Source organism: Mus musculus, chromosome 9 (assembly GCF_000001635.26).
Source record: "Mus musculus strain C57BL/6J chromosome 9, GRCm38.p6 C57BL/6J".
Lineage (NCBI taxonomy): Eukaryota > Metazoa > Chordata > Mammalia > Rodentia > Muridae > Mus > Mus musculus.
Genome location: NC_000075.6, coordinates 61070161 through 61141442, shown reverse-complemented (window position 1 = coordinate 61141442; position 71282 = coordinate 61070161). Strand labels below are relative to the sequence as shown.

At 48.0% G+C, this 71282-nt stretch overlaps 4 long non-coding RNA genes across 9 annotated transcripts in view; 2 read left to right on the top strand and 2 right to left on the bottom strand.

The window, feature by feature from the left end:
• Nucleotides 1-2928, bottom strand: part of I730028E13Rik (RIKEN cDNA I730028E13 gene) — a 6745-nt gene extending 3817 nt beyond the window's left edge. Inside the window, exons 1-2 of the long non-coding RNA NR_045705.1 lie at nucleotides 2020-2928; nucleotides 816-992 (exon numbers count right to left, since the gene is read on the bottom strand). This is a non-coding gene — a long non-coding RNA (RIKEN cDNA I730028E13 gene). The remainder of the gene's footprint in view (nucleotides 1-815; nucleotides 993-2019) is intronic.
• A 12466-nt stretch (nucleotides 2929-15394) lies between these two features.
• Gm33914 lies at nucleotides 15395-31821 on the top strand. 3 transcript variants are annotated; one of them, XR_379507.3, is made up of 5 exons: nucleotides 15395-15565; nucleotides 17246-17307; nucleotides 21299-21364; nucleotides 30173-30500; nucleotides 31697-31821. It is a non-coding gene; the product is annotated as a predicted gene, 33914 (long non-coding RNA). The 3 variants fall into 3 exon arrangements; XR_870811.3 differs by lacking the exon at nucleotides 15395-15565 and adding an exon at nucleotides 16729-16886; XR_379508.3 differs by lacking the exon at nucleotides 30173-30500.
• Gm34004 lies at nucleotides 24738-59550 on the bottom strand. Of its 4 annotated transcripts, none has more exons than XR_003948177.1 (4): nucleotides 59471-59550; nucleotides 59174-59291; nucleotides 30301-30511; nucleotides 24738-26089 (listed from the first exon to the last, which is right to left on the bottom strand). It is a non-coding gene; the product is annotated as a predicted gene, 34004 (long non-coding RNA). The 4 variants fall into 4 exon arrangements; XR_870813.1 differs by adding an exon at nucleotides 37103-37206 and having other exon boundaries at nucleotides 59174-59496; XR_379510.1 differs by having other exon boundaries at nucleotides 59174-59496.
• 4933433G08Rik (RIKEN cDNA 4933433G08 gene) lies at nucleotides 36057-38431 on the top strand. The gene is made up of 2 exons (NR_105026.1): nucleotides 36057-36289; nucleotides 36819-38431. It is a non-coding gene; the product is annotated as an RIKEN cDNA 4933433G08 gene (long non-coding RNA).
• Nucleotides 59551-71282: the final 11732 nt, after the last annotated feature.

Below are 71282 nucleotides of genomic sequence, written 5' to 3'. Positions count from 1 at the left end.
TGTCACACAAACCTGCTATGACCTTTGCATCCACCAGAAGGATCAGCTGACCCCCACATGCGCTCATGGGCAAAGGCAATCTCATGGCCAGTGAGCTTTAGGTTGAAGTTGGTCCAGCCCGTAACTTATTTGGCTTGGTTAGGCCATTGAGCTATGAATGTACCAAATGTTGATGAACCAGCCTCCATGGTGTCTATCTACTGCTCAGACTTCAGTCTTTTGCTCCAAGTGGCTGAGACCAGGGAAAACATCCAGCATGATGGGCTGAAGTGTAAGGAAGATGTGGGCCTGTTACTTTCAGCATGGCAATGACTATAGGCCTCGTTCTATAGTGCCTTCTCTGTTTCATCTTCATCTTCCTCCTGTTTTTTCTTTTGTGTGTGTGTGTGTGTGTGTGAGTGTGCGTGCATGTGGAGACCAAATGGCACCAGGTGTTTGCCTCAATTACTCTCCACTTCACATGTTTGAGGCTAGGGCTCGCATGGCCTGGCTGGCTTCTAACTCCTTATGTAAGGAGGTTGGTGTTTGAGTTTGCTTTCTATTGTCAAGACAAAAACCATGACCAAAAACAACATGGGGAGAAAAGGGTTTATTTAATCTTATGGTTTAGTTCATCAGGAAGGGAAGTCAGCGTAGGAACCTCGAGGCAGAACCTGACGCCATGGAGGGATGCTGGTTTTTTGGGCTTGTTACTCATGACTTGCTCAGCCTGCTTTCTTACACAACCCAAGACCACCTTTCTAGGGGTAGAACCATCCAGTGTGTTGGGGCATCCCATACCAATAATCAATTTTAAAAAATACTGATAGACTTACCCACAGGTCAGTCTGTTTAGACATTTGCTCAATTGAGCATCCATCTTCCTGGGAGACTCTAGCTTGTGTCAAGAGGACAGAAAGAACAAAACACTTGGCCTTGTACTCTTCATGCTCCTGACCCGATAGGCTTACGAGTACACACTCCATTCTTGGCTCTTCTGTTCTTTCCAACATCTGTGTACACATATATACATGTATGTACACATACAACCCCCTTAGCTTTGTGATAGCAGTGCTTCTTCTGCTGACCACAAGAGGAAGGTTGGCAGGTCAGCACTGGTTCCCAGAGAGCAACCCTAGAAAGCTCCACATCAACACCATTGACTTTGGACCAAGGAAAGAAAAGGGCTTATTGGCTCTATCCTGTCTTGGGCCTGGGCTTTGTTTCCACTTTGTTTCCAGAGCTCAGTTCTAATTCAAAGACCACGCTAAGCATCCTGGGAAGCCTTCCTTCCCAAAGTACACGTAACAGACAGAGATCATGGAGTGTACAAGGAACATAAACATACAGGAAATTGAAAACAGCGATGTGCCTGTGCATGCCTGTGTGCACGCATATGTGTGCAGGTGCGCATGCGTACATGAACGTGTGCAAGCCATAGGCCAACCTTGACTGCCGTTCTTCAGGTATCATTCACATTGGCTTTAAAGACAGTCTCGCTGGCCTGGAACTTACCAAATAGCCAGGGAGCCCTGTGGATCTGCCTGTTCCTCCTCCAGTACTGGAACTATGTGTGCCCAGATTAGTATCATGGGTTTGGGGGCTCAAACTCAGCGTCCTGTGCTCTCCTTGTCCTTTAATGACTGAGCTATCGCCTCAGCCACCCAAGTCAAATACTTGAAGTTAATTATTTGTGTGTGTGTGTGTGTGTGTGTGTGTGTGTGTGTGTGTGTGTGTGCATGTATGTGTGTGTGTGTGTGTGTGTGTGAGAGAGAGAGAGAGAGAGAGAGAGAGGAGAGAGAGATGGGGCGGGTGAACCATGGTGCATGTGTGGAGGTCTGAGGACAATCTGATGGGGTTGGCTCTCTCATCTACCTTTATGTGGGTCCCAAGGATCTATGTTAAATCACCAGCCTTGCACAGCAAATGCCTTTACACACCGAACCATCTCACTGGCTCCCAAATTAAACTGTTTACAAAATAGTAATTTATCCTCCAAAGTATTTACCCAGTAAGTTTTTAAAAATATAATAGACTAACCCAAAAGACGTGGTGGTCCTCATCTGTGATGTGAACAGTATCCTCCGGCTGGAGCATGGGAGAGATTGACAGCAGCTGCCTTTGTGGTCCCTCTGGGCACACCCTAGGGGTTTGCCCTTTGCTTTCCTCTTCTGTTCTGGGGTCTTGGTTCTGGTCCTCTGGGTGTTAAGCTGGAGGGATCATCAGGAGTGCTGACAAGTCTTCAGTCTCCTGAGGAGGACTCCAGGCCCAGAATGGGGAGGCAGATCCCAGCAGAGTATCTCCTTAGCTCCACCCACCCACCAGATGATCTCAGTGTGGAGCATGGCCAACACGCAGTAAGTTACTTACTGTGTCCTGCCACTGTCTGACACACTGTCCTCACGGAGAGCCTTTCCAAGGAGCCGGACCCATTTCCCCAATCTCACAGATGAGGAAAGAATCAGAGAGGTCCAGTGGTTGGCTCACCATCACACAGTAAGTAGAGCCGGCCCTGTCACAAAGCAGCAGCCTCGAATCGCCGCCCATAATTCACGTCCACAGCCTCACAGGCGGCAAACACCCTGGGAGCCAAGGCTGTGTCTCCTTGTCCCCTCTTCGTGGCTGTGAGTCACTCTCCACAGAGCTGCGGGGACTGTTCTTGTCACACCCACTGGTCATTTACCACTACTGCTCTGCTCAGCCCAGGCTTCTCAGCAGAAGGGACACAAAGTCAGGCACACCCTTCCCTTCCCATGTCACTGAGTGCCCTGCCTGTCGCTGTAGCAGACCTTGAAGCAGACCAGTGCTTCCTTACCAAGTGGCTGTAGGCTGTCTGCTTGCCCTACAATTCTGCTGGCCTCCTTTGCAGAGCTGAAAACTGTGGGTTGCAATGAGGTAAGGGCTGTTGTTCAGGAAGTGCCAATCACAGCCTAGTGAGCAGGGATGCCCCCTGGCCCTGTCCTGACCCGCTCATCCCTGGCACCGCCCCGCCCCTTGCCCCACCCCGCCCCTTGCCCCACCCTGCCCCCCACTCCCTTCTCCTGCCTGACTCAGGTGCCTCTGTCCTCTTGCTCTTTTCTCCTTGGTCAGCTCTCTGAGGCCTCTAAGCTGGAACCTATGACCATAAGGACCACGGAAGGCCCCGTGGCCCAAGTCACAAGTATATCAGCCGGAGTCTCTCTGTGGCTAGGGCCAACACTGCTGGTGTCACCCCTGAGCATGTGAGCTGAGGTATTTCCAGGCTTTGAGAGCTTCCAAGGTGTAGAGAATCAGTGTGTGTGTGTGTGTGTGTGTGTGTGTGTGTGTGTGTGTGTGTGTGAACATGTGTGTGTGTGTGTGTGTGTGTGTTTAAGGCATGATTCGCATCTTATAAAAGGAGCCGTTTTTAAGCTCAGCATCCAGTGCCATTTAGAACGTTCAGGACATCGTGAAACCATTTCTATCTAGTCCCAGAACATTCTCTTCACACCTAGCTCTCTCCATTTTCTGTCTCCTCAGCTCTGCTGCCAGCATTATGATATGTCTGGGTGAGCGTTCCCAACTTACACCTTTCATTTAGATGGGGGTCTGTGTAACACGTGACTTTTGCTGCCTTGTTTCTCTCACTCAGCATACGTTTTTGAGGTTCATGCATCTTGTAACATGGACTAGTGCTTCTTTCCTTTTTACAGCTGACTAATATTCCACTTAGCCCCTACTAATTAAAAAAAAAAAAAAAAAAGACTGGGCGATGGTGGTGCCTGCCTTTAATCCCAGTACTTGGGAGGCAGAGGCAGAGGCAGGCAGATCTTTCTGAGTTCAAGGTCATCCTGGTCTACAAAAAAAGTTCCAGGACAACCCAGGACTACACAGAGAAACCCTGTCTTCAGTACAAAACAAACAAACAAATAAGACTGGGGAGAAATAGTAACATCCAGGTAAAATACACCAGTTGATTATCCAAATACCAAACATTCAGCCCTGAAAATATATATATATATATATATGTGTGTGTGTGTGTGTGTGCGCACACACACACACAGATTGAGCAGTAATATTTAGGAATATCTGTGTGTGTGTGTGTGTGTGTGTGTGTGTGTGTAAAGCAATAATGAAAAAGAGGCCATGAGTTTGAAAGGGAGCAAGGGGGATATATGAGGAAGTTTGGAGGAAGGGAAGGGAAGGGGAGAATAATATAATTGCATTAAAATCTCAAAGATAAAAGAAATAATTTTAAAAAGAAGAATGGGCCTATTGTATTTTTGGTCAAGGGCTTCCCTGTGGCCAGGTTGGCAGGTCCAGACAAATATGGACAGAGTTCAGAGGAAAAGAGGAGGGGAAAGGGGATGGGGGAGGGGACATTGACTCTGATGGAGGTCCAGAGTGAGCCCCTGTGTTGTAAAAAATACAACCCCACTCCCACCAGAACGATGGGACAAATCATGAAACAGGCAGAAAGCCCCGTCCCCTACCGTCAGGTGTTTATGTTAGAGTAGAGAAAGGTAAGCTGTCCAGTCCTCAGGAGTAAGGATCTGTGTGTAGGGTTGGGGTCAGGGATGGCCAGGGAAAGAGGGACACTGTCGTAGTTAGGGACTGTTGCTATGGTGAACCTCCATGACCAAAATAACTCGGGGAGGAAGGGGTTGGTTTGGCTTACTCTTCCACATTACCATTCTTCATTGAAGGAAGCCAGGGCAAGAACTAAAGAGGGCAGGAACCCGGAGGCAGGAGCTGATGCAGAGGCATGGAGTGGTGCTGCTTACTGGCTTGTTCTCCATGGCTTGCTCATCTTGTTTCCTTATAGAGCCTGGACCACCAGTCTGGGCCCCTCCCCCATCAGCCACTAATTAAGAAAATGCCCTACAGGCTTGCCTGCAGCCCGATTTTATAGAGACATTCTCTCAGTTAAGGTTCCCTCCTCTCAGATGACTCTAGCTTGTATCAAGTTGACATACATTAGCTAGTACAGAGACCACACAAGAACAAGGTTGAATCCAAGATCTGGGGCTGGAATAGATGTGGCTTCCAAACTAGGCAAGCTGTTTCCGTGACACCAGAGATAGGAAGAGGCAGACACCTGGGTTAGACCCACAGAGGGACAGGAAGCCCCAGGGTTTCATCCTGACTTTCATATTCACTCACCTGTCTCTAACCCTCTCCTGGGAGCTTCCTTCAAGTCACTACAGTGGCCCTTCAGAAAGTCACAGGGCTCAGTTTTCTGCAGAGCCAGAGACTCCAGGCCCTCTCCTGTGGGATCTAGGGAACAGACAGCCAGATTGCATCCTGCAAGCACTCCAGGGCAGTTTGAGGACCCACAGCCTGCTGTTACCAAGACAGGGTTTCCTGGGGTGGTCCACTCAACACAGAGACACCCCTGTTTCCCTGGACTGCAGAGCCAGCTCCCTACACCTGGCTTAGGCTGTGTCAGCCCAGGAGCCTGACCAACTGAAATATTGACCTGCGTCAGCTCGCAGGCTTTTGATGGTTTGTTTTCCCTTAAAGGTTTTGGAAATGTTAAACTCCCTTCCACCTCCCAGCAGCCCGCTGAGGGTCTTTGCCTGGCCCCTCCTGCTTTATTGGTTGGTAAGTGAGTCACAAGAGGCATTCACACTGGGCCTGGCTCAAGAATCAAGAAACACATAGTGAGCTCTGACATGGAGGATGCAATTGAACCGGCACTGTTTGAGGCTGAGATTCAGGAGGGAGCGAGGGAGGGAGGGAGAGAGGGGAGCGCACAGAGCAGGCTGTTCATGATGGGGCAAGAAAGGATTCAGTCACTCTTGTGCTTCCTCCCCCTCCCCCACCCTCTCCCAGCCCTGCTAGCCTGGCCAAGCCTGGGCCACATTTAGACCAGGAAGCCAGGCCTGAAACCCCAGTGAGTCTCCAGAGGGCGACATGGTGTGATTGATTTTGAAAGTGTGACAGCCAAACAGTTAATAAAAACCCGATAGATCTGTAGAGCAGCACTTTCTACACTGCCTAAATGAATGCTATTCATCACAGCAGGACATGTGTGCCCCAGTCCTGTGCACAAGGTGTGTGTGCGACGTGTGATATGTGTGTGTGTGTGTACGTGCAGGCATGCGTGCATGTGTACAAGCCTGCAGGAACCACCTTCCTGTCTTCCTGAGATGTCTAGTGAGAAATCAAAGCCTGCTGCCGTGTGTGTGTGTGTGTGTGTGTGTGTGTGTGTGTGTGTGTGTTTGAGATGCATATATCTGAGCAAGCATATACGTGCGTGTGGAGGGCACAGGTCATCATTGAGTATTATTCCTTAGGTGCCATCCACCTTTTGTTTTGTGACAAGGTCTCTCCTTGGTCTGAGGCTCATCGGTTAGGCAAGGCTCAGCTTTAGACGTAGGCTGTGAGGAACAGCTCCATGCTTGCAAGGTTAGCTCATTATGGACTGAGCCATCCTCTAGTTTGCCATCCTCACAGCTCAAGGTATGGTCCTCAGCCAGTGTCATCACTGCTGGCGAGCAGGTTCCAAGTGCCAGTGCTCCTCTGCCATGCTGTGTACCCATCTGAGACCTTGCAGAGACCTGACTGTGTGTTCTGACAATCGGTTCAGATGGAGGTCAAGTGTGAGCTCCTGAGCTGCAAAGCCCACAGCAAACCTCGGATTTCTGGTGATCTCTTCCAGAGCCAGTGAACAAATTCAAACATGAGCAGAAGGCTTTGCCTTATATTGACAAGGGCTCGTGTTTGAGAAGAAAAGAGGATGTCGAATGCCCATGGATAGAGATCCAAGTAGCAGCTGACAAGAAAGTAGCCCGTTAGGCCTGAGACTGGAGAAGGCTAAGCCCAGGCATGATCTGATGGCTCAAGGAATCAGGATGTAAGAGGCCAAACTGTGCAAAGGTCAAGGGTGTGTGCCAGATGCCTACATTCAGATCTGGACCTAGCCCAGGGCAGGTTCATAACCTTAGGGAAGCCATTTCACCTGATTCCACTGTTCAGACTCCTCGTTGATGATCTTCTCTGTAGGTTCATTATAAGGTCCATGCAGTACATAAAAAGTTCCCATCCACAGAAGACCAGCTTCTGTGGATGTCCTGGCTTTCTTCTTCCCCTTGGGTCAGAGCCATGCATCTCTGTTGACTGTGTGCTAGTGAGCCAGGGATTGGGGATGCTACCATGGCTCCTTCGATGCCAGGCTGACCATTGTGCTTGCCACGGGTGGTGGCCCTACACAGTCCTTCTCCTGCTTGTCAGCTCTCAATGAACATGAGCAGAGGATACCAGAAAAGAAAAAAAATGGACATGAGGTTGGAAGAGAGGGAGAAAGTCCATGAAGAAAGTGAAGCCACACAAACAAGGAAGAGGCTAAATGGACAGAGAGAGAGGCTTGGCTCCTTAGTTTTTGTCCACTTGACACAAACTTCTCAGTTACCTGAGAAAATGGAGCCTCAACTGAGGAATTGCCTCCATCAGACTTGCGTGTGGGCACGTCTACAGGTACAACTTTCCCCCCTTGATTGAAGATTGATGTGGAAGGTCACAGTCCACTCTGGGTGGTGCCACGCCCAAGCAGGTTACCCCTGATCTAAGCAATTTCTCAATCAAAGCAAGTTTTTTTTTTCTCTTGTGACTGTAGGCTGTGCCAAATTGGCAGTTAAAGCCAATAGGACGTAGGGTCTTTCCTTGGACCTGAAGCTCAGGGATTGCCTAGGCCAGTTAGACCGCAAGCCCTGGAGATCTTTTTGTCTTTTTCTCCCAAGTGCTGGAGTACAGGTGGACATCACTGCACTGGGCTTTTTGATATGGGAATCTGAACTCAGAGCCTCAGCACATTACTGACTGAGACAGCTCCCCAACCCCAGGGGGTCGTATATTTGTAGCAATATTAAGTCCTTGGGGGAAATGCCTGGATCAGCAGCAATCAGATTGAGCATGGCAGAGGTGGGGAGGCCCAAGAGCACATTTGTTTACAATCAGCAGCCCCAACCAGGTAGGTCCTGGGAATTAAAACTGAACAAGCATTTGGGAGGCGGCTATATCCATCCCAGGGACCTTCCCTCCTGTCTACAGAAAAGCAGAGATGACCAGACTCAGGACTCCAATGGGACACATAGACACTTTGGATGCCATAGTGATTCCCCGAGAAAGCCCAGGCCAAGCCCTCTAAGATCCCTCCAACCTTATAAAAGTTCTGCATGCTCTGTCTAGGCCAGGGCCGCAGGGTGGCTGAATCTGACCCAGAGACGTGGGATCTGAAGCCCAGCTAATTCTCTCTCTCTCATCCAGTTCATCTCTTTAGAAGGGACCTGCCCGTTTGTAGGTGCGGCCTTGGCCCTCTCATTCTGTCTTTCTTGCCTGACCCCACAGGTCCTAGAGTCTGATTAATATCCAGGAGGCTTCAAGCAGATCCCTCCGTGTCTTAGTTTATATTTCTGTGATGAAACACCATGGCCTAAACAACTTAGGAAGGAAAGGGTTTATTCTACTTATGCTTACACATCACAGTTCATCATTGAAGGAAGTCAAGACAGGAAACTCAAGCAGACCAGAAACATGGAGGCAGGAGCTAATGCAGAGGGCACAGAGGAGTAGTTACACTTACTGGCTTGCTCCCATGATTTGTTCAGCCTGCGTTCACCAGCCCAGAAATGACAACACCTATAAATGGGCTAGGACCTCCTACTTCAATCACTAAGAAAATGTCCTAAATGCTTACCTACAGCCTCATCTCATGGAGGCATTTTCTGAGTTGAGGCTTCTTCCTCTCTGATGACTCTAGCTTGTGTCAAGTTGACATAAGACTAACCAGTACACAAGGTCTCTGGGAAAATTGTCAAGGGCTCATGAGTTTGGTCACCCTTAAGCAGATAGGCAGCCCCTTAGCCAGGGCAGCTCCTTAGCTCAGCCATTGGTCCCAAGAATGGACTACCCTGATCCTCCAGGGATGGCCTCTGGGAAGAATGGTCTTCCATGAGTAGAGGAAGGTGTGAGAAAGAGAGAAGGTACAGAGAGGCTCCAAGGAAGTCTTCTCAGCTCTTTCTTGGGAACTAACCTTTAGAGGTGGGTGGGGACTCAGAGCTCTGGGATCTGTGACCCTCTGAGTTATTGCTTTCCAGGTCTCTGATCCTCTGACAACTTCCCCATGAAGATGAGTCATCTAAGCCCCACACACGAAGGAAACCCTGTGTACTTGGCTCCCAGAATCTGACCTGAAATGGATCATGGATGCATTCTTTATGGGGGTAGTCGTGGGTGGCTTTAGTTTAAGGAAAGCAAGCTGCAGCCCCCAAGAGGAGAAGGAGGCTTGTGCAGAGGATCCCCAGACCTCCCTGTCCCGGGATAAGCAGGCTCCACAGACCTTTGTGAGCCCATTCTGCCGATGTAGGCCAGACTAGCAGAGAGATGACCCAGATGAGAGGCACCATCCTCTCCTAGCTCCATCTGCCTCCCTCGCGCTGGAGGCAAGCCTTTCCGGGTACCACTCCACCTCCACCTGGTGCTTGCTAGATGATTCTTATTAGCTGGATGCAGATGTTCTACATCAGTTAGGTTTTTATTTCTGATGAGCATTAGGGAAGTAAAGTCAGGCAGGCAAGCTTCAAATCCAGGCCCTAGGCAGGCTGAGGCAAGAGGATTAAGTACTGGACGGCATACTCGGGCTACATGTTGAGAGAGATTGGACAGAAGAGAGGCGTGTGGAGGCGGTTGTGTATGCTTGTGAAGCATACATGAAGCCCTGGGTCTGAGTCCCAGCACCGTGCAAATCAGGTATGGAATCACATGTCTGTAACCCCAGCACTCAGCAGATAGAGGTAGGAGTTCAAGGTTGTCCTTGGTTACATAGGCAATTTGAAGCTAGTCTGAGCTACATGAGACCCTGTGTTAAGAAAAAAGGCTGGGTGTGGTGGCACACACCTTTAATCCCAGCACTTGGGAGGCAGAGGCAGACGGATTTCTGAGTTCGGGGCCAGCCTGGTCTACAAAGTGAGTTCCAGGACAGCCAGGGCTACACAGAGAAACCCTGTCTTGAAAAAAAAAATTTAATTAATTAATTAATTAATTAATTAAAAAAAGAAAGAAGAAAGAAAAAGAAGAAAAAAGAAAAGACAGAGAGAAAGAGAAACAGAGAGACAGAGAGAGACACACAGAAAGAATATATTAAATGATGGGTTGGTGGGTTTATTGCCACAGCTGGGGCTAAATGAAAAGGCCGGCTTAAGAAAATAAAGCAAGTCATTATTCAGGTGGCATGTCAGTAAGCGAAAAAGCATGGTGGGAAATAAAAGGCTAGAGTTGGGGAAACTGTTAACCAGACAGTGGTGCACATCAGCAGCTGGATTGTGGAAGGTTAGGTCGGACTCTGCCCTGCCAGAGCTTTAACCTAGGCTCAAGCCAGCAGACAGAGACAGCGACAGAGAGCCCAAACTTATGGTGAGACAGATGTTCATGGGCCTTGTGGGTTTTGGGGGGTGGGGTGCTTTTCATGTCCCCTTTGACAGCCTTTTTTGCGCTTCCCCCTTTAGAGGACATGTTTGGGGTGCTCTAGAATAACAGCACTGAGAACATAACCTGTATTATTCCCCAAATCATCACTTGGATCCCAGAGTGCCAGTGTAAAAGGCTTCTGAGATGGGCTCTGTGACCTGGATGGTAGAATGTGGGAGGCCCCAGGCAGCAGCTAGAGGAGCAGGGACATCCATGCAGCCCTCTGCCTGTCTGAGGGGCCCTCTCCTCCTGCAGAGACCCCAGGATACAGAGCAGAAAGCAAGATGACCCAGGAAGTGCTCCAGGGTCTCCTTAGTCCCTGCTGCTGTTTTCAGGCCACCAGCAGCCACTCTGCAGGGAAGTCCTCCCCTAGGGGAGGAGGGCCTGGTGGTTAAGGAAGGGTCTTCCCACCCCACCCCCAGCATTCTGCAGCAGCTCAGGGCTGCAAAGGTAGCCTACCCCCAATGCATTAGCTTGTCTTCGCCTGGGAAATTACTTCAGCCCGGCATCATTTTTTATGTGCCTGTTCAATAAAATAATTATTGATGGCCTCATCCATTTAAGTCACAATCAAAATAGCAGCCGGGATGGGGCGGTCTTGTATTATATCATCCAAGTGAGAACCATTTTCTATCAATTCACAAATACATTCACATTTAAGTGAAAAATTATGCTATCTGGGATCAAATATATCAGAGGCTGGGAGCCAGGAGGGAGGGAGCTAGGGTCTGAGGGCATCTTCATTATTCAGTAGGAGAGCGTGTGGGAGAAGGGAGCGAGCATCTGAGGGGCTCTCTGCCTGCCAGTGAGCTCCGTGGAGGAAGAGCAGGGTCTTCTCCACTGGATTCCACTCGGAGCCAGAGGGGAAAGCCACTGGCTTTTCCAAGGAAGAAAAATGGAACCATAGTGAATTAGACAAATGTGTCTAAAGCTCCCCCTCCCCGGGTATTGGCAATCATGTGCGGATCATTCAGCAAGTATCTTGTGTGTCCAAGATGGCCAGACAGCGGGAGGTGGATCAGAGCAAAGGCAGAGAGGAGGAACAAAGAAAGGAAAGACAAGAGAGTGGGTGAGAACACTGTCCATTCGGCCTAGCTGTGAGCAGGCACCACCCAGGCTGCCCTGGCTCCTCTAAGAAGCCACTAAGGCATATCTTGATAAGCACCTCCTCTGTCCGAGCGAGGGTATGAGACTCAGAGAGGGAGATTCAGTTTCCCAAATGTGCACAGCTTGTCAGGGAGCAAAGCCAGGCTTGACCTCAGATCTGTGTCCTGAAGATGCCTTTCTGTGTAGCCCTTGGTAGACACTGGGGTAGGGTGCGCTGAGAGGGGACACTACCAGAGTTATTCTGTTGGTTATTGTGTTTTGTTTTGTTTTGTTTCGTTTTGTCTGTGGTTTGGAGAGGAGCAGGCTTGTTCTGATTCGTTTTAAGGAAGAACCTTAATTTGATTGAATTGGGAAGAAATGAACCTGCTGCTGGCTGGATTGAGCAAGTGGTATGGCGCTGGCTAGACATAGGCCTTTTAGGGCAGATTGGTTTCTTTCTTACCTACAGAGCTTTTTTCAGAGCCCCACCTACTTCAGGGTGGCCCAAGACAAGGTTCTGTCTTTGTTCTCACCTTGTTCCACTTCCTGGAGCAGTGTCCCCCATCCCCACCCTCACATCCCTCCCACCCCCCTCCCCGACCTGATGGGTGGGTCTCTCTCACTGGTATGCCGATGGCAAGCCTGGCCTGAACTCTAATTAGAGGTTACAGTGTTGGAGACCAGAGCACAGAGGCCCGCAGAGGATTTGAAAGGTCCAGATATCATCGCCACCCTTTGTCACTTCCTGTGAAGCCATCATCAGGTCTGCTCAGAGTCCACTGAAGCCTGAGGTAAAGGGTTCCCATGGTAGGGGAAACACTGGGAAGAGGCAACTCCCACACCACAGCACCTGCCTGGTATTTGACCTTTCCTTGCTTCTTTTAATTAACAGGCGTCCTTTCATTGGCATGAAGTTACCTGTCAAGGCATCTCACTGGCAAGGTTAATCTTGGAAAATCCTGACCTCATGCACACACATCATGTCTCCCCTTGGCCCTTGATACCTGTCTTTTGCACTAAGAAGACTGTCAGTAACTCAATCCAGATCATCCAGACACAGCCAGCAAGATGGCCTGGTGGGTAAAAGCACTTATGGAGGAAGCTGCGTTCCATGCCCAGAGCCCATGTGAAACTATGAAAGCAAGGTGAAGCGTTGTAGTTCACAACTTTAACTCCAGCACTCAAGAGGCAGATCTTGGTTAGTTTAAGACCAGCCTGGTCTACATAGTGCATCCAGGACAGTCAGAGCTACAAAGAGAATCTGTTTCCAAGAAACAAAACAAGACAAAAAGAAGAAAGAATGAGTGAATGAATGAATGAGTGAAAGAGTGAATGAGTGAATGAATGAATGCTAAACACAATGGCATGTTCTTTTAATCTCAGTAGCTCTAGCCTGGAGTATGCAGAGAAGAAACTGCAAGAGTGACCAACTCAGATCTCCAAACACAGTGACATTCTCTCTTGATGGAGATAGTACTTTAATATATGAGCTAGGGACAGGAAAAGGCAGTCATCTGCCCATCCACCCACGACATAGCAGAATTAGGGCTCATATTCTTTGCCTCAGAGGCAGAGCAGGATGAGCACAGGAGCAAGAGGGTGGACCTGGGGGCAAGGGCAGGTGTAGGGGCAGGTGCAAGGGCAGATGCAAGGACAGGTACAGAGACAGGTGCAGAGACAGGTGTAAGGGCAGGTGCAAGGGTGGGTGCAGAGACAGGTGCAAGGGCAGGTGCAAGGGCAGGTGTAAGGGCAGGTATAAGGGCAAGTACAAGGGTGTCAGAGGCCTTGTTTAGTAGTGGCCATAGTCCTCGGGTATCTTTTGTTTGTTTGTATCTTGCTTTTAAGACATAGCTCATACCTTTAATCCTAGCACTTGGGAGACAGAGGCAGGCCATCTCTATGACTTCTAGGCCAGCCTGGTCTACATTGTGAGTTCCAAGACTGCCAGGGCTATGTAGAGAGACCATGTTAAAAATATTTTAATGCAGATAGTCTTACTTTACAGTGCAGGGTCATCTGGAAACCTACATCTGCCTCCGGAATATCTAGGATTACAGGTGTGCCGCCACATTCTGCTGACTGTTCTGTTTTTATCAATTACACACAACTTATATATTGTACAACCAACCTTCCAAAAGGGTATAATACAAGGAATAGTTGAGGGATCCTGTGACCATTACAAAGTCCATTTAAAAACATTTCAGGTTTGGGGGAGGGTCCTGCTGCCTACAAGCACTTGCTGTACGGTTGTGAAGACCTGATTTCAAATCTCCATAACCTACGTTGAAGTGGCTAAATGTATTGTCTCCTGCATAGGCCTATAATCCCAGCATCCTCAGGGAGCTCAGGGCCCAGCTAGCCTGGCAAGTAAGACACCCTGTCTCAAGAAAAGTGTAATTCGAAGTAAACAAGCAAAAATATATTTACAGTGGAAAGCTATTGAGGGAAATATCCACTGTCATCCTCTGGCCCTGAATACATATGTATACACCACAAACACACACACATCATATGCATGCACACACACACACACACACACACACACACACACACACACTCAAAGCATTGCACAGGTTCTACCAGGCTGCCATTGTCAGAACAGACAGCTGGGAACATGGGTAGAGGAATCACAAACAGATGTCTGAATACGCGATGCTTCACCCAGCATGTGGTATTGTGTGGCCCTTGTCTAACCATCAACATGCATGGAACACTTCTTTGGAATGCCACCAAGGCTGTGTGCACTGTAGGAGTCTTCTTTTCACCACAGGAAGAAGAGAGAAAATTTAAAAAAAAGGTGACTGGAGTCACTTAGGAAGGTGAGCACCTCTTCCTTCCCACCACTTCAGCATACTTTATCTGAAAAAAGAATTCTCTGAGGGGTTGTGCTTTTCCTTTCTTTCCTCTCCTCTCTTACTTTGGAGACAGGATCTCAAAATGTGCCCCACGCTGGCCTCGCTGTCTTCTCAGGTGCTGGTATTACAGGTAGGCACTGTCAGACCAGCTAGCTGTGTGTGTGTGTGTGTGTGTGTGTGTGTGTGTGTGTGTGTGTGTGGTGCATCTGGGTGCACATTCAGGTGAATTCAGCTGTTCACACCCACAACATGGGTGTGGAGGTCAAAGATTAATGTCAAGGGGTATGTGAGTGTCTGTCTGTGTGTGTGTCTGTGTGTGTGTGTGTGTGTGTGTGTGTGTGCCACAGCACACATGTTGAAGTCAGGACAAAATTCAAGTTAGCCCTCATCTTCCACCTTGTATAAGACAGGGTCTGTGTCTTGCACACCCCAGGCTACCTGGCCCACAGTGTTCCTGGGGATTCTCCTGTCTCTGCTCCCATCTCACCAGAGGAGCTGGGATTACAGACAATCGTGTGCTACTCTGTCCAGCTTCGAGTGGATTCTAGGGACCTGAGCTCAGGTTTTTACATTTGGGTGTCTGTACTTACAGAGCCATCTCCCCAACTCCTGATCCAGCATTCTGTTATTTTCTTTATTAACCTGCAACACAAGCTATGTCAGGGAAGAAGCCTTCATAGAGCAAGCCTGACTATAGGTGCACTGAGCTGTCTGTCCCTTAGCCCCAGGAGAGGGAGGCTGTTCCCTACTGTTACCTGGCAGAAGGCTAAAGGTTCCCACCCAGTCCTGCTGTGGTGGCAGGGGATCCTTGACCAGTCAGTCATCACCATCTGTGACAGCCTCTGCAGCCACCCAGACTACCTTGTAGGCCACAGTGGCTCTCCTCTGCCTACCTCCTGCCTAACAGAGCCTTTGAGATGCCCCATAAAACTACAGGGTTCCTACAACTGCAGAGAAGCTACCCTCAGAGCACATATGCATTACATCATCTAACTTCCACTGTTGTATAGTAAAGCAGTCGTTAGAGACAGTTAGAGACAGATGTGGCAGAGACCACCTGGCCCAGGGACCTCCGAGGCAGGCAGTCAAGCCACACTGGGACACAGAGTCACACTTCCTTCCTTCTTCCATAGGAGAACCTGCGAGAGTTCTCACAGCTGGTCGGAGAGGGCAGTGTCCCAGCTTACAGAGACGTGGTGGAGCACAGTACAGTGGCTCAGGTTGGCAGCAGGAGTGAGAAACAGCTCTCTGGGAGGTTCTCAGGGGGCCGGGATGGAACGAGCTTGAGCAGTAGTACCCACTCCTTGGGCAGGGTTCCAAGACCCTACTGGATGCCACCCCTAGAGCCATCAAGTCCTGGCTTGCTATAGGCTGCCTGTCTCCTTTGGATGCTCTCCGCCCTGCTGAGCTCATTTTAGAGCTCACAGGGCTCTCCTCCGGGCTCTATCTGCATGCTCAGGGGATCAGCCTGGCCCTTGTCCACAGGCAGCCATATCTGTACCCTCTCACACCCCCATTTATGGAAACATTTGGGGTCTTGGTTAATCAAAGAAAACTCGACATCTTAATCTATCAGGGCAGAAAGAATGGATCTGTGCCCTGGATCTGACCTTCTAGACATAATTCCATCTGTGAATGCGAAGCTGCCCAGTGGAGCCAAGGACTGTCTTCCCCATGCTGGCAACTCCTGGAGACTTAAGGGCCTGAGAGGGAAGGAGACCTACCCAATGCCACACAGTTACTCAGAGGATAAATGAGGGCTGGAGCTCAATCCTGAGCCCCTTAGGCAGGGCTTGCTACTGTCCTTGAGGTGGGAGACTCTGGAAATCACCTGTCCATCAGGCCCATAAGAGGCAGCCCTTCTGGTCAGAGATAAGGCTTCTGTTGAAATCTAGACCAGAGGGCTAGGACTACTTGGGGTGATCATGACATTTGCCAGGTCATAATGCTCTCCACAGAGCCACAGAGATGACTATAAAGTCCTTTCCCACCACAAGCAAATGCCCTCAGAAGATGGACCAAATGCCAGGATAGTTTGAGTGGCAGAAAGTAGCAGGGTGGTAGGGAGGGGGAGGGCTAACAGTGTGGACACAGTCATTGGAATCTGGGGGAGGCTGGTGCTCCATAGATATCTCAAGTTATCCTTCATAGCTTGAGATATCTTAGTTGGTTTCTGCCCTGACCAGACAAGCCTGTCTAGTCACTGTAGTCTGGGTCCACTGAGAGACCCTATCTTTAAAAAAAATAAAAACAAAAATAGGAAAGCAATTGAGGAAGATGCCTGATAGTTGTCTATGGCCTCCACACCTATGGCTGTGCTCATGTGAGCACACACACACACACACAGAGAGAGAGAGAGAGAGAGAGAGAGAGAGAACTACCAGGTCCCTTGACCAGCTTCCCCTGGGTCATGGTGTTCTAGGATCCAACAGAGATGCCAATTCAGGTTCTTAATACTCCTCAAATGTCCACAGTGGGAATAACCCAACGGATTCGGCAGAGCTGACCTGCAGCCCCAGAAATGCTTCCTGAAGCGGAGAGGTGCTGAGGGGGCACCGGGAAAGCATGCAAACAGAGAGATTAAATAAATAGTTTACACAGTGCTCTGTTAGAGCTCTAAATCAGCCAGCCTGCAGCCCTGCTAGAGGCCTCTGACTCCAGAACACAGCCCTGCTGTGTAAAGGGTGCTCCATCAACTGACTGTGAGGGAGGAGTAGAGTCTGAGGAAGGAAAGGCCCCAAGAAGAGCCCTAGACAGGGGTCCTTTGGAAATCACTCCATTCTACTCCCAACTTCCCAAGGGAGGTTGGAAAGGGGAGGAGTTTGGCCTTAAGAGAGCTGGGCAGGCAAGTGGTCCAAAATAGGGAAAGTGGGTGACGTTGATGTCTTCTCCATCCGCAGCTGGAGGGGATGAGGGGAATCCAGCATGAAGACAAGGGGGCACCTGCCTGTTCATCAACTGGGTGAGTGTCAGGCCTCACTTCCCAGGCAGGGATCAGGCTTCTGTAAGATGGATCCTGGGTAGAGCCCCACCCTACCCCACACTGCCCTGTCCCCCGGCAGCCCCAGAGCCTCTGGGACTGCCCTGTGGGACTGACACATGCTTTAGTGACATGCTCTTCACAAAATGTTAATTCAGGTCTATATTGATGGAAAGAAGAAAATCCCCATGCTTGCAGGAGTCGTGTCTCAGCAGAGGGAGTTTCCAGTAGAAAGCAAGCTGGCACACACTTGCAGTCCCAGCACCTTAGAGATGGAAGAGAGTCAGAATTTACAGTCAGCCTGGGCTGCATAAGACCCTGTCTCCAAACACACAAAATTACTATGTCTTAAACATGTAAGAAAAAAGGTTGTGTGGCTCCACACCACCTACTAGCTGAGTCCACTCACACAGGCTTTCTTCTACATCTTCTGCCTAGATTCACTGGCAAACCCTGGCAGGGGTGTCCAACCTCTGAGCTCCAAGTACAAAGTCCATGTTTCAGAATCAGGTTAGCAAGTTACAAAAGCAAATTGTAAACATGATGGGTTAAGTATCATAATTTTATGTTGAGCTGCATTCAGAGATTTCCCAGGGTGCATATGGCTAATGGGCTACAGGTTGCATATGCCTACTGGAGCTTTGAAGGTTGACCAGTTGTCCCAGCCCCAGTACATACATACATACATACATACATACATACATACATACATACATACATATATATATATATATACACACATATTCTCTCTCCTCTCTTCTTCTTCTTCTTCTTCTTCTTCTTCTTCTTCTTCTTCTTCTTCTTCTTCTTCTTCTTCTTCTTCTTCCTCTCTCTCTCTCTCTCTCTCTCTCTCTCTCTCTCTCTCTCTCTCTCTCTCTCTCTCTGATCATGATGATATCAGCTTCACCTTCCTTCTTTCCTCCCTGCTCTGCTCTCTGCCCCTTGGTCTACCCAGCTGCTCTATCTGCAGGAGCTGAACTGCTCCTGCTAGACTCATGCTTGCCCCCTTGTCTGATGTTTGTCAGACTGAGTGAGCTTGGTTTCCTGAAGCTAGGCTACCATTTGATTCAGCCCAGTGATTGCTTGTGTCACTAGACAGCACTCCCATCTCCCTGATCCTCAACTTTCAAAAACTTCCATCTCTTCAGTACTTCTTACCAGCCAGTCTTGGGACTGGGCTGAGCCTCCAGGAGCCTCAGCTCATTGACAGTCCCGACAGCCCTCTTGAGTAGGTATTGCTTTTATAATTCCTTTCTCCCAAAGGGGACAGAGCCCAGCTAATACGCTTGGAATGTTCTGCCTAGCCTCTAGGCTCAGGATTTTGCCCCATCGCTAGTTCCTGAATCTCCTCTCCTTGGGAACATCTGCCTTCCATTGCTTCCTAGCAAATAAATCCCCCAAATGTGTCACCAGTAATAGTGAACACACAATTGGTTCCTAGGAGTGTTTGTACTTCTAGGCTTAGGTGGTTTGTTCATTGAGGGAGAATTTCAGGCAAGCATAGGACAGCAAAGGGATTTTTTTTCCCTGGGAGAATAGAGGCTTCCCAGAGTCCCCCTGGGCACTCCTAGCTGGTGAGGCCCATTCTTTGTTCACTAGCACAGGATAAACAGAGTTGGGACATCTGAGTACCATAGGGCATTCTCTGCTTCTACTCCCACATTTCCTTCCTGGTCCCTGGGCTACACCTTGCCCCCCATCATCTCCTCTTGCTCCCAGCAGAGCCTTGAAGACAGTGCCTAATACCAGAAACAGGCTGGGCCTTGCTGGGTGAGGTAGGGGCTACCAATTGCTAGTCAGGCTGCAGTCCCCACAGATCCTGCGTGGCTCACTTCCCACTTCCACATCTAGCTGCAGAAAACACAGCAGGTACACACATCCTCACAGCATACCCCAGGGCTGAAGAAGCCTTCCCATGGCCAAGGGCCTCAGCAGTCCTGTCTCTGTCCTCAGGTCCTAAGAGATGAATAAATTCAGAACTAGGCTAAGCCAGCAGCAGCAGTGGGGGCCTGGGGAGCCCACCCATCTGAAAAGAGACCTAGAGACCTAGGGGTTCTTGTTGACTGGTGCAACTCTGTTGCCGGGATGGCAACAGAGCACAGGGTGGTCTTGATAGTCTAGTTAACAAAGGCTTTAGAATCTTCTAGAGTCACCGGTAAGATGGGGAGCTTAGAGCAATGGGTGCAGAGTGCAGGTGATTGGGAGGAGAGAGAAAGGGACATAAGAAAGAAGGGAGGGAGTCAGGAAGGAAAGCAAGAAGAGAAAGGCAGGAAGATGTAAAGGAAGGAGAGAAGTGAGAGGCAGGAATGAGAGGAAGGAGAAAGGGAGAAAGGAGATGGAGTGGAGGGAGAAGGGAAAAGAGAAAGAACAGGGAGGGAATTAAGAAAGAGGAAGATAGGATGGAGGAGGGAGGAAGAGAAGGAAAAGTGGGGAGGAAGGAGGCTCTCCAGCTTTTTTCAAGCCTCCCCACTCCTCCCTCTTTCAAGCAAAACATTATGCCCCTTAAAAACACATGCACAGATTTTCATACATGCATGCATGCACATGTGCGCACGGGCATGCACACACACACACACACACACACACACACACACACACACACACACACATATACACACACCCTCTGCCTTTCTCCTTTTCCTCTCTGAACAAGAGCTTTGGAACACTAGATGGCTGATCCGAAAATAACTGTTTTGCCCCTAGACAGAGGCGTTTTTTTTTCCACAGGAGAAGCTGGGATATTTTGAAAGCTGCCCCTGAGGCAGAAAGTTGTGCACAAGGCACTAATTGCCAGCACTCCCAAGGGCAACTGCCTGGCAGGCAAGGCAGGAGGCAAGCAGGAGGAGGCAGGGCCTCCGAGGTCCTGGGGGAGTCTACCTCCAGCAAACACGTTCAGCCAGCCCGAGATAAAACCCAGAAGCAGGGGCAATCTTACATAACCAGAGCGGACCGAACATTTTCAGCAAATTACCCCTGTGATGAGTTCTGCCATAAAATCGCCTCGCAAGTGAATTTAGTTTTTCTTCCCTGCGTGCCCAATCAATTAGCACATGAGTAATACCAAGCCCATTAGGACAAACTGATGCCGGGGGAGTTATGTCATCTGCTCTAGAAATGATTGCTTAATATGCCAGTTGGGGGCTGGGCGTGGTGGTGCATGCCTTTAATCTCAGCACTCAAGAGGCAGAGGCGGGCAGATCTTTGTGAGCTTGAGGCCAGCCTGGTCTACATATTAAGTTCCAAGATAATCAGGGTGACATGGTAAAACCCCTGTCTCAAAACAACAGAATAGTTGACTCTGAGAAGCTCTCAACCACACACCATCTTTCCAGGATCAATACCGACAGTCCATCTCCAACCAGAATGCTGCGGGACAGAGCAAGCAACAGAGCCAGTGTGTGAAACCCTGCCTGCTGAACAGCCCCAAATACCAAGGCCCACCTCCACAGGCTTCCTCACCTTTCCTGATCATTGTTTTCCATGGCTGGCCTCCAAAGCCAATAGAAGCCTAAAGGAAAACTGTGTGGAGACAGGCAGGAGAGTTGGAAGTGTTCTCCCTGGGTATTGTGGGAATTCACATCCAGGAAAGAAAAGGAAAGGTGTGGGAGATGTTTCCTTGCCCTCGTCCTGGTAGCTGCAGTGTGTGTGTGTGTGTGTGTGTGTGTGTGTGTGTGTGTGAGAGAGAGAGAGAGAGAGAGAGAGAGAGAGAGAGAGAGAGAGCACGTGGGCAAGAACTTGCATCCCTGAGTATCTGTTCATGCACAGTTGAATAGGGCCAGCAGGCAGGCTGGAGTGTGTGTGTGTGTGTGTAGACACAGGGACACAGATGCTAGTGTACTTTTAGGTCCTCATGAATGCATGCCTGCACACATATGTTTTCCTAGGCTCCTATGACTCTGGAACCCTCCAAGAGTGACTGGTCTTTTTTTTTTTCCCTGTCATATCCATTTACTCCATGATGCTCTGAACCAAGGAGTTCCATCATGAAAGCTAATCGAGTATTCGCCAAGCTAATGAGGAACGGTTGAGCCATACACAGGTGAGCCTCTTAAGCAGGGAAGAGACCTACTTTTGGTTCTGGAGTTGACCCTTGCTTGGTTCTGGCCCTGGTCTGCCCACCAGAAAAGCAAACCCCTTAATTCCCCTGTGCCACAGTTGCTTCATCTGGCAAATGGAGGCAGAAACATGCCCCAGTAGACTGGACTGAGGGGTTGTATGCAGCAAGCACCTGATACAATGCTAAGAGATGGCTTCTTTAGAGGAACTAAGAACTATGCATATATACCTGCATGTAGGTATGTGCTCACAGGATCTCCCAGGGCTTTACACAGGTGAAAGAGAACCTGAGCATGACCAACATGAATGGCCAAAGGTGACAAAGGTCAAATTAGCTGTTACTATGGTAGGTCAGGACCAAGGCCGAAGTCCACACCTAAGTTCCATTACCAACTAGCCAGGTTAACATGGAACCTCATGGCTTTCCCCACTCTCTGTGCCAGGCCCCATCTCTATAGCTATCTCATGTCTTGAGAAGAAAACAATTTCTACCCAGGGCTCCCATCTAATTAGAGAGAACTAGAGAGACTTGGCACTGAACCCCGCTGAGAACTTCTGTCCAGCGACTGACACAAACTGTCTCTATCTCTTGATACTTCCTTCCTGAGAGGAACAGTCACTTACAAGGTCACATGGGCAGCTGTTGTCCAAGCTGTTGTGCAAGCTGTTGCCTCCAGAGCCTGGAGGGCAACCCCTCTGCAATCCTTCCTCAAGCCACTGAAGGTGTGTGAGAACAGGATGCTGTAGGACTGGGAGAAGCCATCCTGGAGCAAAAGTGGGTGTGTCTAAACCCGGGAACTCTTATCCTGAGATTGGCAGGAGTAGGATCACTCCCCTGTGTGCCCTGGACCTGCATGTCCTTGCACATGTAGTCCTATGACCCCTGTCTTTGCCCAACCAGAGGAAGCCATGTAGCCAGTAGCTAGGTTAAAACTTCCTTATAAGGTCATGCCAGCAACACCTCCTCATGTAAATGAGGCATCCTCAACACCCTGGCCCTGGCCAATGATGTACACTCACCCCATAGCCCCTACTCACCCATCAAGGGATTAAATAGCCCAGTGTTCCTCCCCAGTGAATGGAAGCAGTTCTTTGAAGCTGCTCCTTGCCTGCGCACTCACCGCTGACCAAGAGCCTGCCTGCACCCACCCGCTCCGTTTAAACTGCCCTCCCTCCTGTCCAGCCTGGGACGAAATGAGCCCGGCTACTCCAAGGAAGACTCGGATACAGGGTGGCAAAGATGGAGTCTGCATTGTGTGCCGAGTACTATCAAATAAATGGAAATGAGTACACAGGGGCTTCAAGGAGAGGTGGGCAAGGGAGTCCAGCATGCTGGTGGCACCTGCGAGCTGCAGCTGGGTACTACTTTGCCCATGTTTGCATCAGACAGGGTGATGTCCTTCTCCTGAAGAGTGACTCAGACTCACCAAAAAAACTCTTATATTTTTGATTTCCAGTTGCCTAATGTCTTCCTGATTTTGAGTCTTAACCACAGGAAAGACAATGTCATTCATTAGCAACTTATGCACATAATGATCTCAGGCCTTCAGCCGAATGAGAGACCCCATTGACAGCATTGACCCCATTGACACCACTTGCCTTGTGAGCATGAGCCTTGGAAGTATGCCCCGGCTTCAGTGCGGAAGACAGAAGGGCTGAGTTCTAGGTCCCACTTTGCCCTGAGGTTTTATGAGCCACTAAACTCCCACCTTGATTTCCTCAACTCCAGGGCAGGCACATTGCCAGCCAGCTTAACCATAACACAGAATTCTCCAAGAGAAGAACCATCTCTTAGCCAGAGGCGCAGCCGAGCAGAGCTAGCATGAACCTGTAGAGCTTAAAGGGGCTGGAGAAATGGTTCAGTGGTTAAAACGGTTCCTGCTCTTCCAGAAAACCCAAATTCAGTTCCTAGCACTTGCATTGGGCAGCTCACAACCACCTAGGATTCTAGCTCTGGAAAGTCTAACTCTCTCTTCTCACCTTGAGGGCACTACACTTATGAGCACACACACACCCCCCCCCACACACACACACTCACACACACACATACAGGTAACTTAAAAATAAAATAAATGTATAAAAAGAACCTTAAGAGGAGAAACAAATCTTTATTTTGTTAAAGCATTTCATCATCATCGTTATCATCATCATTATTATTGTTATTATTACTATTATATTACAATATTGAGGTTCTGAACACAGGGCCTCATGTACACTAGGCAAGTATTCTATTATTGAGCTACATACTCAGTCTCTTGAGTCTTAACTCTGATCAGCAACCTGCTCACTTCTACGTCTTGAAGAAGCCATTTCCCGAACCTTCCTCTCCAGCAAAAGATAACACCTGTCCTAGGGCCCTGGAATTAAAGAAGCAAGAGAGGTTTACTCAGGGATTCTCCCTCCTTTCCTGGAGACATACTGAAGGTGATGTGCCCCTGGTGGTGGGAAGGATACAGGGTTTTCAGGTAGACAGCCTTCAGGATGGGCCCTACCTACAGTCTTCACCCACTGAGCACCCTGACTTTTGTAAGTGAAAGAAGGTTGGGGTGACTTCCAAGGGTCATTCACATGAGACATAGCTGCTTTAGTTCCAGTTCTCTGGATCAGTGGTTGTGGGAGAGAAGCTAGTCACCATGTAGTGACAATAGTCAAGCTGTCTGGAGAGTATGCTTTATGAACTGAGTCCTTCTGCCAAAGCCAGCACCAATTGCCAGCTGTGTAAACGCCATCTTAGGTAAATCCTAAGGTTCGGTCAAGCCTCAGAGAATAGAAGCCTGCGTGACACCTGGACCCGAAACACTTGGAACAGCTCAGCTACTTTTGACGGGCACCATGCTGAGTGACTCACAGCTTCAGCTTTGTGGACCAGTTTTAACACAGGTCACTGAAGAAAGTACTGTATGTGCCACACAGGTAGGCGCAGTGTCATGCCCACATGTGGCCGGCACACAGCTGCCTCCAATAATCACAATGGTGGGAAGTCTGTGGGTGATGAGTTCTGCCTTACTGGTTCTTTGTGCTTGTTTTTGCTGGTGAGAGTTGAGCTCAGGGCTATGTGCATGGTAAGCCAATGCTCTGACACTGGCACATATCTCTAGCCCTTAACTATTGCTTTAAGCTGCTATGCTTTAGGGATAAATTGTTATACAGCGATAGGTGACCTTAGCAGATGCAAACTCTGCCCTTTCAAAGCTGCTTTTAGAGCAGCGATTCTCAACCTGTGGGTCCCAATCACGTTTTTTTTGGGGGGGGGTCCCATAAATCAGACATCCTGCATATCAGATATTTACATTATAATTCATAACATTATCAACATTATAGTTATGAAGAAGCAACAAAATAACTTTACAGCTGGAGGGGGGGTGTCACCACAATATGAGAAACAGTATTAAAGGGTCGCAGCATTTAGGAGGGTTGAGAGCCACTGTTTCAGAAGAAATGAGAACGTGGGCAGATGGCCATGACAGGGAGGTGTAGTCAGAAACTAGTGTCCCCTAGCTTTCTGCAGGAAGCAGATCATCTCTGTTGTCACTGCTTGCAGAGACCTGGGAGGTGAGTAAGGGTCCTGAAAGCAGACTCCATGGGAAGGGCTGTGCTTACGCTTGGGTGGTGTGATTCCCAGGGTCTGTGGCAAGCAAGAATGAGTTAGAGTGCTTGCTCACTTCTGATGGGCACAGCATAACACCGGACCCTGGGTGGACTGGCACACAGATTTACAAAGACCCAGGGCTCCTGCTTTACTGTGCTTTTTAAGAGGAGGAAATGGGCTCTTTTGCTCTCCTAACGGCCCCGGCTGCTCTCTGATTTTCACAGGTAATGGGGCAGGAAATTGCCCACAGTGAATGAGCGAGACCTGTTACCTGTGGGTGGAAATGGGTAATGAGAATTTAAACCCAGGCACATCACCGGATCACATTAGGGAGCCAGCTAGCAAAAATGATTAGGAGGGTTTTAATATGCGCCGATTGGATGGATATCCATCCCTGCAGCGACCTCAGGCTCATTAGCCTAGCGTCCTGCACAGGCAATCAGTCATTTGTGCTTGCGCAGTGGCCTCCATCCCAGAACTCTCGAGGGGCGCCCAGGATCTGGATATGGGGGAAAAAACCTATACTATTTGGCATGGTGCACTCAGTTGTCCTTAAGTATGATTCAGATGACCTGCCAGACCTGTCCTTCCGACCGGTCTAACCTTCCCACCTCTCTGAGCAAATGAGCCTAGGGCTAAGCCACCATTGTTATACCTGCCCATTTCTCTTTCTTGACTATTAGGAGTTGGTGCACCCTCATGGATAAAGCACTGGACCCACAGTCAGAGCTTGAGGGCCCTGTAGCTGGCCCACTGCCTGCGAACAGGTTCCCTAGGCATGTCTCTTCCAAGACCTCTTGTCTGGGCAAATTCTCTTCTGGTTGTTGGTTGTTCACCACCTGTGAAATGTCCCCACATGTCCCAGAGTGAGCTCCTTTGTGTTGTCAGCTTGACAAAAATCTGGAATCACCTGGGAGCCAGACCTCTTAGTATGTCTATGGGAGAAGATTGTGATTGTGTTGAAGTGGGAAGATCACCCACTGTGGGTGGCGTCATCCCCTGGCTAGGATCCTGGGCTGTGCAATAGGGCAGCAGTATATTCATCTCTCTCTGCTTCCTGTTGGAAATGTGGTGTGACCAGCTGCTTCCAGCTTCCTCCAGCTTGATGTCATCCTTGACCTATGAGCATAAACCCATTCTTAAGTTGCTTTGTCAGAATATTTTCTCTGCAATGGTAACTCACCATCTTCTCCATTTGTGTTCATTTGGGGGCTTTCTTTCTTACATCTCCCCAGTCAATGATAGTATCTTCTTTCTGAAAATACTCAATCCAAGATTTTCTTTTTAAAGCAAAGAAAAATGAGAAGGCAAAAGGAAGTCTGGGATAGAGGCTGGAGAGAGGACTCCAGTTGGTAACGTGCTTTCTGTGCAAGCATGAAGACCTCAGTTCGATCCCCAGAACCCATGTTTTTAAAAAGTCTGCTGTGATGGTATGGATTTCTAATCGCCGAGCTCGAGAAGCAGAGGCAGGCAGATCCCTGGGGTTCTACTCCTACTCTGAGTTAATGGCTCAGAGAACAAGCCAATGCTTCCAAGGAACAGCCTAGGTTGTCCCGTAGTCTCTAATGCATGTATATGCAAATGCATACACACACCAGAGGAGGAGGAAGAGGAGGAGGAGAAGGAAGAGGAGGAGGAGAAAGAGGGAAGGTCTTGATGTATGTCCACCCCTGATCCCTGTCTTACATTTCCTACCCACTGTCTCTTTATTCACTTTCTTAGACTCTGCTTTCCATACCTCATCTTTCTGTTTCCAAATCACCAGGGGCTCTACTAAGCATCAAAGTTCTTCATAAAACCCCAGCCTGGCAGCCTAACCTCTGAGCTAACCTCCAACACATAGCCTCAGCTGTGGCTGCCACCAACCCTCCTGTCCCCTCCTGTCTGTTTTGAACAATTCCTGTGTCCCCTCCACCACCACCCCAGCTTCCTGTACTACCCCCCCTCGGGGGTCCTGCAGGCCCTTGTTCAGTTGTCCTCCTGAGACATTAACCCTGCTTTATACCCGTCCCTTCTTGTGTTGAGAGCCACTTCTCATTTCATTCGTTTTCCAGCACCTTCATGGAGACTTGAAGCACTGTCACCCTTTCAGTGCTGGAGCCTGCCTAGTTCTGTTAACTAAACAGCTAAGGTTCCTTTTCATCTGGTGACTCAAGGCAGGGTCTCTACCCTACAGGTCTTCCTCGAGAAGCATTCTAGTAACTTTGAATTCATAGATTTTAGAAGTAAGAAGAGCTCAGGGGTCCCTGTCTAGATTCTCCAGATGAAGAGCCAGGCTGTGTCCTCCCAACATATTCACAAGGCCTGACCAGAGGCGGCAAGCAACACCTGCTGCTTTCTGGAGCACAAACAGTCCAAACAAAACTCATCCTAAAACGTCGTTAGCTGCAGGCATAAGCACAGCTGGACTTGGATCATTTGCCATTGGCCTTTGGACACGGCGTTTAACCTACATTTGGGTGTTCATGTAATGTCTTGCTCTTGCTCCTGTCTGTCTCTGGTTTAGTTTTGTCTGCAGAGCTTCAGTGGCTCCAGTGGCTCCAGGCTTAGACAAGAAGGGCAAACGAATAGTAGCTTACACCTGACCCCAGAGCCCAACAAATCTATGCTCCCCAGCAATGCCCACTTTTAAGAGAGGGCACAGTGAGACCATTGAACTGAACCATTCTTTGGATAGAAAAAGCAGTTCAGTGGAGGAACAAATTACCTAGCCTGCCTTGAGAATAGAGAACAGACGCTTGGAGCAAAGGCAAGGAGATTTTCCATGGTAGCAAGGTGAGGGATCTTGGCTGATGCAGATTGTTTACATTAACCGGGAACTAGATACCCTGGCAGGATGCAATTGACCATTGGGGCATATAAGGGAAGTAATGCTTTTCTTGGTAAACAGAAGTCCACCTTAAGAGATGCCCAATGAATGTTGACTTTGGGCTCCATTACCCAATAGCAATTGTGTTTACCTGGTCAGAGTCCTGTGTAGGACACTGTCACCAGCATTATCATTTTGGGGGTTCACTTTCACTTCTCACGGACCTCCTCCCCCTATTGCCCTCCCCTCCTCTGTTGCCCTTGGCCAGCCAGCTCAGATCCTGCCTGTTTACAGTTTACAGTTTAGTTAGGGAAAACTCAGGCTGTTTGGCCTCTTCCTCCACAAGCTGGTTGAGGCTGGGGTCCCTTCCAACAGGATATCCATAGAGAGCCCAGGGTTGAGATCCAGTAGGGACTACAACCTTCTGGAAGACCTCAAGATGATGGGGAAGCCACAGAGGGCAGCATACCTGGGCACATCCCTCCCCAAAAGACAGCTTCCTGGCCCCAGCTCCATCACTATTAAGCAGCCTCCAGACTTCCATACCAAGGCCCTTCTTGTCCCTGCTCCTGCCCCTACTAGTTCTGCTGTGTATCTTCAGTGCCTCCTGTGGGGATAGAAGATGCCCTGTTTGCAGATACGAGGGGGACACAAATCTGTGAACAGGGACCAAGAGGAGGGTCTAGGCGTATTGAAACCTAGAAGTGCTTTCCTGGGGGAGGGGGTCCCAGCACATCCCCGAGCTGCTTTCAGGCTGGCGGCTGGGAGCTCGGCACACTAGCTCCAAGGGTCTTTATTCTGATTAAAATGGCTGTCCATGACTAATGCATGGTGTGAAAGGCACTGGATACAGTCTGAAACAGCGCCCAACTTCCAGAAACACGAAAGGCTATCAATTATTGATCCTCAGGCCTGAGACGTTGCTCCATGGGAAGGAGCAGCCCCGGGATCATATTCTATGCGCAGCTCCCAAACCCTCCAGAAACACTGACTACTCTGTGGGATGGACCAGAGCAGGAGGCAAGCTCGGCAGTGCCCGCAAGGGTCTACTTCCCGTGCCCCTCGCAAGAGTTAGATCCCTAGCTAGAGACCTGTCTAAAGCCAAATTATCGTTTTTATTTTTTTAACAGAATTGTCATTGACTAAAAGGAGCACCCACCAAGCAGCTACCCAACCTTCCTAATGGAAGCACCTCATTAAATTTCCATTGTAACTCCGCCCAGGTTTTGAGATCAAGAAAAACTGGGTGCTGGAAAGGGAGCAGACACCACCCTGTCCTTATTTATGACGCAGAGTGTTTTATGTATACGAGAAGCCAGCCATAATTTGCTTATAAATAATTGACTTCTCCTAGATTGAAATCTCTAGCGGGGCTCCGGGTGTATTCGCAAGCCGGCGCTTCTGCCCACGAAGTGCATTAGGCCCTTTCAAACCTGTCTTACCTCAGCCCCCAACGCACGAAGAGTGATTTCCCCCCCTTCATCCCCTGTAATAACCTTCAACTAACCTTTAAACTGGAGTGAATAATTTAAATCTTATTTTCATATCAATGGAGGAGTCAAGCCAAGCAATTATCTTTTATCTGTGTACTCTGTCGTCAGGGCGGCGGGCATAATCAAGTTTTCCCCAGCGAGCCAGATGAGAGAGAGGACTAAGGAAGTGAGAGATGTTATCTGAAGACATTAACGCAACAATGAATTATTCAATAATGAGTACAAGATCTGTCATAACACACAGGCGCAACCACACACACACACACACACACACACACAGGCTCTACATCTGCCGAGTGTTCCAGGCAGACTAGGGCTGGCAGCCTGGGGGAGGGGTGGCAGTTAGGGGTCTGGGCTAAGCATGACAAATCGGCTGATGATCTGCTCAATTAGGGCAGAGAGCAGGTGTGCCTGTCAGGAGGGTGCGTGGGGCAGGAGGGCTGTGTGGTGGGCCAAACAACACAGAGAGGGAAAGACTTATCGTTCATGTAACAGTCATTTAGAGTCGCTCGGTCTATGATTTTTTTTTTCAAAAGGGGTGGGCCAGCAAGGAGGGAGAAGGAAAGAATTTTTTTTTTAGAAAAAAATAATAATAATAAAAAGCAAGGGAAGGTTGAAATTCCCCACAGTGCTCATTAAAATTCTACTGCATGCGATTCTTCCCTGGGTCCCCCTGGACTGCCCGTGATCATTTTTATTAATTCATAAAATATCGCACCAGAGATTGAGGCTGATGATTAGTGGAGCCGACAGAGGGGCTGCTGTGGTTTCTATCGGATCTCAGCGAGTGAAATCCACCCTCCTACTGTTTCTTGGGCAGCCAAGCTGGGCTGGGAGGGACAGACCAAGGGACCCATGTGTCTAGCTGCTTGTCACAGGCTGTCTCCCTGGCTTTGGCAGATACGTCCTGGCCCTGTCTCTCAGTTCTGGGGAAAGCCCTCCTTGAGGCAGGTTGTCCCTTAACCTTCCTGGGACATGCGCTGTGTGGCAACCTGGAGAAGCAGACAGAGGTGTTCGAATGAGCTCACCTGGCTGGGAAGGTGCCGGAACTTTGAACCAGGACTCCAGGACACGTCCAGACTCTTCTGGGATCGCCCATGTTGCCATCTCTTCCTCTTCCCAGAAATCTAGTGGGTGGCTGTGGACCAATTCCATCTCAAGCTACCTGTGTCACTGCTGCCAGGCGCAGGTGAAGAAAGAAAGCTGTCAGGGTCTCCAGGCCTGCCAGGTGGGTGGGTCCTAGAGAAAGAGGTTGCAGAGACAAAGTCTTTGTTCAGTTGATGGCCTTGTCCTCACAGAACTGCTGTGCTTCTTCTGTCTACCCCCTCCTCTCTCCCTCCTTCCCTTCTTTCCTCCTTCTGTCTCCCTCTGTCTCTCTACTTCTGTCTCTGTGTCTGTCTGACTGTCTGTCTGACTGTCTGTCTGTCTGTCTGTCTGTCTGTCTGTCTGTCTGTCTGTGAAGGTGCACCTATGAATACAAGCAGGAATGCCAGAAAGCCAGAGGATACCATTAGACATTTCCTGTAGGACGTATGGCCGACCTGATTGAGACAGGGTATCTTGGCTTTACTAATAGGCAAAAATGGTCTGACCAGCAAGTTCCAGGACTGCTCCTGTCCCCAGGACTGGGCTTACAAGCATGTGCAGCCATGCCTGCCCGTTACGTGGGTGCTGGGGATGGAAGTGAGTCCTTATGCGTATGCAGCAGGCACTGGACCGGCTGCACCATCTCCCTGGCCCAACTTCCTTTGAGGTTCTGCTGTTCCTCTCCCTTTTCACTGCCCGTGTGTGTGTGTGTGTGTGTGTGTGTGTGTGTGTGTGTGTGTGTGTGTCTGCATTTGTCCATAGCACAAGGCCAGAAAATCTTTCACACAAAAATAATCCTCAAGGCTCCACCCCAGAGATTCAGATCTCACTGGTCTGGGCTGAGACATGGACATACTTTTAGCCAGAGATGTTCAAGTGCTTTGAATGCTGTGAAATGTTCAGGTCTGACTGTACTGAAACCATAGTGTCCCCCTCCCCTTCATACATCCAGCCAGCAATGAAAGGGGGCGGTGCTGGGGGTGTGGCTCAGCTGGGAGAGCTGTTGCTTGAAGCCCTGGGTCCTATCCAAATCAGCATACCTGTAAAACACATCTGCATTCTCAGCTTTCGGGAGGTGAAGGATGTTCAGGGTCATCCTGGGCTACATAGGAAGTTTAAGGCTAGCCTGGGCTAGGTGAAACTTACCCTTTCAACAAAAGGTAGAATGGATTATTTTAAAATATTCATGATTCTGTTTATTTACATGTGGGCACAGATTTCAGTGTAATTCCATAAATCAATGAAATACTTGAGTTTTTTTTTCCTTTAGAAAATAGCAACACTGCGTACAATCTGGAAAGATAACTATGTGCTAAACTCAGACTCTTCTCTTCTCAGCTCACGTGGACACCAGGCTTGCTCCACATGCATTTTGCATTGAGTGTTATTTGTATAGCTGCTACTGGGATCATTTGAGAACTCCAAGCTCCCAAATCTAAAGGCAGCAGACAAAGGCGGTTTTCATCCTGTAAGTTGGTTTTTTAAGAAAAGGCCTTGCTTCTCCTGAGAAAGTCATTTAATTTTAGACTTATTGACAGTGTGGGTTATAAAACTGACAGGGAAACTCAGAGCCAAACTGGCTGCTTCTCCCAATAAGGCTGTACTGTATACAGTATAGGTAGCCACCTTCACCTCCCTTTTTTTTACCTTAGGGTACAAGTACATAAGTATGTATGAAGAAAATGAAGATACAAGATAAATAATAAAGATGAGAGGGTAATATGTTGGCTACCATCTTCCAACTCCTAGACCAGGAGATCATAATCTCTATATCTATGCACCAGGCAGGCAGCATGGACCTGGGACAGGCCTGGAGTAACCCAGAGAAGCACTATAAGACTGCTAACTACAAGATTGGACACGGCCCCGGACTTAGCTACCTTTCTATCACTGTGACAAAACACCATGACCAAGGTAGCTTCTAGAAGGAAGCGTTTATTTGGCTCATGGCTCTGTTATGCTGAGGGAGGGTGGCAGTAAGTAGCATGGTGGCAGGAACTGGATGTTGACTGCTCATACTGGAACCTGTACTGGAACCTGTATGAGCAAATTGGGAGTAAGACAGGGGTTTAAGCTCCTAAAGCCTCCGGCAGTGACATGCCTTCTCCAGCAGACAGACCCCTTAAGCCTCCACAACTAGCCACCAACCTAAATAGGGTCAGCATTCAAATGCGTGAGCCTGTGGGGACATTCCCATTCAGACCACTAGACCCAGGTAAAGGTCTTTAAGTTAACAATCATTGCAGGGCCTTCGAGGTGGCTCAGCAGGTAAAGGCACTTGAACCAAACCGACAACCTCAGTTCAATCCCTGGGACCCAGATGGTAGGAGGAAAGAACGGACTCCTATAAGTTGACCTCTGATCTCTCTCTCTCTCTCTCTCTCTCTCTCTCTCTATATATATATATATATATATATATATATATATATCTTTCTGTCTCTCTCTCCATCTCTCTGTCTATCTCTGTCTCTGTCTCTGTCTCTCTCTCTCTCACACACACACACAAACACACTACTCACACATACACTACACATAAAGAACAGGATAAAAAGAACTAAAATTTGAACAAAGCCTGCAGTAAAGAAAATATATGAGAACTTAATAAACACAGGAAAACCACATGCTCACATTCATTAGTCATGGGAGCACTCAGATTAAAATCATAGTAAACTCTCTTTCCCCAGTGTGGCTAAAACTAGCAAAGCCGACAATGCCAAGTGTTGACAACTGTCTGGAGCAAATGAAACTCTCCTATGCAAGGATACACAGTATAATATGTACCACATAGGCATGAAAGGAAAACATGTTGACAGCTCCTTATAAACCCAAAAGTACACCTGTCCCATGAGCCAGCCATTCTGCTGCCCAGCATTTGAGAAATGATACTCTATGTTCACACACACACACACACACACACACACACACACACACACACACACACAAGACCTCTTACAAGTATGTTCCTAACAGCTCTATTTGCAATAGGCTCCAACTGGAAACAAGCCCATTTCTTCTTAAAGTTGAGTCAATAGAAAATTGTGAATAAATCTATGCCATAGAATGTTCAGGAATAAAAAAGACTAAACTCCTAGTAAATGAAACTGCGACTGATGACTCTCAAAAGATCATGCTGGGCAAAATTCATTTATGAGAAAACACATACTTTATTGGTTTTTATACGTTGAAGTTTAGACAGACCAAATTCTGTCATATGGTATCAGTCACTGTTTCTCTTTGTGCTGATAAAATGTCTGGGAGAAGCAGGAAGGGTTGACTCTGGATCACAGTTTGAGGGTACACACGGTTCACCATGGAGGGTAGACATGGCGGCAGGCATGTGAGGCAGCTGGGCACAGAGAGAGACGAGGGCTGCTGCCCAGCTTGCTGTCTCCCTTCTCCTTCAGGCTGGACCCCAGCCGGGGGCATGGTGGCATAATGTGTGCCCTTGCCGCCTCAATTAACTTAATCCAGAAACTCCCTCAAAGACATGCCCAGAGCCTGCTTCCAGAGTCGAGCTAAGCCATGTCAAGCTGACGATGAAGATCAGTTGTCACAGTCTGAGTTGGTGGCTTTCCGGGTTTGGAAGTAGAGTGGGATTAACAGCAAAGGGTCACAAGGAAATTTTTCAGGGAGAGAAATGCTCTGCTGTGGGTGGTTATAGTAACAGTAGTTTGTTTTGTGTGTGTGTGTGTGTGTGTGTGTGTGTGTGTGTGTGTGTGTATTTAACAGTGGTGATATGTACACAGTCAGGAGTCAACAACATTTGAAATGTGTGAATTTTACGAATGGAAAGTACACTTCAATACTTCAATAATTTGGTTAACAATAAAGGGCTGATGTCATGGCCAAAGGGGCTTCCCACAAAGCCTGAGGACTGTCTATCTGACCCACAGGATAGAAACTGAGTAGCAATTCTTGGGAGTTGTCTTTTGACTTTCACCCAGAAGAGGTGTGTGTGTGTGTGTGTGTGTGTGTGTGTGTGTGTGTGTGTGTGTGTGTTTGTGTGTGTGTGTGTGTGTGAGAGAGAGAGAGAGAGAGAGAGAGAGAGAGAGAGAGAGACATAAAATAAATCTAAAAAAAAAAGTATAGTCAAGCTGGGCAGTGGTGGCGCATGCCTTTAATCCCAGCACTCGGGAGGCAGAGGCAGACGGATTTCTGAGTTCAAGGCCAGCCTGGTCTACAAAGTGAGTTCCAGGACAGCCAGAGCTACACAGAGAAACCCTGTCTCGAAAAACCAAACCAAACCAAACCAAACCAAAAAAAAAAATATATAGTTGAAACAAAATTTACTATTCAGACACTCAATTTTCAGCTCAAAGTTCAGAAAGGCAACATCACAGTTAGTGACCATTACAAAATCAAATGTTTATGTGTATGATGGGCATGGGTGTTTTGCCCAAATGTGTGTCTGTGCACTGTGTAGGTACCTAGTGTCTGAGGCCAGAAGAGGGCATCAAATCCTTTGGAACTGAGACTAGAGATGGGTATGAGCAGCTGGGGATAGAATCTGGGATCCTGGAAGAGCACTCAGCTCTCTTAACTGCAGAGCCACCTCTTCCAGCACCTGGTGGCCATTTTTTAAAAAGTGACCACAAAATAAATCCCCATCAGCAAGCAAGATTCACTTACATGCACCCACACGAGATGAGAGCCAGTTATTAATAAGATTAATTTATATGTACCCACATGAAATGAGAGCCAGCTATTAATAAGCTAACTTGTGTGCATCTTAATATTATTTCTGTGAAAAAAGCACATATGTTCTTAAATGCAGTCAATAAATAAATCAAGAAAGTACACAGATGCATCCACTGAGGACTTCCCTGGGAAGGAACTGGTGCCGCAAAGTGGGGGGACACCACAAGAACTTTAATCTCATGCTTTCTTCACGCTATCTTATCTTTTTATGAGTGTGATTTAGTTTTGGAATTAAAAGTTTCAAAAACAAAATCAGCTCATCCCACTCCTTTGTTCCGAGCCATTCTCTGAGTCATCTCTGCTCACGAGAGCATGGTTCTTAGTTTGGCAGGCAGAGCGCTCCGTGCTCCACTTTAGTTCAGCAGCCTGCTCAGTCTCTATGGGGGCACTGTTTCCACGGGGGTCTCCTGGTTCATTCTCACAGCCTCCTGTGAAGTGAGCCCAGAGGCCTACCTGCCGCTGCAGCCCTAGTGCCAGACGCAGAGTCTGGCCCGTGGTGAGTGCCCCAGCATCAATAGCAGAGTTACCAGAACACCTCACATCACTTTCTATTGCCAACCTCAGATTCTGAGTAATCTCACCTTTCGGATCCACCCTGTGAGGGCACAACCATCAAATGAGGAAGTGGGAAGAGAGAACGAGATGCAAGGATGATAGAGACAACAGCCCTACCCTTGTGGCTGTGGAAGCTGAAGGTCTTAATTATGGGAAATAGAGCTTCCTAACCAGGCCACGTCTCCTGGGCATCTGCCGAGCACGACATGGCTAGAGAGGGTCACACCAGGATGACCTGGGGCCTGTGTGGCCAGGCTTTCCTGTTTGCTCTGACATTCTCCCTTGTCCTGCATTTCTAAAGACCCCCTGTGAGGCCTCTAGCCACTAAGATCTCTGGATATTAGCCACAGGCTTCTCTTCTTTCCTCCTTAAATACAATTCCAGAATCTTCTTTGTCCCTATTCCAAATTCTATTGCCAAATCTAGAATCTGGGAGAACAGCACTCAATCCAAGGGCATCTTTGCTTAAACAGAGTGACTTTCCCATGGCAGTGAGCAGAAATTTCTGCGTGTCTGTCCATTCTCTTGTTTTCTCCATGGATACAAGGTGTAACTGACTAACTGACCACAGCAGCTCACAGTGCTAACCACTGAGCAACAGCATTTGATGAGCTGAGTTGTGTGGCTAGCTTGCTACCACCAGGCCCCAAGTCCTGAGCCCCAAAGGAAAGGGAAAAGGTAAATGCTTTCCATATACATCCTCCCTCAGTTGAAAGGCTGAGAGCGCCCAGACCACAATTGGAGTGATGGCCTTAGCCCAATACAGACAGAAGATCCCCAGCTAGGGCCTATGTCTTGAGCTGCACTGGCTGACTGCTGCTTCTAGGCGACTCTTCTCACTACTTCAGACCATACTCCTGGGAATACTAAGGAAGAAGGATTGTGGGAATGTCACAGAGATGTACAGACAGAGGCGGGAGTAAGGTTTCAAGACCTAATAATTTATGGACATAGAAATCTAGATGCTCGGGAGGAAGACATTTAATAAATCCATCCCCGTCAATACTATACAAGACCGGATTAGAAGCTGTCCCTCCAGAGAAGTATGGGGCAGGGACCACCTGGGGGCTTGATTGCTAGGGATCAAATGAAGAAAGTCTCAGGCACGAGGCACACCAGGGCCAGGTGGGGAGCCTGGGAAAATGACCAAGAACGGGACATCAGGACTAGAACATGTTAGTAACAGGAAACAACTCGGTCTTTTCAGATAACACTGCGACAGACAGAAGAACACAGCGGAAGTTAACAAGTGCCTCTTCCAGCACAGTATCTCCCTCTGAAGCTTCCCACCCCTTCAGAGGACAACTGTGCAGAAGCCCACAGTGGGCCTCTGTAACAGCCAGTCCCAGTGCCTAGGTAAACCAAGCACCAGGCTGAGCATGCCTGGGCACCTTCTTGTCATGTCTTATTTACCATGAGCAGTGAAACAAGGGCTCTTGCCATTCCTACCTGTTGGGTGTGAAACAGAACCCACAATGTTGAACGACTTACCCAAGGTCACACGGCCAGCCAGAGAGGAGGTGCTAACTCAGATGCATTCAGGTGTGTTGGAGAGACACGCTCCCCACGTGATCATGTCTGAAAGGTGAAAGGCCCTGGTAGGAATCAAGAAGATGACAGTATAAACGTGCAGATTGGCAGCCTAGACAGGCTTGAGGGACATCTAACCCAGCAAGGTCATGAATGTTAGCATTGTAAGGTCAAGACAGAGCATGGTTGCTTATATTCTCACATCAGCTCTTTTGAAAAGGGACTAAAAAGTTCAGAAAGGTATGGGTTGAGGTAGGGGATTCGTTGCCAGTGATTCTCAGGCCCGTTCCACATTAGGCTATATAGTTGTCACTTTGGGGGTTAGAGACAAAAGTGGCACGTAATCAGAGGCTGTGGAAGATGCTGAGGACTCCAGAGGTTGGCATGGAGGCAGGTGGACTCTCCATTTGCAGAGGAGATGAGCTCTGCCTCTAATGCATCTTTGCAACATCAATGCATCCCTGAAAGTGTTCCAACTCAATCCAGGATGTTCCCTCTGGCTCCCTGAAGTCATGCCTGCTGTCCCCACATTGAAACACGTAGCTTACATAGACAGCGCCGTTACCTCCCACCTCTGAACACAGTTGGAACCGCTCACAAAAGACTTGCCAAAGACATGGGTTGACCTGTTCCTAAGATACAGGGTACAAAGGCAGCTGTCTATGCAAGTTCACAAATGGCTCCCAAGGGGTCTTGGCTGGACTTAGGGCCCTACATCTGACTGGTGGTTGAACATGACACACATTTACAACATGGAGGGAGATGGCAGGACATCACACTCTCAACACTGTGACAAGGCAGTGTCAGAGTTCGGGCACGGCCTCAGTATTCACACAAAACCCAACTTGCACTTGGAACAGACAAGAGCTTCTCATCCTTGCGAACAGCCCCGTTCTCCCAGACCTCCCTTCCCAGTTTCTTAAAGACTAGTCTCCATGCCAACTTAAATATTGCATTTGGTTGGGAGAGAAGAAACCGCGAGCCCAGAATGGAAGTCAAATTATTCCACAAATATTGCTTATTTAAATAACATTTTTAAAAATACATCATGTTCAGTGGTGAAGAACTACTAAATTATTGAATTCCCCGAAGCATCCTACAGGCTTTCAAGTGGCTCATGAAGCCCTATAAAAGAACGTGATAAATAGTCAAAAAGGAACGCTGGGCTCCACGTCAGGATGCCTGGATGAGCCAACGTAAAACATCTTCATGTAAGCTTTCCACTTAAACCGGCGATTAAACAGATTAAACAGATGATTAAACAAATAAAGATTAATGAAACAAGTAAAGTAATCAAATCTGTATGGATGTATAAACGAACGATTCCCAACAATATTAGAACAAATTGTCTAAAACTAATAGGGAAATGCGTCAGCCCGGTCCCAACAGCTTTTGTTGGGCTCGCGCTTGGATGTAATCAAAACATTTGTTTAAACTAAGATGGATATGAGGCGCTAAGATGTCAGTTTCTTGAAAGAGAAAAATAAAACAAAAGCAACGCCTTTGGTGAGGAGATTGGCACCAGCGACAGGCCTGCATTGCTGAGGGATCTGTGAACGGAGCAGGGAGGGAGGGCTCTGTCTGCTTTTGAAAATAGGCTGTGCGCAAATAATTAGTACCAGCAGGCCGGAAGAAGCCAGAGGTAGCTCGATGCTTAAGAATTTGAGAGGAAGAGAAAAACTGTTCAGATGTCCAGTCCTTTAGAAAGCCCTGTTTAATCATCAGCCATTGATACGCTAATTAAAATGTGGGCTTAACCCCGCCTTTTCCCTGAGAGCAGGGCTATTCTCCCAGTACTCTGAGAGAGAATAACTTGGGGTTTCTTAACAAGGATGGCCTATTCATGTATTTTTCATTAATTAAAATGAGTGAGTTGCTTTAGGTTTTGTTTTTGTGAGTTTTCTTTTTTTTCCTGCTTTGGATAGATGCTGCCTGACTATGGAGTTTCCACTGACAACTCGCTCGCTAATTCCTTGCATGGGAAAACTACATCTTTGCTGTTCGTAAGTGTGGTCCTTTGAGCCAGCAGCATCCAGCAAGTCACAGAGGCCCATTAAAGATGCAGATCCTCTGGCCCTGCCCCAGGACTGCGGCTTCATGGTTTTTCTCAAGGAATGTCTGAGAGGGACTGAATTGCATGTCCAAGCCACAGAGATTCAGTGGGTAAAGAGACGAAAGTGTCTTTTCCTTTAAGGTGAAACTATGTAAAGAATACTTTTGGGGGTGGGGTTGGGGGAAACAGTGGTGGAGGCACTTGGAAGAAGGGCCAGTCAGGGGAGCTGCTGTCAAGTGTCCGATGGGGCCAATGGCTTCTCCTTGGCAAGTGGAGCTGCCACCTGCTCTGGCTGGGCATATGGGCCATGTGTGTAGATGGGGCAAGCAAGAGAAATGAGATTTTCTCAGCAGAAGGTGTGAGTCATGAGTTGGAAGGCAGGGGGTCTCAGTCAGTAAAGTGCTGGTCTTGCAACCATGAGAATGGAAGTTTGATCCCCAGCGCCTGTGCATAAGAATAAGAATGAGCCTCAGCTGCCAGGTTTAGTGGCACAGGCCTTTCATCTCAGCATGGAAGAGGCAGATGCATTTCTGTGACTTTGGGGTCAGCCTTGGCTGCATAATGAGTTCTAGGCCAGCCAGGGCTACATAGTGACACTCAGTCAAAAACACCAACAATAACCAACAACAAGACCCCCGGAACATGTTTGTAACCCCATACTGGGGAGTCAGAAACTGGTATTTCCCTGGGGCTCACTACCAGCCAGGGTAGCCTTATTAACAATACATAGCAAGGAGAGAACCTATGTCTAAACTAAAGGTGGATGGCTCTTGAGGAATGATACCAGAAGTTGTCCTCTGGACTCTCTACTCACATACACATGCACCATTACATTCATGTGCGCGCACACACACACACACACACACACACACACACACACACGCAAGAGCATGCAAGCATCCACATGTACGCACACATAATGTGAGTTATTTCCTCTTTGTTATTGAAAACTCTACTGGACACCTCTCGGAACCCACAAGCTGCCGCTGCTTCAGAGAAGCTGGGTTGTGGTGGTCCACAGCCCTCAGGATTCACTCTCTCCATCGTCCTCCCTCCTGCTTCTCTCTCAGCCCCTATTTCATGCCATCTCTGCAATCCAGATGCCTCTCTATGTACAAATCACAGAAGCCAGCTCACCCCAAACACCCCCAAACCTCTATCTACTTAGAGACATAGTCTCTGAGGCCAAATACTGAGTCTAAGTGGGAACACCAAGGGCAGCTCTGTTGGAATAGTGGCCACCCAGTATAGTCACTGATAGAGACCATGCCAGGTAGCCATGTTTATATAGAACTTGTACATGGTAGGAGTGTGTGTGTGTGTGTGTGTGTGTGTGTGTGTGTGTGTGTGTGCTCGTGCACACTGGCCTGAGTGTGATGCATGAAGAAGATGAAAACTTACTAAAAGCACAGAAATATCATTGCTGGAGAGATGGCTCTGTAGAAAAGAGCCTGTACTGCTCTTCCAGAAGACCCAAGTTCGGTTCCCATCATTCACGTCAGGCATCTTGAAACTGCCTATAACTAAGACTCCTGATGCTTCCTTCTGGACTCTGTAGTCATCTTACAATTGTGTGCAACACCCCCTTCCCCCCCCCACAAATAATTAAATATTTTTATATTACTTTTAATAGCTTTATATTCTTTTTAATACAGAGGTCTAGTGGTTAGGGAGACGGTTCCATTGTTTAAGTGTTTTCCATGAACATATGAGGACCTGAGTTCAGATTCCCGATGCCCTATAAAAAATATCACAGCACATGCCTATCGTCCCAGTGCTGGGTGCAGAGATGAGAGTCTCCCTGGGGTTTGTCCAGCCAGTGTGGACAAATCATCGAAAGACCCTGCCTCAAAGACTTTAGATGGAGAGATAAAAGAATACATTAAACATCAACTTCCATACATCATACACATATAAATATTTGTGCACACACATATATTTGTGCGCGCGCGCACACACACACAGGAGTCTAATCTGGACGTCCAAGTTCAGAAGCTCTGGGTTCAACCTGTAATCTATAATCCTAAGATCCCAGCAACTTCTCAACATGGGCAGCCTAGAGAAGCACAGGTTGGAGTGTCTAAACTGATTAGCTTGGGGCCAGAGGGCCAGAGGAGGTGCTTAGCTTCATGCCCACCAGGAGAAAATAAATAGGAAAGGAGGGAGGGAGGGAAGGAAGGAGGGAGGGAGGAACAGGGGGAGAGTAGGAATGCCTTAGAAAATAAATCCCTAGACCTGAAGGCTCTATTGTGTTCAGTTGCTGGCACCAGGCTAAGGACCCAGGATGCCCCTGTCCCTGCTCAGAGAACTAGCCCCACCACAAGCCTTACTTGTGTTTGTATTGTTTGTATTGTTGTGTTGTTGGACTTGTACTGTACCGATACAATAATGTGTATTGGGGAGACAAAGATCACAGGTGTTGAGAACTCTGCTGCTGGGGTTTGCTTCCCCATGTGAGACACCACCCCTCAGAAGAGAATGAAGGGGCCAAGAGATAGGCTAGATGCAGAGTCTGGGAAAGGCCATCTGAGAGCACACAGCTCCTTGGGGCAGAGATTTAGCCACAACCTCCTGTCCACATTGGCCTCACATGGAGTGGAGCAACTACCCCACCTCTCAGGGCGTGACTGAGCCAGTCGGATCTCTAGAAGCTGCCTTTAACTGATGGAGGCTTACCAGGTAGGGCTCAGTAGGTCCCCATCTTGTCCACCTCTGGCACCTGAGCAACCTGATGGCTCTTTTGTCTGCAGGCTAAGGTGAGCATGGGCATGCTGAGTGGTTTCCCTGACAACAAGCCAATTTTAAGATTCACAAAAGTGCCAAGGGGAGGCACTCACAGCTGGATCATAGAACCAGATTCTCGGGAAGATGGAAGGAATTTGGGAAACCAGAAAATAAAAATGAAACCTTATTTTACCAAAGAAGAAATGGAATCCCGAGATGGAAGAACCATTCCCGAGATCACGCAAGTAAATGGTGGAAGATTCGGGCCTAATGTTAGCTAGTGTCAGGCCCGCTAAGATGGATCATCTGATAATGTTCATGGCACAGATGTGGGGACTTGAATTTGGATACCCAGCACTCCTGTGAAAAACAGAGCCTGCTGTCACATCCCTATACCTCCAGCACTGGGGGACAGAGACAGTAGGTCCCGGGGATTCTCTGGTCGGCCAGTCTAGCAGAATGCTGAGTGCCTGCTTCAGTATGAGACCCTGTCTCAAAAGCAAGACGGAGACATAACTGAGGAAGACAACCCGATGTCAACCTCTGGTCTCCACATGTGCTCACATGGTAGAACATCTACACACACACACACACACACACACACACACACACACACACACACACACGTTATCATTGCCTCTCCGGTTGAGGAAATGGCTCAAAAGCTAAGACTGTGTACTGTTCCTGTAGAGGACCCAGAACCCATATCAGCTGGCTCCCAATAACCTGTAACTCCAACTCCAGAGGACCCAATGCTCTCTTCTGGCTCCCATGGGTACTCACACACACATGGCCCCACCCCACATGCACATATCATTAAGAATAAAATCTTTAAAATTGCTTGTCCAAGTTGGGTGTTCCTTCCCAGCCCATCCTACTGGGGAAAGTTGGGATGAACCTTCCCCAAGACTCAGCTGTGGCCTGGTCTCTGGGAAAGCCTCCAGCAAAACTTTGCCCTTCCTTCGTCCTGGAAAACGACATCTTTCCACACCACTTTGTAATCACCCATTTGCTGTCCTGAAATTACTGCAGCCTCATTTGCTTATTTTAGCTACAATGGGTCTGCAATTTATACTCAGCTTCTGCGAGTTGCCCAAAGCCAGAATCAGTCTTTGAGTGACCAGAAAGTGCAGACTGCCTGTACCCCCTCCCCCATAAAAAAATCAAAGAAGAAAGGATTTAGTGAGTTTCTGCCCCCTCCACATTTCCCGGGTCACTAAGGGAGTGACTTCCATTAAGAATTCTCACTCATCTGTAGCCCAAGAAATATATCAGGTGCTCACTGACCTGTGTTTCCAGGATGGCCTCCTCATTAGGCATCCCAGAGTCAGGAGTGTGAGCACCGATATTTATGGATCTGGTCAAGCAATGACATGGTAAACGTTCTGATGACAGAGGTCTTTGCAGGCTATACTGCAGTGGAGGAGAGGGAATGACTCAGAACAGTAGAGAGTCGAAGAACATTGTAAGCATCCCGGGAAGACATGGAGGGCAGGGTAAGAGGCAGATAGAAATTAAATTCATGGGGGTGTGAGGAAAGGTTTTTCTGTGTCTCAATACACAGAAAGTCTTCCAATACAGGGTGACTGAATTATGGGTCCTGCTTGCTCATTTTAATCCATTGTGTTCCTTCCCAGCGTAGTACTGAGTGTCTAGCAGGTAACCAGTAACTGCTGGCTAAATAAATGATGTTCTCTGACCTCCAGAGTATGGCACACACATACACACACACACACACACACACACACACACACACACACACACACACCACACACACACACACACCACACACACCACACACACTACAACAAATAACCGTAATCTATCAAATGAAATTTAAAAGCAAAAGAAATGATGGTAGGCTGAGGCTATTGCTCTGTTGGGAGAGTGTTTCCCAAGCATCCCAGTACGCACAAGGCCCTGGGTTCCATTCCCAGCACAGTGCAACGAGCCTGTATCCCAGTACACTGTGGGTGAGGATTTGAAGCCAACCTGGACCACATGAGGCTCCAGAAGAAAACAAGGAAGAGAAGGAGAAGGAAGAAGAGGGACAGGGATGGAGGGAGAGAGGGAAAGAGATGGGTTAACATTAGTAGGGTAGGGTTCTTTATGAAATAAGGGGATCCACATTTTCTCTGAGAGCAGAGCTCTACCTCACCAGGGGGCACAGCAGTGAGTGCTGAGAGACCCTTCTGAGAACAGTTGAGCTGATCAGGGAAACAAGAGTGCATGCTTGTATGCTAAGGCTTTGAAATCTTAGTGTGCAGTCTCTCTGCCTTCTTGGAATGACCTTCTCCATCAGTCCTAGGGAATGTATGCCTGGAGAGAGATTAGACTTTGTTTTCAAAGACATCCAGAAAGAAATATTAGGGAATATTAAGTTATTAGAGACCCAAATTGTAGACTCATAACCAAAGTCTAGCAAACCATGCTTTGCCATCTCCCCCACTACAGTAGCAACTGTCAGGACCTGGAAGCACAACAGGTCTCCTAGAGTATGGCTAGAGCATAGGCCCTTTGCCCTTAAGGAGGTAAGAAAGGGAGAGGTCATGGTGGAGTGAGCCTCGCTGGCTGTTCTCCTAGCATCTGCTGCTGGGAGGAGAAGTGAACTCCTAAGGAAGGCCAGCGGTGTACAGCAGTGCCAGTGAGTGGCCTACAGGACTGGCAGTTGAGGAGGTGACAAGTTATTCAAAGGGGTGGGGTTCTCCAGAGGGACAGAGCCGAGAGAACGACTATACATTCAAAGAGGATTTAGTAGACTAGCTTAGGAGATGGGGGCTGGGTAGGCCAACCGTGGCTGTTCATATTCCAGAGAGAACGAAGACTGGCTGGATACCTGGGCAGTACCAACTGGATGATGAAGCCTGGTGAGGCACTAGGGGCTGGGTTCTGGTAGCAGTAAAGGATCTCAGGGGTGGCTGGAAGATGGGCTAGACTATACAGTGAACTTACTAGCAAAAAGGGAAGGCCAGTAGGCAAACAACAAGTCATCCACTCTGAGGGAGCGGCTCATTTCCTCTGTTGAGCCTTCCTAGAAATGCCCCTGCAGACACAGCCAGAGTCAATCAAGTTGGTAATTGAGTTTAACCACCACGGGGGCCACCAGGCTGATGGAGCCAAAGGAGCTTCATTCTGACTCTTCCCTGCCACAAACTCTGGCAACAAATGTCCAAGATGACAGGGTAGAGGAGGTCAGGACACCTTGTCTCTGGTCCACCATGCTCTACCCCATAGGATCTTCATGCTACAGTAATCAGGCTGGGAGTTTGGGGGGCAGAGGCATACTTCCTAACCTCGCATGGGGAAAGATGCTGATTTCTAGAAGAGATGGGAAAGAAAGACCAAGTCCCAAGGTTGTCATAAGTTTCCTGGGCCCCACTGGGCCTGGGTTAACCTTAGACTTCATAGTAGGAACCACACATCCCAATTTTCTTTTCTCCTTGTCTAATTTGAACTGTTTCTCAATACTACCAAAGGCAAGCCTTATGCATGCAGAAATACCAGGAAGCCATCTTGGAGTGACAGGCTGTTACTAAACGTTCAGAGATGGAAGGTTGCTAGGGACGAAACGTCTCTGTCCCATCTCCTAACTAATACATTGAAATGCAACTTTAATGCAATGGTATTTGAAGGTGAAATTTTGGGTTGTATGTGTGAGGGTAGAGCCTCCTAAGAGGGGTTAGAGTCTAAGCAGAGATATCAGTAAGATGATGTCACCCTGTCTTATGAGCACAGTAAGAAAAGAGCCCTCTGGGAATCAGGAAAAGATTCTTATTAAACTCACCCCAGGGAACAGCCTGAGATGGGGCTTCTAGACTTCAGACCTGGGAACACATAAATTGCTACTATAGGCAACCGGTCTATTATGGCATCCTGAATACAGTCAGAGAAAAACTCTTGGGTTGGCAATCAGAGTGGATAAAATGGAAAATGAGACTAAGAAAGTGGGCATGGTAGTTTGTGGTATGTGAGCCAAGCAGGATTTTGGCAGACAGCAGCCAAACCCAAGGCCAAATGTTAGGCTGGGTCCCAATTATGTAAAGCAAATAGCACAGAGAAGAGGGTCCCTCTCTCCTCTAGGCAATGGAGATCTGTGAAAGGTGTTTGAGTTGGAGGTAGAAATAGGGGAATACTTCCAGGGAAGCCTCCTTTGAACTTAAAGCCGGAGATCCCAGGCAAAGAAAACTACTATGGTTTCCAGCTGGTCCTTTGCCAAGTGTTTCTTCATGTTGTCACATGTGGCCACAGGAGGAACAAGTGGGCTGTGAAGGACTTTAAAGGACATTTACTTACATTCCCATTTTGAGTTATGACTTATCTGAAGTTGTACTGGAGTTGTAGGTCAAATGGTAGAGTGCTTACCCAGCATTCATAAAGGTCTGGGTTTGATACCCAGCACTGGTAAACTGGGCATGGTAGTGTAGACCTGTAACACCAGCTCTCAGGAGTCAGAGGCAGGTGATGAGGAGATCAAGGTCATCCTAGGTTACTACTCTAGTTTTATTTAAATTGCTATGATAAAATACTCAGAAAAGGCAATACAGGATAGGAGAGGGGTTATTTGGCTTATAATTACAACTCATTATAGTCCATTATATTAGGGAATTCAGGACAGGAATTCAAGCAGGTGATTACATCACCTTCTCAACGAAGAGCAGAGAGAAACAAATGCACCCATGTTGCCTGCTTGCTTGCTTACTTGCTTTCAGCTAGCATTCTTTATTCTTAAAGTTCAGGGTTCCTGCCTAGGGAATCGTGCTGCCCACAGTGGATTGGATCAATTAACAATCAAGACAACCTCCCACAGACATGTCTACAGGCAGATCTGATCTAGATAATGCCTCAATTGAGACTTTCTTCCCAGGAAACTCTAGGTTGTGGCAAGTTGCCATTTAAAACTTACCAGCACAGCTACATCGTGAGTCTGAGGTGAGGTGGAGAGGCAACCAATAATATCACCTATACTGAGTCCAGTCCCTGTATCCCTAGACTGCGGGGTTCAGGGGAATGGCAGCAAGGCCTTATGCCTTTCAGGGGCCAGAGGGGAGACTGAACACTTTCATTCCTTTTCCATCCATGTACTTTATCTGCACACAGTGGCTTCAGCAACATTAATTTGGGTACTCGTAGGCCTGCAAGTGATGAATCTGGAGCAGTGTTGCTGGGTCCCCTTCAGGCTTGGGACATCAGAGGAAAGGTGGTGTCTAGGTAAAATGCTCAGGAGAGGGTCTTGAGGAATCCCACTCTTGATTTCTTGATAGAATCAAGCTATTGTGCCTGAAGAGAGATGGATTTAAACATCTTGGGAGATGAATTGTGTCTCTATTTCCCTGACATGACCACTAGGAGTTGGACAGTCAGTTTCCTTGACCCAGTGCATGTTGGGAAGGGCATACTTAGACAGAGGACAAGCCCTTCCCGTCATTTCAGATCAAAACCAGGACTCAAAGATAAGAAAAGGACTCCTGGGCCAAAGCAGCTGCTTGAGATCTGGTGCCTTCAGCCTCCTGTCTTCATCAAGAACCTGGGTTTGGTCAGATGACATCACCTGGGATCCACAGAAGTAGACCTCTGAGAGTCCTCCCTTGACAGGGCCTTCAGTTATTCTTCTAGGATCTGTGACACCCATTAGCAAATTGGCCTCATTCTCAGGCCTTTTTTGCAATTGATTTAGAGACCCCCTACAAAGCTGCACCATGCTGTACCCTCCTGGGACAGCCAGCTCTTGTCACTGTGAAGCCTGAAGAAGCCATCAAAGCGATGGTCCATGTACCCTGCTGACTGACTATATTGCTGCAGATAGGACACAGCACCTTTTGGGTCAGCGGACAGGGACATTGGGGCCATTCAATCCAGTCAGCCATAGACCTTTCTGTCAGCAGATTTGCCCATGAGCCACGTGAGTAGTATTTATTATGAAGTCAGCATTAGCCTGTTTAATCAATTCCTTCACAGATTGCTTAGTAGGACTGAGGGAAGAAAAAACACAATCTATTCAAGAGCAGGAATCTTGAAGAGTCATGGTAGAAAGAACCAGTGGGCATGGCCTCTCTTGTCTCCTGTTCCTACAGGAAGTCAGGAGAACCTGCATATGGGAACAACATATTTCCTACCACCCCAAGAAGGATTTAGAAGATTAGCACCCCTGGTAAGCCTAACCAGGGGCCACCCAGCCTGGTAAGATGGGCAGCTACCACATTGCCTTGTGCTTCAAGAAAGGCCTGCCTCTCACACGCCTAGGCCCCGGCAGGTTGGCTCAGCTCTGAGCAGTTTGGTTTTTTTTTTTTTTTTCTTTTAAGTCTCATAAATTTCCAAGAAACTTCTCCAGACAACTGTCACGAGGCTGCACCTGCCAAACAAACACAAACAGAGCTCTCCTCCACCAGATTAGTTACTTAATTAAGAAGAGAAAGAGACAAGGCACATAATGTGGAGATAATTACCCATCTTGCCAAGTCTCCAAGTGGAGCGTGGCGCGCGCGCAGGCAAATTGCAGCACCGCCGCTAATGCATATTCATCCAAAGTTGTAACTGCTGTGAACATTTTCCACACAGACAGCAATATGTTCAACCAACAATCGCAGCTCCTTCTCCGATTCCAGCATCTTCCCACACCCTTCCCTTGACTTCCCAGGCTCCTTCCCCTGCTCACTGCGAAGGAATTTGCTAAACAAAGCAAATAAGAAAACAGTTACAAGTGAGTGGAACCGCCACAACCCACTCCATCAAACTTGGCCTCAGGAAGATGTTCCTGTTTTTTTTTTTTCCCCTAACCTGTTGACTCATTTCATTTGATTTCATTGAACTGAGCTACGAAGACATTTAGGACATGTAGTTATTTAATGTGTGCGTTCGGGGTAGGCGGGACTTGCCATGCATGCACATAGAGGTTAGAGGACAACTGTCAGGAGCCTGTGTTCCCCTTTTATTTGTGGTCTGGGAATCCAACTCAGGACTTCAGGCTTGGCGACAAGCATCTTCATTTGCTGAGCCACCTTGAAGGCACACAAAGATTGATTTAGTGCTTACTGTGCTAGATCTAAAGCCTACTGAGTACTGTGAGGAACAGCAAATAGCGTGAGGAGACCTCATCGTAAAGGCCACACCAGGGGAGAAGCGCTCTCCCTCTTGGCTAGGCAGATGGGTCTGATTTTCGTCCCTCTTTATAGATGAAGAAAAGGTCCAGAGTCATTAAGCTGACTAAAAGAACAGAGTAACAAAATAGTTGCTCTGGGCCCTAAATCGTTCTAGGTTATTTAACTTTAAATTCTATGTACTAGGCAGACAAGGAGAAATTCTGCCTTGACAAATGAAAGAACAGGGCTTGGAAACTCGAAGAACTGTAGTCTCCGACATTTACCATCTCTGCTGCCTCAGCCAGTCATTGAACTGTGAAGATGGTCGTTTTCCTCATTAATAAAATGTAGCTGGGATGCTGGAGGAATGGATCGGAGGGTAAGGCGCTTGCCCAGCAAGTTTGGGTTCAGATGGCTAGCTCACATATAAACACTGATTGGGTGGCCTTGTAAACCCGGAGCTTATGAAGTGGAGACAGAAGATTCTCGGAGCAAATTGGATGAGTAGGCTAGCCAAACTGGAGAGCTGGGTTTCAGGTGAGAGACTCTGCCTAATTGTATAAGACAGCAATTGAAGAAGATGCATGAAACCAACCTCCGCCATCCACATGGATGCAAAATAAAATACAACAAGATCTAAGCTAATCTTAAAACCAGATTCCAAAAGCAGTAGCCTAGAACATGCCTAGCACATAACTATGCTTAAGAAATAGAGGCTCCAGACTTCTGGTAGTTCAACTCCTAATCTCCAAATGGTGCAATGGATGTTCAATAGAATCCACTAACTTTTGACCCTTTCCCAGTCTAGTGCTATGCTGTATAGTACTCTCTGATGATACCTGCAGAGGCAGTGAACTGCAGCTTCCAACTGGGCATATACCCATGAGAGCCCACAATCCATATTGTATGGCTAAGCTGTGCTGTTTGCTGGGATAAGTGTGTTAAACCCACTGTTGACTTGTGGTGCCTTCATCTTCTGGTTGGGGTGTAGTCCCATCATGAGTCAAGGAGTGTCTGTAGTCCTATGCTCCCTTGACTATAACAGAGGAGAAGAAAAGTTCAAGGGAGGTCAGGGGAGTGATGAACCCGGCACTGGAGTTGGGGAACCGAGCACAGAACAGTTAACTCATGTTAAAGAAACTTAGCATTACCCTTCCTCCTACTCCACCTCAGATCAGGAACCCACAGCCAGATAGAGGAACTGCAGCCAGCCTCCATGACCTAACCTTAGGAGCAGGGCTTCACCCCATTATCCCTGCCCTTCTGTTAGGCTTCCACTAGGAGGCTAACTCCACTTGACCAAGATGAATTAGACTTGTACTAGAACACTGAGTACACTTCCCAATCAGTTGTATGTATACTAATTACTGATGTTTGTCAAGGGCATCATTCAGAAGAAACATCTACATAGGTACTTGTCATCCTCATCAATCATCTCTGGACATCGGATAGTTGAGCTGCACCTAGTTAGGCCATTGCTAATGAATAGAGATGAGAAGAAGAATCAAACATCAATAGTACCATTTGTTAGCATAAGAGAGAGTGCCTTCGTTTCCAAAGGACCCTTCCATGGTTAGTAAGGAGGAGCAACCCATTGTAGAGATCCTCAGCCTTTAGCGTGTAGGTCAGCATCCTAGTTTTGTTTATGCTGCTGTGATAAAATACTCTAACCTCCCCCCAAAATTAGGGGGAGTTTATTTGGCTTATAATTCCAGGTTATAACCCATTGTTATGGGAAGTCAGAGGAAGAACTTGAAGCAACAACCAGTTACACCCATAGTCAAGAGTAAAGGGAAATGAATTCATTCATCTGTGTCAGTGGTCAGTTTTCTCTCTACGCGTAGTACAGGATATCCTTACTAGGGAATGGTATCACCCATAGTGGGCTGATTTAGTCTTTCTAAATCAATTAACATGCCCACAGGCCAACCTGATCCACACAAATCCTTTGAAAGACTCTTCCCAGGTTAATTCTAGATCATAATAAACTGACAATTAAATTTAACCACCACACATACAGTAACCTGGCTGATAATTGAAATGACTTGATTGCCCCACAGATAGTTGGTTTCAGTGGACCTGGGACAGGGGTAGGCATCCCTAAGTTGCTGTGATGTGTGGAAAAGCTGGGAATCTCTGTGCCTATTGCAGTCACCATGCATGAAGCAGCACACAGTCCATGAGGCTCCTGATCCTCCAAACTCTCAGAGCCCCTGCCTCTGCCCTGAAGGGACACTGAGGTCAACTCACAAGACCAGATGAAATGTCGAAAGGAGTGTACATTCTGCTGGTGTAGTTAAGGATACCAGGCAGTCAGGGACTGAACTATGCCTTCAGAGTGCGAACACAGGAAGACGGTGATTTCTACAATAGAAGGCTCCACTCTCAAGCATAGACCATGAGCTGATGCGGGATAGACCAGTAGGTGAACTGCTGCCTTTACGAGCATGAGGGCCTGACTTTGATCCCTAGCACCCACAGGAAACAACGCTGGGCATGGTGCTATAATCCTAAGGAAGTAACTTTACATCAGTTTGTAGTCCCAGAGCTGAGGAGACCAACACAGCATCCTAAGGAGGACCCCTAGAGACTGTCTAGCCTAAATGGTGAGCTCCAAGCAAATGAGAGACAATGGAGGGCCTCAAATAGAATGGAAGGTGTTCTTGAGGAAGATGAATGAAATTGTTCTTTGGCATACACACACACACACACACACACACACACACACACACACACACACACATAGCAGTGGCTGGAGCAGAAGTCCCAGAGCAGCAATGAGGCTGAGTGCATGTGGCCCACAGAGAACTTGCTGAAAGCCGAGGTCTTGAACCTGAGAGTGAGGGTTTGCTGAGCATAGGCTTTCTCTGGATCTCTCTGTTTCTAGAAGCCCAGATCTTGGCAGCTTCCAGCTTCAGTTACCAAATGTTTTCATCTGACCACAAACCTACAAGGAAGTATAGTGTGCCCCCACCACACACACTCACCACCATTAGCTGCAGAGACAAGCTTTGAATAGCTTGCTCTTAAGGGTTCATTAGCTGCCTTCCTTCCAAACTGAACATAGCTCCTGGCCTGGACTGTCTCTGTCTGAGCAACCCCTCTCATCCCGCCCCCATTGTGTGTACCCTAGTCTGTCAGGAGCTTGTTGTTTAAACTTGGCACCTGCTGAAGTGTTGCTTCTTGTGTCCTTTCCTGTCTCCCACCTGTTCACAGGGACTTCTAAATTAGTCATCTGTTGCCAAGGAAACTCTCTGCTTTCCCCCAAGGTGTGAATCCTGAGAGATTTTAAAAGAAGGGGGAGGTAATTTAATGGGCCTGGTTTGGTCCATATACCCATCACTGCCTGAACAGCAGAAGCAAAAAGTTGGGTGTGTGCATGCATGTGTATGCAAATATGTGTGTGCATGCATGCTTACTTGCATGCATGCATATGTTGTTTTTTGAGACAGGGTCTCATATAGCTCAGGGTCGTCTTGACCTTGAACTTCTGATCCTCCTTTCTCCACCTCTCAAGCGCTAGGATTACAAGTATGTGCGATGATTCCCATTGTACAGTGTTAGATATTGAACCCAGAGTTTCATGCATGCTAGGCAAGCACTCCAATGAGCCTCACCACCAGCCTGATAGTAGAGTCTTCAGAGAAAAGGGTCTCCTACTCCCAGCAGTAACAGTCCCAGAGAATCTTGCTAAGATGCACATCCCTAGGCCCATCGTGACTTCCTGAGTAAGTATCTAGACTCTAGATACTAGATTCTAGAGCATGGGTTCAAAGGCTGTTTTCAGTCAAATAAGAGGCCTTTCAGGAATCAGGAATATAATTTCAGGTTTTGCAGATATATACAAAATAGTCACAGGCTGGAGAGATGGCTCAGTCATTAAAGGCTAGGCTCAACAATCCAAACATCAACAGAAAACAGTCACACGGGGCTGGGGCATCACGGACTTGGCTTCAGACAGGTGTTCCCAATAATTATGTCTTCCTCCCTTGCCATTTGTAGTTGGGGAAGCGGGTAGGGGCATAGTTGAAACGATGCACTAACACAGAAACCCAGGCCTGTGCTCTGAAACATCTTCCCTGGGCCCCATAATTTACGTGCTATTTCCAGGCAGGTTGTTTTGAGCGCTTGGGGTGTGAAGGGTATTCCAAAATTGTTAAAGACAAATTGGTATCTAATTAGATCCAGAACAGAGACAATGGTGGTGGTTAGAATTACCTACGCAGATGCCACTCACATGGCCTCTGGCAGCCTAGCCTGCCTCCCCAAAGACACTTGAGTCCTGTTCACCTTGGTTGGGTGAACCAAGAGCTCACTAGTGTATTGTCTCTAACACTTCTTCCTTCTTCTCCTCCCTCACTGCTCTTAAAATTGCTTTGAGAACTGGAGTCCTCCTCAAATATAGGGGAGAACCACATGACATGCACATCTTCTTTCCAGGGGCTTTGTGCAAGCATTCACCCCAGGCCAGATGTCTGCCATATGTGCCTTGTGCTATCCTTAAGAGGGACCTTGTCCAGTCGAAGACAGACTTCACATGACCTACCCCAGGTCATAGAGAGTGAGCAGAGGGATCTCCATGCTCCCAAGAGACTCCTCTTTTCACCATTGCCAACTTCTGGTGCAGCTTTTTCTTTCTTCAGCTGAAGTGGAAATTATTTTCCAATGGTGAGTGATATCCTGCCTGACCTTCACTGTGTGCAAAGGACTGGTGACATTTTCAGAACCATTCATTTTCATTCCTCCTGATCGCCGTGGATACCCAGGAAGGCTGGAGCGAATGCCCCATGACTGTGTCATAAGATACCCTGCGTCCTCCTGTGCCTAACAGAGGATTTGAGACTGTAAAGAGGGGTGACAGAGAGTAGCACCAATGTGGTGTAGGACAGACTCTGGACTGGCCTGCAGGCTTATCCCACAGATGGCATGAGAGCAAGGAGAGACCTTATCCCTGGTGCCCACTTTACAACGAATAGAAGAAAGCTCCCAAGTTTATAGAGCTGACTGGATATCCCTGCACCCTTTATGATAACAGGATGGAAAGAGTGTTAGGAACACGAGCCATCCTGTGGATGGTCCCATCCAGCCCACCTAGCCTGACCAACCATACTCCAGCAGAGGTCCTGCCAGCTCTGAAGATTGGTGTGTCCACTCCATCTCTGCTCAGAAGCTGTGTCCCAGAGTGTGTCCATGAGCAAACACGTTCTCTTTGCACAACAATGATAAGGGCAAAGTCAACAGCCAGAGTGACTGGTTGTACTTTTTGGCAAATGGAAGGAGGAGAAAGGTGCTAACCAAATTCATAGGTGGGGGGAAGATGGCTCAGTCTATAAAGTGCTCGCCCTGCAAGCATAAAGTCCTGAGTTCAATCTCCAGAATCCATGAGGGGTGGGGGTGGGGCAACAAGAGATGTGGTGGGACAGGCTTGTAATCCAAGCACTGAGGAGGCAGAGGCAGGTGGATCCCTGGTACTCGTTAGCCAGCCCAGTTGAATCTGTGACCTGTAGGCCAGTGAGAGCCCCTGCCTCAAAACAAACAAAAAGTGGGCAGAGGCTAAGGAAGAACACCAAGATAGTCTTTGGGTATTTGCGTGAAAACCTTCATATACAGAATAGTAGTAGTAAGAATAATAAATACATAAACCTTGAGGGACTGTTTCTGAGCTGCTTCTGACTTGTGGACACTTACTGCTGTGGGAGTTTGGAAAATTCCCCTTCTCTGTGGGTCAGAATCAGACCCTGGGCCTGTCACATCCAGCTCAGAAGCAAATAGAATGGAGACACTTTCCTGCCCTTATCCGTGGTCGCGTCACTCACTGTTCCCCATTTCTTCTCTGGCCTTTGGGGAGCTAGGGACTCACTCTTTATGGTCAAACCCAATGGCTGTTTTTCCAATGATCCCTGACTGGACCGTGGAGTCAGTACTGGTGAGCTGTCTCTGAGGGCAGTCCGCACACATTTAGAGCTCAGTCTCTCCATCTATAGAGGAAGAATTTGGAAAGTGTTCTTACACTTAAGCCTCCATTCTTTTTATCCAGAAAATAGAGCTGTTCAAAACACCAACTTATGTGGAGCTTAAAGGGGAGCTGGGCAAATGAGGGACCTTACCTAGTACCTGTCACACTGTCCACACAGCCACACTGTTGTCACAGGAGAAGTTGGAAAGAGCTCAGCTCCGACTCATCTCAGGTTCTGCCCTAACCTCAGAGTAGTGGGCCTCAAGATGTGGTCCATGGAGGAGAAGTTTTGGAATCCACGGAAACACAAACTCTTCAGTGCATCCCAAATCCATGGGATCAGAATCAGCAGCTCTGGGATGGGGTCCACATCCCATTCACATGACCATTCATATGACCTCTGGGGGATTCATGTGCACACGCAAATTGAAGGACACCCCCACCCCCAACCTCGCCCACCCAGTAATACATCCCTGGCAAAGCTCACATGCAGAGCTGAGAGGATGGTGTGCAAAGGAGCAACCAAGAGTGATAAGGAAGTGAGCAGCCCCTGGAGGGTAGATATTTTGATTGAGTTTTTAAAATAAATAACAGGACGCGAGTTGTGCCTTTGTAAGTCCCTAACATGGACGCCCATACCTCCTTCATGCGGTCTTCTGCTTTGTTTCGCAATGCCCAGGCCAATGCGAGTCAGAAAGCTGCATGCCCCAAGTTTTTCCTACCCACGCCATGTGGTACCATGAGGCATAATGAGGAGGCTACCACAGTTAGATCTAAAAAAGGAAAAAAAGAGTGGCCAGGGCTGGGGAAGAATGTAGACGGCCTGGCTACCAGACATTAAGCCCTGGGCTCATCCCAGGCACAGCATAAAACAGGGCACAGTGGAACACACCTGTAAATTCTGGTGCTCAGGGGTGGATGAAGAAGGATCAGAGGTTCAGGGTTCTTGGTTACTCAATTGCATAGCTAGTTTGAGGCTAGCCTGGCCTATACGCAAGCCTATCCCAAGAAAATAAAAAGAAAGACTGTTTTCTGAGCCAGAGAGAGAGCCCCTTATGCTTATCACTGGGGTGAAGGTTGAGGCAGCGGAGTCAGGTCAAGTCAATGGGGAGGCAGAAGAGGTTCTCAAACCATTCTTTTCAGTAAAACGTTTGTTTCTTCTAAAAAAGTCACCTGAGTCAGAGCCATTTATCCATTCATTCCTGGTTAGTAAGAAACCCTTTGGAAGAGCAGGGTAGGAGGCTAGCTAGCCCCTTTTACTAATAACACTAGTCCAAAGTCCTACTGTGGGGGGCCATACCCAGTCCCCCTGCTGTCTCTGCAGGCATCAATGGTGCTGCAACTGCACTCTAAGGTACCCTGTCAGCCCTCCCAGCTGCCAGGAGGCAGCACCACCCACCTGTGCCAGCTGCCACGCTGGCCTCTGCATGCTTGGGGCCTGAGGCTCTGAACGGCAGCAGCAGGTGGGAGCCCCACTGGGGGAGGCAATGAAACTCACAGCCGTAAACGAGTTTATTATTGTTGTTAACTCGGGAAATAAACGTCTCCGGCACTAATAAAACACTGCGCTCGCTGTCTTTATGTCTCAAAGACTAGGTTTTCCCAGCACCTGGGCTGCTGGAACTGGAATGGCCCTCAGAGTCCCAGGCATTGGCCAGGTTGTCTCCCTGGGGCTCCTCTTCCATCAACCCCAGCTCAGCTCAGAATGGCCCTCCCTGCTCCATGGGGAAGATGGAGAGGAATGCATAGCAGGGGCTAGGAAGGGATCTCTACACGGAGGAAGGAGGGAGCGAGTGTGGATGTGCAAGGTGCTGTGGGAGTGGTCCGCCTTCGCTCTTCTCATGCTGAGATGGCCCCTACAGGGGAAGATGGATGTCCTTCTGCTTGTCCAGCAGAAGTTCCTGACAGGGGACTATAGTGACACAACAGCTCTGTCGCTGTTCCCACTGAGCTTCCGTTTCTGCAAAACCATGCCAAGCTCTGGGGCTCAGGCCTTCCTAGTAGAGAAGGCTTAGAATCCAAGATGGAGCCGGGCGTGGTGGCGCACGACTTTAATCCCAGCACTCGGGAGACAGAGGCAAGTGGATTTCTGAGTTTGAGGCCAGTCTGGTTTATAAAGTGAGTTCCAGGACAGTCAGGCCTATACAGAGAAACCCTGTCTCGGGGAAAAAAAAAATCCAAGATGGATTCTCCCATGCTGAGGGCAGAGTCTTTCTGACCAGGTGCAGTCAGGTTATATGCAAATCAAACCTAAGGGACTCAAACGAAATCACTGGGGACTTAGCACAAAATCAATTTACTTGCTGCTTCATGAAGGTCCCTCTATGTGGTGGTTTAGGCTTGGTCATCCGGTGGCTCTGTTCTCTTCTAAGTCTTTGACATCTTATGTACTCAAGGCAGGTGAGGATGGATGGTGAAGTTAAGGCACAGTGGCTTAAAAATTGTAGCCTGCTCATTCCCATCAGCAAGAACTAGTCACATGGTCCATGGTGTTTCAAGGCTGCTTGGGAGATGTAGTTCCTGATGGAGCAGTGATACACACACACACACACACACACACACACACACCTGTGGGCTGGACCGTCTGCTTCTTGATGGTTAGGCAAAGAAGATAAGGCCATAGCTTCAGTAGCATCTGCCTAATCAGGAGGTGACACTGCTGCTGGACCAGGGTGTAGGAGAAGAATGAGGAGAGAGTTCACACAGGTACTCTTGGCTGCCTCAGTTTCTCTAACTGGAAGATAGTGTGATAAACAATACCGGCCCCTCAGGTCATGCTGTTTAAATGAAGTGATATCCATCCCCTGGTGCCTTCATAGTCAAAGGTAATTAAGGAAGAATGGGTGGGAGCTGCCTCAGAGCCAGCAAATCTTGGAAGGAGGCAGTTAGCATGACTATGGAAGGAGGCAGCCTGCTCTGCCCTCTGTCCTCACAGATGTCCCCAAATCTCACCCTATGGGATTGCCACTGAACCCAGCACATACTTGTAAGACAGAACTGTGGGTGTGTGCTTAAAATCACTCCAGCAAAAACAAACAGATAGCAAACACCTTCCCTCAAACAGAGACTATATACACACAACCACACGGGGAGAAAAGAAACAACAGATTAGCAATAGATGCAGCTGGTCTATATTTAGAGTAGACTTGGTACAGGCACACACCTTGAGTTATCCTAACTCCTAAAGCAATTATCCTGCTAAGAATTCTCGGAGAGAAATAAAAAGTATAAATGCTCAGCTTTTGAAGAGCCGGTGGTGGGGATATGATGGGAAACAGCTGAGAAACAGGCCCAGAAAAGGCTGTTTAGATAAAAAGCCCTGGCTGAGGATGTAGCTCAGGTGGTAGCATGCTTGTCTAGTATGCATGAAGTCGCAGGTTCCAACCCTAGCGCTGCATCAACCAGTCATGGTGACACATCTCTAATCTCAGCACCAGAGAGATAGATAGAGGGACCATAAGTTTAAGGTCATTCTTGAGTTCAAGGGCAGCCTGAGCTATAGGTGACTTTGTCTCAAGACAGAAATAAGGAAGGAAAGGAGGGAGGGAGGGAGGGAGGGAAACAGGCAGACTGGCTCCTATGTTTCAGACCTGTGGCAGCAGAGTGCCACTTAAAACCCAGGAGCTGTCCATGGGATCTGGCTGGACTCCCAGGAGGTATTCAGTATGCGGCCAAATGGGGCTGCAGTCCTTTCATTCTCTCTTCCTTGTCTTCCCCTCCTCCTTCATCTCTTTCATCTTTTCTTTGCTCTACTGAGCTCTCCTACCCTACCCAGAGGCGTTAGCCAACCAGAAGCCAGAGGGAGGTGTGTGTCCTTCCTCAGCTGCTAGAAGAGTGAGCATGAAGATGGAGTTCTCACGGTCCTGTTCTGATCCCGGTCCAGTCACTGACTCTAGGTAACCTGAGGCAAGGCACACGCCTCTGGAAGTCTTGGGTCCAACAGGTCCAAATAGAGACAGCATCCCTGGAGAAGGATATGGGGGTTAAAGAAAATAGCAGACCATAGCACTAAGTTTGTGGTTGTGTGGGAAGAGAGTTCCTACAGAGGTGGGTGTCTTCATCCCATAGGTTGATATTGCAGAGACCTGTTCACCTGGCTCCTGTGACTCTCTTGAATTCCCATCATAGGAACTTTGTCTTTTAAGATGTTGATCGATGGAAAACTACAACATAGTTTTATGAGTAGATATGAGAAGTGAAAATTATCAGAAGCAAATTCTTACCTTCATGTAGCTTGACATAGCTGGATGGCAAGCCAATTCATCCTTCTGATCTCAATGAGCCAGGAGAGAGTAGGCGGAGGCTGCATTTGGGATATTCTGAGGCTAGGCTTCCTAGCAGCTTGAACAGAGAAGGGTGCTGGTTACCTGGCTGTATGATGAATATGGGATCTTCGTTGTAGGTGTTGTAGGTATGGGGGCTTGCTCCTTGGTTTTCCCCTCCCGCCAACCCAGGCCATCCCCCTAAGGAATGATGGCTTTCCCCCAGTATGGCTGCCCTTGGCTTTGCTTTCTGCCTACCCTGAGCCCAGCTGCTCACAGCCAGAGCCAGCTCTGGCTCCTGGAGGGAAGCAGATTTGAGCATGCAAGACCATGCTTCGGCATCCTTCTCTCTGAGCCTCATTACGATATTGTCGATATTCCCCCGCAAAAGGGCATCTCTCCCGACGCCTTCGCGTTTTTATTAATGTGCGTGGAGGCAAGTCAAGCCTGATTAGCATGAAGACAATTGCTGCAATCCCTCCTGGAGAAGGCTCTCCCAGACTGCGTAGGCGGTTTAATTTCAGAGAGCCATTAATTGGCAAAATTGCTTAAGCAGCTGCTCTCTGTGTCATTTCAGGACCACTTCGTGAGAAGCAGAAAAGGGAGAGGGAGGGCAGGGAGTCGGCGTCCCCGCAGGCCAGCCTGCTCGGGCACCAGTTCACTCACCTGAGCAGATGGACTCTGCACTGTGGGAGGGCCACATGCTGGCCTTGGGCTTCCCACTCCTTTGTGTCCTTACTCATGTCCAGCCCACCACTGGGCCCTGGCTCCTACCTGCACACACCACCAGCCTCTCTGCTGCCTTCCCCTCTCTTACCACTTTCAGCCAGGATGGAGTTCCCACCCATCTGCAACATCAACTTTAGTGTCAGCTCCTTCTGGAAGTTTCCAGGATTGGCTCCTGGAAAGTTTCTTTCCTCTTTTATAAAAATTCATTTTAATTTGAGTATAGGTATTTTGTTTGCATGTATGCCTGGTTACTAATTATAGGCCTGGTGCTCATGGAGGAGAGGAAAGAGCATTAGATCCCCTGGAACTGGAGTTACAGACGGTTATGAGTCACCATGTGGGTGCTGGGAACTGAACCCAAGTCCCATGGAAAAGCAGCCAGTGTTCTTAACCACCGAGCCATCTGTCCTGCATGCCCCATTCTTTCTGACTCCTTTGTATCAATGCTTCTGCTTTTGTCCTGGGTCAGGCTGGACTGTGGTCAGAGATTGCCATGGTTAGCTTTGATTGTCAATTTCACCCAATTTAGAAACACCAGAGAAGAGGGTTCCCACAGGTGGTTGTTTCTGTTGTGTTGGTTTTATGGGCAGGGTGAATTAATTGGGATGAGAACCCATCCTGAATGTGTGTGGCACCAATCATGGGCTGGGTACCAGACTGTACAATAGCTAAGAAATCCAGCAGAGCATAAGCCAGCAAGCAACCAAGGGCCCATGTGTTTAGTCTCTCTGCTCTTGACTGTGGTTGTGTTTTTTCAAGTTCCTGACTCAATTATTTCCCAAAATGATAAACTGTATCCTGAAATTTTTATCCAGACAAACCCTTCTTCCTGAAGACACTTTTGTCGCAGCAACAGAAATGGAACCAGGATAGGGATCTTGGGTCTGCAAACTCCAGCCCTGGAACACAGAGCTTGTCGTAATGAATTGGTCACATAAAGCTTTACAGGGAGTGAAACTTGGGTGGTGGGTCTTCAAGCTGCCCATTATTTAGCAAGCACATAGCAGATATTGATCTAAGTGGAAAGTACAGGGCTCATTAGGGGAGAGAGGGTCTGCTGTGTCATGTGCTGATAAATGGCTGGAGATGTTCTGAGAAAAGAGAGAAGAGGGACGCGTCCAATACATGAGCTCTGAGAAAGTCGGGCAGGGAAGAGGTCCACCTTGAGCCTCAAAGAAGGAGTCCAGCAAGGCTAGTGATTGTTGTAATGCTAGAACTTTCTCCAAAGTAAACAAGTAGAAAGAAGTAGAAAAAAATAACTGTATATGTGTATGAGTATGTGTGCTATAATTAATTCCTAGAAGACATATAAATCTTAGAACAGACATGCTTTGAAAAAGTTTCTTAGGGCCACAGAGATGGCTCAGCAGTTACGAGCACGGACTGCTCTTGTTGACACCTGAGTTCAGTTTCCAGCAACCATGTGGGTGGCTCACAACCTCCTGTAACTCCAACCCTAGGGGATCCAATGCCTTTTTCTGGCCTCTGCAGACACCTGCACTCTCATGTACAAACCCACACATATAAACGCATAATTAAAAGTAAAAATAAAATCTAAACAAATCAATCCATTGTCGAAACACAGCACGTATGAGGTAAGGCACAAAACTATGTGCTTCCCTAAATTTTCTGTTCATCTCACTTATATGCACCCCTTAGATGAAGTACTCAAACATTCCTAGCTCCCCAGAAAAGTCTGGCTTAGATATTCGAAGTAATCATTTATATCAGACCTCTTCACTCGACCTTGTATCTCAAGCTTTGAACAACTCTTCTTCTGACCTATCTCTAGCAAGGACTTCTTGCTACTGACCATGAATGCATTTCCCTAATCTTTCATCAGAAGAACTCAGTTTCCATGGGATGATAAAAATCTGTTCAGTTAAAAAATCTGCATTTCCCAGACCCTCCTCCAAGCATAGTCAGTGGCAAGCCAGTCGATGCCACTCAGCAAGACACTTGGGATATCTTTAACGGAGCTTATTTGTCCAGGAGACCTCCTTCATTCTATTGCCAGGTATGGAGTATGTGGAGTATGGTTGGAAGGTCAGCAGCCATCAAGGGCCATGAGACTGCGGCCATGTGATGAGCACTGAGAGGCAGAAACCCAAGAGAGCCCAGGTCACCAACAGCATCCTGAAGCCTGTGCGTAAGCACCAGCCTGCCCCTCACTCCCACCCCCATCCCTCCCCCTACCCCCGCCCCCTAGGCCCATCTCTGCACTGAAGGAGATCACGGTGCTTACAGCTCCAATAAGACATAAGCAGCAAGTGGATGTCAAGGCACCAGGCAGACTGATGGCATTCTGGGAAAAACAAGAAAGAGGAAATGGGAATGACCAGGGACAGCTCTGAAAGCGAGGGGTAACTCTCAGAAGCAGAGAAAGGGGTAAAGAACTGTCAGTGTCCGTATGTAGAGGATAACATACTAATTAGATTAGGCTCCAGTAGGCCAACTTAACAAACATTAAGGGGACTCTCTCCTAAAACATTATTGTCTTAGTTTGGGTTTTATAGCTGTAAAGAGACACCAGGACCATGGCAACTCTTATAAAGGCAAACATTTAATTGGGGTTGGCTTACAGTTTCAGAGGTTCAGTCCACTACTATCATGGCAGGGGACATAGCAGTATGCCGGCAGACATGGTGCTGGAGAGTGAGCTGAGAGTTCTACATTTTGAACCAAAGGCAGCAGAAGGAGACTGTCACACTGGGCAAAACTTGAGCATAGAAAACCTCAAAGCCCCCCTTCACAGTGACAAGCTTCCTCCAACAAAACCACACCCACTCCAACAAGGCCACACCTCCTAATAATGCCACTCTTCATGGACCAAGCATTCAAACACAAGAGTCCGTGAGGGCCATACTATTCAAACACCACAGTGGTCAAATACTAGAATCCTGGGGTCTTTGCACCTTGCTTCTCTGCTATAATTAGTGTGTTGCCTTGTGGTCTGATTTGATTGCCTGGGTCCAGACAAGACCCTTAGTATTCATGTACTAGGAAGAATGAAAATAAGGAGAAAGAGACAAAAGGCTGGTGGCAGGTTTTTTGCTGTTTTATTGGCCAGATCCCTACTAGCGAGCACCTTCTGACTTTAAGGCAAGCTCATGATTCTGAACTTAGCTAAAGGTTCGAATATCACTAAGGATGAAAGACAGAGTGGACATTGGCCTGAGGTACACAGTGTCTCAGCACACAGAGGCATTGCAGAGGAGGCCACAGTCCACTATGGGTCTTCCCATCTCGAGGTTGGCTCTATTTCCTCATCTTTCAGCCAGAGATGCTCTGTGAGTTCCTCTGACTCTAGCATGCAGTGGGAATGACAAGGGGTCTGGGACCAAAGCACCACAAATGTCTCTACTCCTGTTCTCTTCCAAAACTGCTATACAAGCCTGCGCTAACTCACAGAGGAAGAGGGTCCAGGGAAGAAAAGCCCAAAACTCTCCGGCCAACAGCTACACAACCAAGAATCATCCAGGCTCAGCTGGCCTCCTGCCAATCTACCAGTCAACTGCAGAAATAGAGGCACTTTTGATGTCTGATGTAATTTCCTCAACCTGCAGCTTCCCTGCCCACCAATTGACAAGTGACACAGCTGGGGATGGCAGATGAGAACTCAGGGACTATCTGGGACCGTCTGGGAATGTCTAGGGAGGACTCTGGAGGCTAATGACAAGATCTTTCTTGAACGTGCCCTTACTGATGTTCACGAAGTGCATTAGTTCCAAAATAAGAACCTCTTCCTAGAGCAAAGTCCTTCACAGAAAGTTCTAGTGTGGTTGGTTTGAGAAGAGGGCCCAGTGTCCCAGGAATTGTATGAACCGCAGCAAACCTCTCTTTTGCCTTGTGATGTGTGGACTCCATTGTCAAGGCCCTAAGAGAGTAGGTAAGGCCAGTCGGCAAATAGGAGGCCAAAAGGGACTCCAATATGCTGCCGGATACACTCTAGCCTTGGCCACACAGATTCACTCAAATGATAGGAAAGAGTCAACCCATCTTGGCCACTATCAGGATCCTGAAGGGCTCCTGTGTACTGCACACATAATGGCTCAGCAGCACATACTACATCTTAATTTCCTGACCCATCTTCTCCCAAGGAACTACATTTCCCAGATTCCCTTGCAGCTGGCTTCCTGTAGGTTTGGCCAATAGGAGGTACTGGTGGGAGACTGGAAAGTGAGAGGAGAGAGAAAGCACCTGTGGGCTTCTGGAACGGCATGCTTCTGAGAATATTCCTGCAGCCTGGCTGGACTACAGCCCCCAGGTTCCTGGGTGGTTACACCAGGTATCCAGGCTAGGGTGAGGTCTCCTGGGCTACCATTCTGAAGACACAACCAGCTCTCTTCCTTTGGTTACTCTGCAACCTTGGTAACCAGTTCCTTGTATTACATTGAAATATCCCGAACAGTTTCAGAATTCCTGCCTGACCACGGACAGAGGATGGCAAGCATCTGGAGAACTTCCGACTTACCCTGTGAATCCTTCAATTAACTGTAGCCCAGCCCACCACAAGACCAAGAACCCCAGACATCCCAACGTCCCCAACCCCACACCATCAGATCCAGATCAGAATTTCAGTTTCTCCTCTTCTGCCCTGAGTGGTCCCACATTCAACATTTCTCTTGAACTCTTACCAACTTCTCCCCAGGTGCAGGCACACCCCTCAGCTCAGGATGTTCTCATGTTGGACTTTTCCCACCAACTCCATCCCCTTCATCCCTGTTTTTCTCTAGGGAAGTGACAGAAGGATGAATTAGCATGCAGTGTCACAGGGTGTCACTCACTCCCTTGGGGTGACTTGTTTCTTCATTGAGACCACACCTGGGTCACCACATATAGCTGCCCAGCCTGTCGCTGCACCACTGAGGTGTTGGCTGTGCCATCAGGCTCCCCTTTTTGGAGCTGAGCACCTCCTGTTAGCCTGGGAGCCCTGCCTTTTTAAGTACAGTGGTTAAATGGGAGTAGTACATTGGTAGAAAGAGCTCAGTGGGAGACATCAGGATCTGAGAGACCATTGACAAGACTGTCTGAATCCCTTCCCTCTCTTGAAAACTCACCATACATTTGTTTGTTTGTTTGTTTGTTTGTTTGTTTGAAGCAAAATACTTTTCAACACCTGTGCTTCCAGAGTTCTAAATCAGCATGTGGATTTTGGGGGTGGCAGGGTGTGTGTGACAATGGTGACCATGGGTATGGCAGGTGGCATCCTAGGATCTGTTGGGTCTCTCTGTTCTCTCCCCAGATGGGGTTCCCCCCGGCTTCAGCTCAGTGCTGGCACCTAGAGATGCCAGGTGGAATCCCAATACTTTTCCTGGCAGGAGCAGCCTGGGCCCAGACACTTTGCACCTTGTTCCTGGCGGGAGAGAAAGATTCTCGCTTCCCCTTCTAGAAGCCTCCATTCCTTCCCCGTGTACACAGTGTGTCAGCCTGTCCCAAGCTGGCGAAAATCAGCAGCGTCATTATCCCTCTGTTGAGGGCTGCACACCCTATTCATGCCACTTAAGACACTAGATAAACGGCTTCTTCATTCCATAATGAAAGGAATATTTCATTTTTGCAGAGCTGGGGAGCCATTTATGGAGCGTAGGAAAACATTTATCCTGTGTTTTGGTAATAAACTGATCTGGAAGTTGGTTCTTTAGGCAGTGGCTGGGGTGTGATTCAGTGTTCTCTGAAGCTGGTGTGGGTAGGAATGGAGGAGTGTGGGGCGTGAAGTGTGGGGAGACACAAGGCCCCCAAACACCCTTTTTACTTACTGAGTTAACTTGTTGGAGACAATCCTATTGGGTGCCTGTCATTGTTATTCCAAGTTCACAGCTGGGTAAACTGAGGCAAGGAAAGGCTTTGGAACTTTCTCCAGTGGTAGGGCCAGCATCTGGTAGAGTTGTACATGAAAATACAAGCAGTCTGCCTCCAGAACTCACTTTCTTAAATACTGCCAGGGATTTGTTCTTAGCCTAAGAAAAGTCTAGAACATAGAATATACCAAGAGGAGATGAAGGGAGGGGTGTAGTTTATATAAAACCGGGAGCATGCTCCATCTTGGTATCTACTTTGTTTTGCTACAAAGGCTGTGGGTCTCCAGAGACAGGACGTGAGGGCCTTGCCTCAGGGTCCCTTTAGCTCCCTGGGAGGACACCTGCAGTCCTGGCCTCTGCTGCTCTAGACTGTCACTGTGGCCCTGCACAGGGCTTTGCTAGCAGCCCCTACTTGTGAGCTTTATGGGGGACTGGCAGACCAGAAATGCAAACCTCAACCCATTCCCCCCAGTCCCGAGGCTTCCTGCAGTTTCTGCTTCATCGCCCTCCTTTCTGCCACTCCTTGCCAGCGGTCAGACCTCACCTGCCCTATCCAGAAGCAAGAGCTGTTCCCAGGAAGAACCAGAAATGGCTTGGATGAACATTTAGTGACATCTCATTCCTGCCAAAAACAGACAAGCAGAGAAATGTTGTAAAATCACAATAACGTGCCCTTCCTTATTAAACCCCAGGCCTGCCATCTGCTGCAGAGACAGAATAACAAGACAAACAAAACAAAATAATGCCCAAAGAGGCAAAAGCAACACACATATATCCTCAACACACACACACACACACACGACAGACAGACAGACAGACAGACAGACAGACAGACAGATGCAGTAATAACACTGAGCTCACAGAGTTCATCTTTCTGGCTGTTCCCATGGTTCTAGCATAGTCTAGAAGAATGGAGAGTTGATTCCTCCCCAGTCAGAGGCCCTGGGCCTCAGTCCCACTCATATCCCTGCAGTTTCTTGTGTAAGTCATTTCCTCCCCTTCCCTAGGCCTTTAGATAGTAATGAGGTTTCCGAGCTGATGTTGGCACTCAGGCTTGCATGTTGTGCTGGTTGTTTGTTGTTGTTTGGTTGGTTGGTTTGGTTTTTTGTTTGTTTGTTTGTTTGGGTTGACACAAGCTACCGTCATCAGGGAAAGAGGGCACCTCAACGGAGAAAATGCCTCTCTAAGGATGGCCTAGAAGCAATGTGAGGCATTTTCTTAATGATTGATGCGTGAGGGCTGGGCTCCCGGTGGGTGGTGCCACCCCTGCATAGGTCGTCCTGAGTAGTATAAGAAGAGCAAGCTGAGGAGGGAGCGACAGAGGAAGAGCAAGCCTGTAAGCATCATTCCACCGTTCTTGCCTTGACGGTGTGAATGGACAGTTATGGAGACACGTGAGCCAAGCAAACTCTTTCCTCCCCAGGTTGCTTTGAGTCAATGTTTTATCAGAGCAATGGAAGGCAAATGAGAACACATGCCTGTGAAGGGCAGAGGACAGTGTGTGTGTGTGTGTGTGTGTGTGTGTGTGTGTGTGTGTGTGTACACCAGTGTGCACAGCAGTGGTCAGCCCACATGTCCTCCTCACTCACGTTGCATCTTATGTTTTGAGGCAGGCTCTTTCTGAATCTGAAGCTCTTGTTCAGCTAAACTGGCTGAGCAGCAAGTCCCAGGAATCCTCCTGCCTCCACCTTTCCAGTGCTGGTAATTACATATCAGCACAACCAGCTTTATGTGGGTGCTGGAGATTGGAACTCAGGTCCTCCAGCTGGCACAACAGGTGCTTCATCAAACTGAGCCATCTGCCCAGCAAGGACAACCCTTTAGCATCAGGAACAAACCAAAGCCTGGGAACCTAAGACTCACTCTCCTCTCACTCCTGGAACAGATTATCATCGACCTGGCCACACCCAGCTACACAAACTTCTCCTGCTCAGCTCTGGAGGTCAGAATCTTAAAACGAGTCACATTTGGCAAGAGCCGAGGGTGTCACCAGACTGCTTCCTTCTGTAGGCTGGAGGCCAGGGAAGCCCATTCTTTGCCTATTCTAGCTACCAAGGTTGCCAGAATTCTTTGGCTCAGGGCTACATTGCTGCCTTTGTCTAGAAAGCTGCTTCCTTCTCTCCTGTAGTCAACCCTCTGCCCTTTGTTTTGTAAAGTAGCATTCACTGTTTCGAGGGACTAGGATGTGGACAACCTCTGGGACTCCCAGTCATCCTATGTCAGAGAAAGACCAGGGCATATTGAAGGAGTGGGTTCTTTTGTGGAGGAAGGTAGGCACTCCCAGCACAGCTTGTCCAAGAGGGCATCCCTCCCTAAGTCTCTTAGTGGAGACAAGCAAGAGAAACAAAGCCCCTGGCTCGAGAGAGGACAGACAGATAGAAGTTTGTCCTTCTCCCCTGTCAGTCCATGGTTCAGAGACCTCTCGTTACATTACTTTTCTGCTTGGTTTTGATTTGATTCTTTTGTTTATTTTGTCTTCTGTTGAAAGAGGTTCTCAGGTAGCCCAGGCTGCCTTGACTTCACTGTGTAGCCATGGATGATTTTAAGCTTCTGATCCTTCTACCTCAACCACCTGAATACAGAGATTATGGGTGTATCCGTTCACAGTGGAGTAAGCGTACACCATTGTCCACTTAGTCTGGTGCTGGGGCTGGAACCCTGGCCCTTACGCACGCTAGGCAGGCACTCCACCTGCGGGGCCCCAGCCTAGGCCAGTGCACTCACTTTGAAGGTCTGCCGACAGAAGGCACTTACTCTTTGAGGAGGGAAGAGGATCAGTCTATAAGAGAGTGGTGTGGTCCTGAGAGAGAGGGAGGGGAGCGAGGATCTCTATCCCTGAGCAAGGAAGACCAGCAGGGCCTCCCCATTTAAGGATGGGGAACTGGGCCTGGACCCTCTCTTCTCTTCTCCTTCCCAACACCACCACTCATCCACCAGAGATGGTAAGGCCAGTGGACTTGGAAAGACACATGACCAAGAGCCACCGTGCGAGCTTACAGCTATCGCCTCAAACACTCTTGAGAAACAGGAATTAAAACAATAGAACTGGTTGAAACGACTATATTTTTACCAACCATGAAACATGTTTCTTTGCAATTTGAAACTTTGGGAATCAATGTATCTTACAACTAATAATATGGCACGACATAATTAGCTTTTTCTCATGAAACATGAAATAATGGTGTGACATCAATGAGACATAATTCAAAGCGAATATGGCCAGCATGCTTTTATAAGTTAAGTACTCCTTTCTCCATCGAGAAATTGCAACATGGAATTGAAGCGTCTAGGCTCATATTAACATAGTGGAAGCTAAGTACTGCTTGGTAAAGAGGTGTCCAGCATAGCCAATTTCAGATTTAAAAAAAAAAAAAAGCTAAATAATGGTATTTAACGAACAACAGCAATAGCAAATGGCTAGGACATGGATTTCATAGTTGGCAGCCAAACAGCTTTGAGCTAGCTCCTCAGTCTAGGACTAGTGAGGGTCTCTTTAATCCACTCTCCATTCTCTCTCTCTCTCTCTCTCTCTCTCTCTCTCTCTCTCTCTCTCCCAAGGATTGTTCTGGACATGTGGGGCAAATACAACTTCCTAAATAAGAACAAGCTCCTAAGCTCCAGTGACCTCTTTTCTGGACCCCAGCCCTTCTCAGAAAGTCAGGGAGGATGCCCAGGTCAACCATGCAGGAATAGTTAGGCAATGCCGGGTCTGACAGGCAGCACTGCCTGTGTGATGGCCAGCATTCACTTCATCAATATGGCCCTTACAGCCCCCCCTCATCTCACTCTTCAGGGATCTTCGGTCATGTCTCTGCTTACGTCCCTCAAGGCTGAAGTTGGGTCTTTTACTCTATAAATACTTCTTACCTCATCTAGGGCTGAGCAAGCCTTTAGCACGTTTTTATATGATTGGGGATTAAGGAATGGAGCCTGGTCTACATATCAAGTACCAGGACAACCAGGGCAACACACAGAGACCCTGTCTCAAAAAAAAAAAAAAAAAAAAAAAAAAGACAAAAATCAAAAGAATGACAACAGGATTCCTAACAAATACATGTATGGATGCATTCAAACGTGAATAGATGGTCGGGTTGATCCAATACATGCACAAATGCATGAATGGATGCACAGAAGGGCACATGCACACATTCCTGAATGGGTAGATGAATAGACAGATAAATGGCACTCATATGCACAGATACATCGATGGACGGTTAGAACTATTTAGAAATCTTTTGCTCTTGAATTGTCAAAACGGGCTAAAACTGGATTCCCCTGTAACTGCTGTTTGAAGTCACCGAGGTAGGGCCAGATTTAAAAAGCTCCAGCCAATTTATCCAATATCACAAATGAGTACAAATGACAAAGTTCCCCTAAAGTCCAGAGATCCAGATGGGTGTCTGCTTCTGGCCAAACACGCATGATATATTCTTCTTAATAAAGCCAGCCTCGTGTCCTCAAATTATCCAAGGAATACATTTGCCCACCCACAGCGGTGGGGGAAGCGATTACTTATTAATAAGGCAATAGCTAAATCTAATTATATCCCCATCAGAGGCAGCTGGTAATAAAACCCGGCTGGTCTTCCAGAGCTTGGTGACCTCGCTGACCTCAAATCAAAGTTTAAACCATCCTTCAGCTTCCCCTGCACCCCCAGCACACCTCCCAATTACGAGCACCCTGGTGCCTCTGTCTGCCAGGGGTCAGAGGTCGCCGCATGCACTAGCTGGCTGGGAGCGGGGATGGGACTTTAGAAATCTCATTATCCTGTTAACCATACATTTATCTGACAAGATAAAAGAGACTAGGTGACCAAGCTATCATTAAAGATTAATAGAAAGTATAAAAAATTCAGCTGCAACGAGCATCACTGTTTAGGGCTTGTGATCGGCCTGACAGGGTTATTAATCAGGGAGCCAAAAAGATTTAGGTCTTTGCTCTTGATATTTTTCTATTTTTATTTTCAGGGTTTTTTTTTTTCCCTCCCTTCTGTCTTAAGTCATTACCTTGTCTCCTACCACCTCAAACCGGAGGTCAGAGGAAGCTGCTGTTAATTGGTTCTTCTGTGTTTTTTTTTTTTTTTTTAAATCACAACCCACTGGGCCAATTATAAAATTGCCAGGACTCGGAAGGATGCTAGTGGACTGGGACAGGGATTCAAGCTGCCTCCCTGAGCTGCGCCCCCCTCCTCCAGTGCCAGGCCTGTTTGTTGGCAGGGAAAATCGATATGTTTTTAATTTAATTCAGTCCTGGAAGGCACACCCAAGCCCCAAGACGCCCTCTCCTCATTCGTGATTCCATTTCAATTTTACATGAAAAGATTTTCCAGCCCACGCCTACGGAGGCATCAGAGGGCAGGATCCTCCTCATCATCTTTTTTTTAAGGCATAGGGAATCTTTTTTATTCTTTCTGATACTATCTCTTAGCGCCCACCCACCCCTGCTGCCCTGCATCTCCCCCGCATCCTCCTCCTTTTTGATCATAAATCAATGTCTTTTTCCTGGGCTGCCCTGAGAGACGCCAGCGCCGATGAAAACTG